A 52,766-nucleotide genomic window follows, 5' to 3' on the forward strand; every position below is an offset into this window, starting at 1 on the left:
AGGAGGGCGGGGCGGGTGCGGGCGTTGCGATTGCGGAGCGCGCACCCCGGGCTCCGCTGACAGATCGCCGGGGTGGGTGCAAGATGGCGCAAGCGGCGCTCCCCCTGCGCCCCCGGCGCTCCTAGGCAGGCATGTGGCCCCAGCCTCCCGCCGCCCGGGCTCGGCCCCGGCCAGAGCCCCGGCCCCGGCCCCGGCGCCGGCCCCGCGGGACGCTGTGAGCCTCGAGAGGCCCCGGAGCCGCGCGTCGCCGAGCCCAGCGGACAGCGAGCCCCATGGCTGCTCCGCGCGCCGCGACCCCGCGCCGCCGGCCCCGGCTCGTGCCGCCGCTGCTGCTGCCGCTGCCGCTGCCTGCTGCTGCTGCTGCTGCCGCCCCCGCCGAGCGACGGTGAGCCAGGGCCCCCGCCACCCGGCGGCTGCGGACCGCGCCTCGGGAAGGGCGAGAAGGGAGTACGCGGGCGCGAGGGCGGACCCGGAGAGAGCGGCGCGGACCTGCAGGCGGACCCCTGGCCAGAGGGACTTGCCCGAGAAGGGGAGCCGAGCGGGACGGGGCGGAGCCCGGGGAGAGGGCACCGAGGCCAAGCTGCCGGGGGCGGCAGGGGGATGCTGAGGACAGAGCTCCTCCAGGAGAGACTGGCACTCAGTCTGCTGCGGCTCCAGGACTCAGGGGAGGACCCAAGCCCCGACCGAGGGGCAAGGCGCGCGGCAAACAGGAGCTCGGCGGGCTGGCTGGAGTTGGGGAGAGGGGGAACGAGCCATAAGAGACCGCAGGGCTGAGTCCCCGTCCGAGGGGGCGAGCTGGGGTGCGCGGAGTCGGCGATGGGCACAGAGTGACCGGAGGCGGCCCAGGCAGGAGATCGCAGACCCCGGGGGCGGAGGCCGGGACGGAGTGGGCTGCGCTGGCCGGAGAGGGCATATCCGGGATTTGGAGCCGGGGCTGGGACGGAGAGTGCGAGGGAGAGACCGAGGAATAAGAAGGAAGAAGATTCCTGGTGGGCGGCGCATGGGGAGGGGGAGACCCAAGAGCACCCCACTAGCTGAGGAAAGGGAAGAGAAGCTGACCAAGGGCGAGCGGGCGGTGGGGATGCCCACGTGCCCGCCCTGCCGGGGAAGATGCACATGCGGAGCTCAGGGTCTGCCTGCTTTGCTGCCCGGAGCTCCGTCACCATCACCCTGTTCCCTCAGCTGCTGTAACGGTCCCATCTCACAGAAGAGGGGTGCAACCCTAGTCCTTTCCCCCTCCCACCCTGAGTTCTCAGCGGACACTCCTCTGGGCATTATTCTCTCCTCTCTTAGCTCCGGAGAAGCAGAATATCGCGGCCACATCTAGGAGAAACTTTATCCTCTGGTTGCTATACCGGGGTTGGCAGCTGAAACCCAGGTCTTGAGGAGGATGGGTAGGGATTTGAAGAGGCGTGACCAGCAAATGGCTTAAAATACGAATTACACATCCCGGAGGGTAGGGGAAACGCCCCTAACCCCCAGCCCTCCTCCTCCTTTCTCCCCACCCACTGGCCGGTCTCCCCACAGCCAGGGAGGGAGCTGGTCTGTTGGGGAGGGGCCAGCTCCTGGATCGCTAGTTCCCTGGAAATGTGAGGAGAGGTCTGAGGCTGCCTTTTCAGCCCAGGTGGGTTCGTTCCTCCTGGAGTGAAGTTGTAACTGGTCTGGTAAGTTCTTCGTTGGAGAAGTTGGGCACTTGGCATCATGCCTGGGATTGGAGCGCTTGTCCTTCCTCTCTGGCTTCTCCTGATTCCCAGATCACCCTTTTCTTTCTCTTCTTCCCCTCCCCTTCCAGTTCTTTTTTTTTTTCCCCCTGCAGGAGTGAAGAGGTTGCTGAGAGTAAAGGTTCTAGAAACCTCCCTCCTTCTGAATTTTGGGAAATCTGAGTTGATGTTTGGTATCCCTCACCCACCTTATAACAAAGGCAAAACTAGCAAAACAACCAAACCCAGAGCATCTCAGGGGTGGGGCAATGCAGCTGGACCTACAGCCTCGCCTGTGCCTGGTACTGGGCCCACACACCCTGCTCACTGCCAGGCATCAGACCAGACCTCAGATGGTTTTGCCAGAAAAAAAGAAGTAATGATTTATTACTATCTCACTTTATATTTGTTTAGAACTTTTAACTTTTCATAGTCCCTTTGAGCCTGTTAGTCATATTTTGCAACCTTACAACACAAGCTATATTGTTATTCCTGATTTAAGCAGATGAGGAACGGGAAGCCAGGACAGGATGAACACTTTACCTGAGGTCACACTATGAAAGTGTGAGGCTTCAGGGATTAACCAGGATGACCACAGAAGTGGCAGCAGCTATATTGCAATAGTCTTGCTTTTGGATCCCAGGTTTGCAACTATTAACTGTGAGGCCTGGGACAGGTTGCTTAACATCTCTGGGCTTCAGTTTCCTTTCCTGTAAAAGACTCAAATTTTTAAAAAAGATGGTACAAATAATATCCATCTCTCTGAGATGGTCTGTTGATTAAGTAAGTATACCGCATGAAATGACACTTCATAATGCATAAAGTTCTCTATAGTAATAGAGATTCCAATTAACATCACAGAATGGGGTGGGGGGTATAGCTCAGTGGCAGAGTGCATGCTTAGCATGCACGAGGTCCTGGGTTCTATCCCCAGTACCTCCATTAAAAATAAAATAAGTAAATAAACCTAATTACTCCCCCCCAAAATCCCAGAGTGATGGAGATGGGATACACATATCCAGAGAACTTGGAACCCGTGTGTCTGCTCATTCCACATTAACCTTTCCTTTTCCTCTCGATGCAGGTCTTGGCCACTCCACTGAACTGGCATTTGCTGTGGAGCCAAGTGATGATGTTGCAGTCCCTGGGCAGCCTGTCGTGCTAGGCTGCGAGGTGGAGGGGACTCCTCCAGTGCGAATCACCTGGAGGAAGAATGGGGTGGAGCTGCCAGAGAGTACCCACTCCACTGTACTGGCCAACGGGTCCTTGATGATCCACCACTTCCTGCTGGATCGAGGAGGCAGCCCTTCGGATGAGGGTGACTATGAGTGTGTGGCTCAGAACCGCTTTGGGCTGGTGGTCAGCCGGAAGGCTCGAATCCAGGCTGCAAGTAAGTGGGTGCCCTTACTTTTTTTTTTTTCCCCAGGCCATGAGAGATAGAGGGAGCCATTCCATCTTATGTAGCTTCTGGAGCATGGGTCATTTGAGAGGGGCATAGCAGTAATTTGTGGTGGAATTATAACATATACCCATTTAACTGATTGGAATGCAATCTGACAAGAATGTAGCCAAACACTGTTGCGGGGAGCAGGAGCCAGAGAGAGACAGCAAGTTCTATCCAGCTCTTAGGTCAGTGTGTCTTAGTTTCCATATGCCTGTATATTGTGAGCATCACAGTCTATTGAGAATGATTCTTGAATTTAAAGATAAACAACTGTCATACTTTGGGGGTGATATAAGAGAATTTTAAAGAGTAATTTTGGCTCCACACAATGTTTAATTATGTACTGACTTTCAAAACTTTTGGGTAGAACAAAACCTCACTGTGCAAGTGATGACATTCTGAAGCTTGTCAACAGTTTGCTTTACGAAAAATATGATAGAATAATTTCAGGGTTAACACGATGAAGACATTACTCCCACTCACCTTCATGCTGGTGTACTTTTTAATTTCAGCTTCACTGAGGTATAATTGACAATAAAATTGCAAGATCTTTAAAGTATACATTGTGGTGACATGATACCTGGTGTGCTTTTTTGAATGAGAGACAAGAGGTGTTTCAGCTTTAGAATTTTGCTTTGCTTGTACTGCTGGACCACCAGTTACTATGGTGATGAAATGATGGCTATGCTTTGCTGCCCTGTCCTGCAAAAAGTATGTTGTTGTTGCTTAATTTGTGCACACTCGTGGGAATTGTTATATAAACCAGAATTCTGTATGTATCTTGGGGAGGTGGCAGGCTGTAAGGGAGGGAGGTCATGGTTGAGAACCACTGCTCCTGAGAAAAGATCAAAGTTTTGGCAAGCGGACAATGTTTCTCCGTCTAATATCTCTATATTTCTCTGTGTGTGGAGGGATGTCCCTTTAAAAAAAGCTGCTTTAACTTTGGTTGGTAATGATTCTAGCTAATATTTATTAAGCACTTACTGCATACTGGGCACCCTGTCGAAGTGCTTTACATGAATTATCTCATTCAGTCATCATGATGCCACTGGGACATGGGCAGTTATCAACCCCCTTTCACAGATAAGAAAACTGAGACTAAGGGGGATTCATGACATTCTGGGGAGCAGAGGAGCCAGGACTGCAGTCTAAGTATCTAGAACCCTGCACCTTCATGCCTAACTCCTATGGCACACTGCCTCCTCCCCGTCTGATCGCTGACAAGTTTCTTCCTGGCTCTGAGGGCATTTGCACAGTTGCTCTGAACGGCTGGTGAGTGATGAAATCGTTCTGAGGCAGGAGCGCTTTCGTTGAGTTTAAGATGCTCCTTTGTTCTAAGGAAGGCTGATCCGGGCCCCCATATGGAGCTCTCTGGGAGGCAGCCCTGGACCTTGAGACCGAATCACTTCTGGCTCAGCAACCCCTCATCCCCCGGCCCTCCCGGCGGCGTAGGGAAGGCTGGTGCAGCCTCTGAGCAGATGGCTGGATGTGAGAAAGAGAAGCGTGGACGGAGGGTAGGGACCCGAGGAAGATTTTCGGAAGGGAGAAATGAGACTTCTCAGGGAGCCTCCAAACCCTCCCTGGCCTGTGTCAGCACCGAGGGATGGATGCTCCCCCCACATCACCAGCCTGGGATTCTGGGAGATAAATCCCCAGGTGTTTATATATAGCTAATTGTAAATGTGCTTTTCTATAAATGGTAATACCTTCAAGATGTTTGGTTTCCTTAAACTCCTAACAGTATAAGAAATTGAGCTGTGGGCTCTGGCTGGGGGAAGGGCCAGAGGGTGAGGTCAGCTTGGTTAATCCTTTGGGGTCCTGGGGAAAACTGGGGGAGTTGCCTGCAAACACTGGCAGTCTGATACAGCCTCTCTCCCCTACCAGGCTTGGGGCCCCGTGGGGGAACGCTTGGATACCAAGCAAGCGGGTAGCTGGATCCCCTTCTCTCACTTCACAGGCTGATGTCCCTAGAAACCTCCAAAGCTGATTAGCGGCCTGGGTTTTCTCCTTTAGTAATAAGTCCCTGCCCATGTGCCCGCAGGCAGGGCAGATGTTGTGTGACACGGGAGGGCGGGAGGGCGCCTTGTGAAAAGGTGTGGGGAGCCCTCCAGAGCCCCTGCTCCTCCTGCCTGCTCCCACGCCCCTGGGCATCGGCTGAGGGCTGGGGCATGCTAAGCACCCCTCACAGACACACAGTCCACCCAGTGGACTAACCCAGTGAGGCAGATAGGGGTCTAGGTGTGTGTGGGCAGGTCTGCTGGGGCCTCTGAGCTCCGGGCCAGAGGCCAATGGCTGGGAATGCCCCCTCTTCCGTCCCAGGTGGGCTTGGGTGCCGTCACTGAAAGATGACCTGACCAGAATGGGCTAAACTCCAGGCTGATTCCTTGGGGGCTTCAGCTCTATGTACCTCCCTTTTAGGATAGAGTGGCTCAGGGTCCTAAGGGCACTCATGCTTCCAGCACATCTGGTTTCTCTGCCTGGCCGTTCCATGTGTTTATAGTTTGGGGGCTGGAAATTCAGATACTTGTTAAGGATGAGATCCTGGACAAGTTAACCTGTCCGTGGCCCAGTTTCCTCACCTGTGAAATGTGCACAGAATCCTACTTTGTGGGACGGTTGTAAGGACTGTCAGAGCCCGTGCTTTGCCTGGCACATAGGAGGTGCTCAGTAGTGTAGCCAATGCTTTTTTCTTCCTTTAAAGGTGAGTCCACTGACAAGCAGACTGCCTGAAAGCACTCCCAGCCCCCAGCTCTCGCCTCACTGGGATTCAGTTAGGATGTACCCCAGGGAAATCTCTCTGGGAGTAGGATTATTCGAGCCAGAGTGCGACTTGTTCTGTTTTAACCCCTTCCTGGGAGGGCCTGGGGATTCTCCCCAGCCTCTGGGCATTGGCTGAAGCTCGGCTGGCCTATTGAGACCCTCTGCTGTCCCTCCTGAGGGGCTCCAGGAAGGGCATGTGGGATCCAGTGGGAACATGCATTGACTCACACCTGTTGAGCTCTGTGTGCCTGGATGACTCCAAAGAGGGCAGATAACTAAGGGGGGAGCCACCCCAGATCCCAGCAGGCAGGTGCCCTCAGTTCCTGCCCCTCCCTTCCTGGCCTAGCTCTTGGTCTTAGGCCCCTTGGGAAACTGGAGTACAGAGCGAGAGGGTCTAGAGCAGGACATCTCAAACTTCCCTGTGCCCGTGAATTCCCTGGGAACCTTGATAACAATCAGATTTTGAATCAGTAGGTCTAGGCTAAGTCCTGGGGTCCTGCAAGTCTAACAGGATCCCAGGTGATGCCCGTGGCACTGGTGCGCAGGTGCGAGAGTAGAGCCCCTCCCGTGTCATAATTCCTGGTGTAGGGGTCTGGCGGCAGCATTGTGAAGGCCGTGGAGGGGACCTGGGGGGGCTTGAACCCCAGCTCTGCCACTCACTGGTGATGTGTCCTCCGCACGAATCACTTTGAACTCCCTTGAGCCTTTGTGCTCTCCTCTGAAAAAAACCATGAGCATAATCCCACCAGCCTGTTGGGGTTGTTGGAGGATTAAATGTTGGACATAAAGCACCTGACACAGGACTTGGCATCTAGGAAATGCTCGTTTACATATTACTGTTAGTGCTAGGTATTGACCGCTAATTTAGGATGAGGTCCAGCCTGTCCTAATGCTGGCTGGCTTCTCAAAGAACCAGGATTGCCTCCTGGGGCCATCCTGACTAGGCTGGCCCAACGATGGTCATGAAGGTGGGCTGTGGAGGCAAAACAACCTCCAGCTGGATGGACTTGAGCCTCTCTCAGTCTCTGTTTCCTCGTCTTTAAATTGGGGGAAATAATACTTCTCAAGTAGGAATGCTGTGAGGATTACCTATAACATGGGGGAAGAATTTAGCACAGTGCAGGGCACGTAGAAAGTGTTCCTTAAATACTATTACTGTTCTGAGGAGGGGAGGTGATGGAGGTGAGAAATGGGAAGTTCTCAGCTCCTTTAGATACAGGGGTTCCAGGAAGGCTCCTGGTGAGCCCAGACTCTTGGAAAGAGAAAGTCCAGTTCTGGTCCCCAGCTGTCTCCCCCTCACTAAGTCACCTACTTCTCAGGCCCTCAGTCACCCACTCCTAAAGTCGGAATCACTCTCATCCTGCCTGAGGGAGGGCAGTTTAACCCGCTACACTGGAATCTCTTTCAGCAGCGAGATCCATGCTTGTGTGGGTCTGGGGGCAGGTCTGTGGAACCAGGTCTGGGTGGGGGTTTGGGCGAACGGTGGACTGGAGCTGCTGGGGAGTACAGCTTGTGTGGGGGGCTCAGTATATCCAGGGGAGCCCGGAGGGCCTCAGTGTAGAGCAGTAGTTTGTGCAGTGGCTGGTACTCCTGGAGGCCTTTGTCACCTGGTGGTCTGATGGGTGGAACCCAAGCTCTTCTCTTCTCCCTGATGGGCAGCTCAGCTGAAGTCACCCTGAGGGGGTCTCCCCTCTGCCCCTCACACACGTCTGCCTACCGGTCAGGGCAGGAAGCAGGCGCTGCCGCTGAGGTATCACTGGTGTGGTGGGTGAACAGCCGGGCCTGCCTTCCTGCCAGGCAGCTCACCAGTGAGTATGCCATGGCACGGAGGTAGGTGCAAACCCATGAGGGTCAAGGCCTTCTACCTGCCAGTCAGTACTCCACAGACCAGCCCCTTCTGACGCTCCTGAGAAGTTGTGAGGTTATGATGGGAAGGCTCTTGTCTGGATGCCAAGAGTCCTGTGTGGCTCTGGGCAAGTCACTCACCCTCTCTGGGCTTTGTTTTTCTCATTGTAATACTGGAGCGAGATTCACCTCTGCTCTGCGGTATTAAGGCTTCCTTGCCATCCAGTCAGTCCCTGGGACACGCCTGCCTTCGCTGGGCCTTTCCCCAGTCTATTCTTGCCCCTGCTCATCCCTTACCCGATCCCTCCCCAAAGACCACTTAGTTTACAGTAATTCCTTCTTCCCCCTGCTAAGGCGGGGAGGACTTGTGGTCTGTGGCATTCAGGCTCAACCTTCTCAGTGACGGCTGCTTGCCTTGTTAAGTAGCTGTTTTGTGGCTGGATATTCCATCTGTCTCCTCAACTAGATTTTAAGCTCCTAAAGGGCTTTCCTTTCTTTTGGATTTCTCACATCCCCTGCCCTTGGAGCTTGGTAAAAAACTGAATGAAACTGAATGAGCATGTGGCCTTCGCGGGGCAAGGCTCTGTCTCTCCCTTCTCTCTCTGCATCTCTTTTGCTTTCTCTCTCTCTCTCTCCCTCCCTGCCTCGTAATTGACAGCATAGCGCAAAGGGACAGAAGCTTCTGAACGGGGAGGAGCGTCAGGGGAATATAACACACACAGGCAGGACCACGGGTGGCTGCTGCGTGTTTATCTCTGGAGGAGCTGAGACTCTCTCTTCCTCGCCAGATGGGGTGTGAATCAGAGACCAAATTGCTTGGTAGTCCGCATGCCTGGCTTGGGGTCTCTTGCCTTGGGCTTTATTCCCTGGTTGGATGAAGCCCATGTCCCAACCTGGGGGAGTGGGGGCGGGGAGGACTGCCCCTCACCCCAGCAGCAGGACTTGAGTGTGGAAGTCGAATGCTTCTGGTTCCCACACCTTGGCTCCACTGTCGCAGGCAGCCAGCTGGCCCCTTGAACACAATGTGCAAATCTTCTCTGTTCCTGTTCCCGGGCATTGTCCGTGGCCGGGCGCCTTGGCTGGGAATGTGGGCCGGTGAATAGGAGAGGCATTTGCAGCCTGCAAATGAAACAGGCCCCCGGCCCCCCTCAGCCCCCTAGTCCCTCCCCACCCCCAGGGAGAAAGGACTTTTTCACTTCTGGCCTTCTGTACTGCCTTTCCCTCTTCTCTCCAGAGTCCCTGCAGGCGTGTGTGTGTGTGTGTGTGTGTGTGTGTGTGTGTGTGAAAGACTTTTCACAGCAGCTTGAAGGCTCTTCTACACAGCCTTCAATAAACGTAGAATGGAACAGAAGGGCACCCCGTATGGGAAACCAAACAGCTCACCGCTGTCTTTGTTTAAACTGGACTGAGTGATTCCGATGGCTCCCTAAGATTCTCCGGCCGTGGCCTTGTTGCAACAAGGAACGTGGAGATCAGTAGTGCGTGTGGATGTTGCCACGTGGGCCTCTTCTGCGGGCACCTGAGCATACAGGTGTGTGCTGAAGGATGTGCTCGGGGCTCAGGATTAGGGGCCAGCTCCCTCCAAATGACTTCCCCGTGGGGAATCCCTCTTCCCTTGAGCAGTGTGGCCAGGCTAGGGATCTAGAGTGGACAGAACTGGTGCAGAGCAAGAGCGGGTGGGAGATAATTTCATTAGGTCCTGCAAGGGACTATTACTTAGCCAGCTGAAGTGAGGGAGGAGGCAAGCGAGCGAGGTCGCTGGTAGAGGGTGGGACTTACATGATGGGCATGTGGGTCTGGCCTTAGTACCTCTGAGAGTCTAGGTCATAGTTTTCTTATTCACTAGGCGGGTGCCAGCAATCTGGCTGCAATCCGAGACTGCTGGCAGGGCTGCTCCATCCTTCCTCCACAGCTCCCCACCCCCCTGCCCCTAGCCCCACCAAAGGACCGTTCTTTGATTTCTGAGCTCGCTTCTCTAGCCCCCAACTTGTTCACCCTGTTCCAAGAAAGGCTGACACTTTATAACTGCCCTCAGATGCAAGGGAGGGGCAGAAGAGAGAGTGACCTCTGTGGATGGAGCAGTCTCAGGGGCTTCCTAAAGAGGAGTGCCTGGGCAGGTGATGTTGTGACCCAGGGAAGGTGGAAAGGCAGGGGCCCAGCAAGGAGGCCCAGCAAGGGACAAGCAGGAGGAGCTCCAGGCCAGACCCCAGGCCACAGGGAGATGGAGGAGGGGGGGAGTGTGGGCTTAATCCAGGCCAGCCGGCCACCTGATTCAGGCAGAGGGAAGTAGAGTTGATGCTGAGGGCTCACGTCCCAGCTTCTCCCACCCATCCTCTCTATCTTTTCTCAGGATCTTAGTCTGGAGGCTCATCACTCTTTGACACCCCCGCATACGCTCTGCCCCTCCCTGCTTTCCTGTGAGGCCCTCAGCTCTCGTTTCCCCTGCCCTGCTGTCTTCCTTTCTCCAGCACTCTTTGCTGTTCTGTCCTTCCTCCCGCCTCTTTCTGCAGGTGTAGCGAGTCCTGTGTCCACCATCCTCTGCTGTGCTTGGAGGGTGGTGTCTCTGTTTCAGGAGCAAAAGGAGGTGAGCTCAGGCCTCTGCACAGAACAAAGAGACAGGAAGAGGAGACTCTGAGAGGACGAGGTTCAGAGACCCCAAAGGAAGGGGTCTGTGGCCTCCCCAGCAAGTTGGAGCCTCCCTGGGGGCTCACCTTCCCTGAGAGGAATCTGAGAACACTGGCCCCTGCTAGGGGCCTGTCTCCGAGCGCCCGGACACTGACCACGGTGGGTGGTGGGGGCAGCCCCGGGCTGCTCTCTGGAATGCCGGTGTTGGGTTGCAGTGCAGATGCGAACAGTGATAATGGGCAGGAACTGGACTTTCTGGTCTGGCTGCTGCCCCCAAGGCCATTGGAATGTGAGGGGGGGACTAGCAAGAGGCCCCAGGGGCTTGGGTGGGCAGATGGTGACCAGACCACCTAAATGGAGAGGGAAATGGAGGAGGGAGGCAGACCACCGAGCGAGAGAGAGAGAGAGAGAGAGAGAGAGAGAGAGAGAGAGAGGATGAACCCAGGCCTGCCGGCCCTTTCACTGAGTGGCCAGCTACTGCAAAAGAATCCTGAAATTCCCAGTCCACCTAGGACCTTGGAGGTCTTCCCAGCCTCTAAGTAGGGTCACAGGCATCCAGACTATGGGGGAAACTTTGGAACTCATCTGGTTCCACCTTCTCATTTTATAGACGTGAAAACTGAGGCCCCAAGGGGGTCACCTTCCCAGGGATGTATTTGGTGCTCCAGCCTGGGCAGGTAAGAGAGCCTCCGGAGTTCCTCGTGCCTCTTGCCTTCCCCAGGGCATCACTGCTCTCTGGCTGGGGAAGCGGGAGATCTTATACCCACCCCCCACCCTCGCCCCCACCTCCACCCCGACCCCGCCCCGACCCCGCCCCGGGCAGACTAGCACATTTATTTCCATTCTTCTTGTATCCTGCCCTGTCCCAGGCTTTGTCTGTGGTTGTAGTTCTGGTTGTGAGTGTTAACCAGCAAATCTTGGATGTGGGCGCCAAGATCGATGGCACATTTCTGAGGGCCTCTGAGTTTGCAAATCACACCGGGTGCTGAGCTGAGTGGTTTGAGGGCTACCTAAGTGCTGGCACTAGTGCTGAACTAACTAGTAATAGTGGAAGTAGTCCTGGTAAGCCCTATATATGCTAACTTACTTAATTCCCACATTTCCGTTACTAGGTATTACTACTCCTGTTTTACAGATGAGTAAACAGAAGGCCAGAATGGTTAATTAACCTGCCCAAGGGTACACAGTAGAGAAGTGGGGATTTAAACCCGGTCTGCCCCACCCCAAATTCAATGGCTTGAGTGTCCTCAGAAGGGGCTAGAGTCCCTTGAGAATATAATCAGTATTTCTGCCTCAGAAATAGAGCCTGGTACCTGGGCACAGGCAGGGTGGGTGTGGGGGAGTGTTGGGAAGCAGAGAACAGCTTAGAACTCTGGCCACAGTGGGAGCCACTCCCGGTGTGTGGGGCAGGGCTCCACGCTCCCCACCCCCAGCTGCTGCTGGAGGCCCGGGAAGAATCCGGAGGGCCAGTTAGGCTGGGATGCTCTGCTGGGACGCTCTACAGAGAGAAGTCCTACCTGTGAGGCTGCGCAGAGCGGCTGGGTACAGGAGAGGAAGCTGGGAGGGTACTGGGACTGCTGGAGGTGGGGGGCGTGGCTTCTTCTGAGGAGGAAAGACAGGTTCCCCTCCCCCCTGGGGCCCCCTCAGCTCCCTTTCCCTTTCTTGTTTCCCGCATAATGACGCTGATTGCTCCACATCTGTCATAATTACTCTTTGTTTGAAAATTCAGAACAAATCACAGGAGAGGAACTGGTGTGACTGAGAAGGATCCTTCTCCCCAGGGGTTCAGGGGGCGGGGTGGGGGGGGGAGGTAGTAGGGAAGAGCCATAATCAGCCCGGAGGATGGAGGAGCCAGGCTGCTGATTGTCCTTGTGCTGTCCCCTTGCCTGGGCAAGGTGGCCTAAGGCCTCATAGAGTTACCTGCCCCCTCCCCCGCCCCAGACCACAGTCCCTGCCTGCTGTGGTGGCCGGGAGACTCTGCCACCCCAAGCTGGGTAAGGGGTCTGCCTTCTTGGCCCCACTGAGCAATGTGTTGGTTGGCAGGCTTCCTGATAAACCCAGCAGCACTGCGGGGGGTAGGGGGCAGGCTGTGCCTGCTGGAAGGGCACAGCGCAGGGACCTTACTGGCAAGAGGACTGGGACACTTAGGGCTGGAGTCCCTAGAACAGGGAAGACTTTGGGTCTCTGGGTGAGAACCAGGAATGGTGGGAGGTGGGGTGGGAAAGCACCAGCCCAGGCCCCCTTGGGATCCAGCAGCGGCCCTGGGTGCTCAGTGTCTCTTCATACTCTCAGCAACCTGACTTCTGGGGAAGGTCCTGGTTCGTGCCTCCATCCCCACCTGAAGGCTTGGTTCAGGGGGCTATTTCCTGTGGCATATGCCCTGGTCTGTGGCCCTGCCTGCCAGAGACATGCCTCCACGTCCTCCTCCCAACGTGGCCCCTTCCCACCTGGGATTGTGTCTGCAAAGACCCTGCACTTTGCCGGGGAGAAATCGGGGACAAAGCTAGACCTCATCCCCAAACCCTATCAGTAGTAGAACCCCACTCACTGCTGCTGTGGGACTGGTGGTGGGACTATAGACACCCTGAGGAAGCCCGAGCCAATGACAGACGCAGATAGACTTGCACTGAGGGCTGGATCTGGGTTCAAGCTTCCTCCTTCCCTTCAAGCTGCCGGGCCTCAGTTTGTCTTTGTGGGAAATGGGAGGGAGTGCTGCCCTGCCTGTCTTTGGAAGGGGAGACGATGAGTAGGGTCCATGCATCTGGAGAGTATAGGGTTCTGCCCCCGGACCCCCATCCACCAGTGGAGGCACCCTTTATTCAGGTTTCAGAGGGCGTTGGTGTCAGCAGGGCATAGAAGCTGGGGGCGGGGGTTGGTTGTGCTCAGTCCTGGAGACAGGACTCCAGGGGAGGTACCTGGCTTGGACTGGCTTGGAAGGAACATCTCTGACCCCATCATTATTTGAGGGTCATGGGAGGAGCTTGGACTCGACACCATGACTTCCGTGCCCTCCCCCGCTCCCACTTCAGTAAGAAACTGCTTTTACTATGTAAATATTCAACCCATCCCTGTTTGACTTTGGACCCACAAAGTCACTTCCTGGACCTGTTTCCCCATAGGTGGAAGGCAGCATGGAGAGGACCAGATTACGAGACTCCTGAAGTCCCCTAAAATTCTGAGACACTGACTTGTTTTGGCTTGAACACGGTTCCCTTCTCCGCAACTCTCCCGTCTACCCCTAAGGCTCGCTCTAGCGTTCTCCTGCATCCCCCTCTCCCAGTCCTCTCTCCTGGAGCGCTGGGCGTGGCCTCCTCCTTTTTCAAATGTCAGGATCGAAGTTCTGCCGCAAAGTTCTCTTGTCATCCTCATCCTCTGACGTTCCCCTCGGGCCTGGTGGCCTCCCGCCTGCCTCCCGACAGCGGCGGAGCACGTGTCGGAAGCAGCCGGCCGGGTCCTTGGGGCTCAGGGGCGCGGCCCCGGTGGGTGTGGCAGCCAGGCGCTTGCCAGTCCCCGCGCGCTCCGGGAGCCGTGTCGCCTGCCACGCCGTCCCCGCGCAGGGACTTGCTCTCCGCCCCGGGGCGGCCGATCGCGGTGGGATGAGAGTAAACCTGGACTGCAGGAGCCGGGCTCCGCAAAAGATCTGCCTCCTTTGGGGAAAACGGACGTCCCCCACCTCCACCTCCAGCACAAAGCGCGGCCGCTTCTCGCGGGAGGCGCGGCCGGCCTGGGCCAGTCTGGCTGATGCGCGGCAGAATCAATGTGCGTTCAATTAACCCCGCGCCGCGCGGTCGCGAGGCTGTCAAGTCACCGCACCCTGGTTTGTCTGTGTGGGGGTGAGAACGTGTGTGCGTGTGCAAGTGTTTGAGTGTATCTCTTGTCTGCGAATGCACGTGTGTCCTCACGGGGGCTCCTGCATGGTGCCTCGGGGTCACTGCTTCCCTGGCCTTCATTTGGTAACTCACTCGGGAACTCGCCGCCACCAACCGGGAGCCTCGAAATGGTCTTGGGGAGCAAAATGGAACAGGATAGTGGAGATCTTGGGTTCCCAGTCCCCTTCCCCTCAATTGGCTTGGGGCACAGAATTTCTGACAAGGAGATGGTGCTAAAGAAAAGTTTGTGGGCAAACCTTTGAATAGGCCAGCTCTACTAGGGAAAGGAAACAGAAAGGGTCCCAGAGCCATCATAGAATGACAGATTGAACCAAGAGATGGTTGCTGGTTGCTCTGACAGTGCTTGGGAGTGTGCTCACCCCAGGGGAAGGCAGGAATGGGGAGAGGGGAGCTTTCTAGGTTTTGCTGATTGACTCTGACCCTCCCCTCCCCTCTCCCCCAGCTTCTTACCCCTAAGTTTCTCACATCACTGCTGTGGAAGCTGAGATCCAGAGAGAGGGCCTTACCCCAAGTCTTGGGTGTACAGAACTGGAACAGAAAGTGATCAGATGCTCCCTCCAATGTGCTGTTTGGCCAAATGGAATTTGGGCTCTGACTTCGGAGCCAGGATGGTAGAAAGCTGAAACCCAGTATTTGGCTTGTAATAAACAATTCTTGGATCTTTTTCTGCCATCTTCACATCTGGCTTGTTTTTTTCCTAACCCCCACCCCTTGTAGGTTATTTCTGTTTTGCCTCTTACATTCCAGATTATATGGAATGTCACCCTCTTTCTGCAATAATTCCCTTCACCCTAATTTTTTGAGGTCTCTTAAAATTGTATGCCAAACCTCAAGTACCTCAGAGAAACCCTGTCTAAATTAGTCCCACTTGAAGACTGGTTTAGAATATTCTTGATTTCAGAAGACCAATTATGATATCACATAGAATGAGCCTCAGGATTGAGCCTGTTTGATATTCCTGCTCTCCTGTGTTTCTGATTTTGCTTCCCAAATCAGTCATTTTCCCATCGAACTGTGACAAAATCAAGATCATTACAAGCAAGCTGGTAAGTGTAAGGTTGATGGGATCAAGGCTTTTCTGAAATAAAGCTATCTAGCTTTTATTACATCAATTCAAGAAGGATTCATCGGGCATATGCCCAGCTTTGCTTTTTTGGGGGTGGGGTGGGGAGAATCAAAAGACACAGTCTGTTCGGGACAGTGAGTATATGCTTGTCCTTCCCACTGGTCTGCAGTCTCCTTGAGGGGAGGGGCTTGCTCTTCTGTGCATCCTCAGTGCTGAACCCAGGGCTTGCCTGGGGAGGTGAGAGAACGGGGTGTATGAAAGGGGGGATAGGAACACAGCACTTATGTCCTGCCTGCTGTGGTAGGCACACTCACCCTCTGGAGCTCAACAGCCTGGGGCTGGGGGAGGGCAGATAAAGCTGAGTCATATATTACCTGCCAAGGGTCTACAGGGGAGTTTTACTTAAGCCATTCTCTGCCTGCTTCTGAGCCCCTACTGTCAGAAGCTGAGAGTGGCCATGTCTGCGTCTAACTGTATCCTGACTCTCCTAATCTACCTTCTTCCGGTCTTAAAGGGCACCCCTATCTCCCTGTTCTGTTCCCTTCCTTGGAACACCCTTTTTCCAAGGTCCCTCTGCTGCTGGCCAGCTCGGGGGACGATTAGGATGGGACTGAGCGGCAGGTGCCATGACTGAGTGCCGAGTAGGAAGCACTTGGCCTGGGGAGTTTAGACCCCAGTCTGCCATCCCAGGGGAGGTACTTAGTCACCTCAGGGTGGGACACCCTTCCAGGCAAGCTAGAGAGAGACCCAGGATGCCAGACCTTTGGCCTCACCTCAAGAAGAGCTAAAAGGCCAGTTCCATGCTAGGAAGCACCCCTCTTTGGAAAGACTATCCCTGAATGTGCATGCCTACCTTCCTATTATCTTGAAAAGTTATAACCATGATAACAAAGCATCCTGTGAATGCATGATGCTGTGGAAATGGATAAGGGGAGAAAAAGAAAAACCACTCATTATTCGACTCATTATCTTCTTCTCAAAATATTCACCCATGGAGCATTAGTTTTAGTTATTTATGGTCTTGAGATTGGGGAAAGAAGAGATATGAAGAGAAATAAGCTTCCTTTAAGAAGCACTTTTTCAGTGAAAAGCACTGAATCTCTAATTTGGGCCTGGAGGCACCTCATGTTGTTGAGTAGTGGATCAGTTCCCAAGTATAATATTCTGGGGATTCAGCATTCAGGCACGCTTGCTGAAATCTGGACAAACCATAAAGGCACACATATAGTAATACACAGTAACAATTATATTTGTAGTTTCTGTTGAATGGTCCTTTTAGTCTTGTAAAATGAAACTAGTGGCCTGTACAGCATTGGAATGATCTTTGATCTACTACGAACTAGCTATTGTCTGCTTGGGTAATTCCCTTTTTCCTCTAGATCAGGGGACTTTAAGCATCATTCCTTAGAGTCCTTGGTTCTGTAGAGGGGGCTGAGGGGCTGGAGGTGGAGGAAAGAGGGAAGCCAGACGGTGGGGCTCCAGGCGTCCTACATCTATCCCCTCCGCAGCTCTAGCTTTTTGTTTTGTTTTGAAGTTCTCTAAACCAACTAACTGAGCAGATCAACTAACCAGGTAGAATGCGGGGGAGTCGCTCTGCAGCAGCAGGTGCTGTGATGCTAAGGGGGCTTAAGGCTCTAAAGCGTTAGGCAGAAGAAATATGACTCTAAGACGAAGATTTAGGAGAATTATAAAGAAAAACATTATGATCATATTGGAGGTTATGACCGGGGTTAGATTAAACCTTGACTCAGGATCGGCTCAGACAAACAATGAGCTATACTTAGATTTTTCTCTCCTTTAAAAAGCACGCTTTTCCTGTATCACTGTTACAGTTAGCGCTTGGTAACGTCAAATGTGGTTGATCAGTCAAAACAAGGAACAATTTTGGCTGCCATTCATTGTCTCTCAACAAGTGTTGTCCATTCTTTAATTTTATTCTCAGATAAACGGATGGATGGGTGGGTAAGATGGATGATCCTGTTTAAGAGTTTGGTTATGGGCTGCCCACAAAAGGCTTATTATCTAGTTGTGGTGACATGGACATTAGAAAAGATTGATGCCTCAGAAAGAGCTTTGTAATATGCATCATATGCTCAGGGATCCTGGGTCAGCCCGACAGCCTACTGTTGATCTGAGACCTTTTTATCACTTGGTAAGCCTGATAGGACATTGGGTCTTCTGTATGACAATCTTCCTCCAGGCAGAAATAACCTAAGAACCCATCAGAAAGGATTAGAAATTCTGTACTTCCAGGAAAAGGATACATGGAACCGAAGGATATAAAAGCAGGTCAGTTCTCAAGTCAACAAATCTCAAAGAGCATCTGCCCTATACATACCTGCCTCTGAGTTGTGTACTCTGAGGGATAGAAAGATAAGTTACCTCTTGATCTTGAAGGACATAATCTCTTCTTCCCACCCGACCAAAAAGCAAACTTACTGGGTGGTGGCGGTGAAGAGACAGCAGCCAGATAAAGCAGGGAATCTGGGAATCTGTTGAATGCATAAATAGTGGTCATCAACTTGTCCATCTGCACTGTGATCCTTGAGTGCTGATTTCTAAGTTGAGCTCTATCACATCCTCATACAAGAAAAAAGGGAAATGCCCCAGGCTAGTCTGGTTTCTGATAATGAGTCAGTTTCCACCTGCACGTAGTTGGAACTCCAATCTTTCCTATCCATCCACCACTCTCCTCGGGATCTTTCTTGCCTCAGAACAGTGGCCTCTGTGCTTCTGCCATTACATCTGAATGGTGACACCTGACTCTGCAGACTTTAGATAATTTGGACGTCCCCTTTCCAACCATTTCCCTCTTCCTCCCTGAACATGCCAGTCCCTTCTTCAGTCCAGGCTCCCGCCAGCTCTCCATTTCCTGTCCCCTTCTTTTCAGGGCCCTGCTCCTCTCCTCACATCTCTCCGGGCCATACCCTGACCTTCTCCAGCCCTTTCAGCTGGTGGCACACAGTTGGGCACTGAGGGAAATGAATTCCCGACTCCTCTCATTGTTTCATGTGTTCCCAACGAAATCTCATTAGGCCGTTGAAAGCCGGGCTGCGCCTTTTTTTTTTCTGAGTCAGGGATCGAACCGGGCGACCACAGTAGGTGCCTCTAAGAATCTGCCGGTGGTGAATATGAAAACGAGTATTTGTATGTATATGTGTGACTGAAACATTTTGCTCTACACCAGAAATTGACACAACACTGTAAGCTGACTGTATTTCAATAGAAATTAAAAAGAAAAAAAAAATGAACCTGCTTGTGGAGAGGGGAGCCCCGGGGCAGTCCACCCCCAGGGGAGACGGAAACTCCTGCCTCAGTTTCCCCGGTCCGCCGGGGCCCCGGCCCAGCTGGGGAATTTGCCCCGCCGGGGGGAGGGGGTGGCGGGAAATGGTGCCTCGCTCGCCCCAGCGACATCAAACCCTCGTTTGGCGTGCGAGGACAATGGCTGTCTTATTTTCTCCATTCGCCGCGCACAATGCCGGATTCTCTCATTCACCCGCGGCGGTGCGAGCGAGGTAATTAGCCAGCGCCATTCAGCGCGGACACTATTGCTATGCGGGGGGGCGAGGACGCCCGCGTCGGCAGGGATTAGCCGCGGGTCGGGGTGTGCAGCTGCGGCCACTTCAAAGGGGCCCGGCGGCCCGGCCGGCTGTGGGAACCGGCGCCGCCTCCCTCGGGAGCTGCCCCGCCGGCTCGGCCCCGGGCCCTGCGGACGGGGCGACGGGACGCAGCCGGTCCTCCCCCGGCCGGCAGCCGCCCCGCCGCGCCCTCGGCCGGGGCAGGCCCGGCGCTGCCCGGGCTCGAACTCCGGCCGGCGGCCGTTGTCGCCCCCCATCACACTCGCACTTTCATCAGGACCTCAAGTGCTTTTTTCTTTTGAGTCCCGGGAGTCAAAGGGCAAAGAGGGGAAGGTTGGGGGAGGAGCGAGGGGGGTGGGAGCTTGACACAAAGCGCTGACCTCGGCGGAGTGGAGCAGATGGTCCCACTTACTCCTGCCGCCGAGCGAGCGGCTCTCAGGGCCCCAGGCTCGGGGCCCTGACCCCGCCCGGCAGCCGAATGCCTGAACTGGGGCCCCGCGGGGGCCGGGCTCGCACATGCGCCTCCACCCGCCCCGCTGCCCGCTCTGCGCCTCCTGGCACTGGAGTCAGACTGCCTGGACCAGCCGGCCTCGTTGCTCCGGGGCTGGGCTGAGAACCTGCCCTTGTCGGATGCTGGAGCCTGAGGGAAGATTAGGATTCTCAAGAACTTGGCAGGCCAGGGGTTCCCAGTTCTGGCTCTGCGTATGAGGCAGTCTCGTGCGCTTTCACATAAATACAGATTCCTAAGCACCACGCCGGGCCAAGGGATCTGAACTCTGGCAAGTGCAGTGGGGAAATCTGTATTGTTGCCCAGCATCCTAGATTATTCTGACACAGAGCCAAGTTTGAGAAGGGGGGAAGGGGTGCTTAGTCCAAGTCCTTCATTTCATTGAAGAAGTTGAGACTCAAGTAGAGGAAGTAACTTGCCCAAGAATAGACAGTGAATTGTGGCCCAGTGGGGACTTGGGTGGAAGAGAACGAAAGAAACTCATAGGCTAGTAGGTGAGTGAAGTGTGAGCAGCTGACTCTCAGACAGTCTGACAGGGGCTAGGAGAGAGGCACATTAAAGGCAGGAATTAATTCTGCCTCCTTTGTGGGATGTGAAAGATGGGATGCTAGTAGAAAAGGGACAGCAGAAGTAAAGAAATATAAGCGTGAACATCCGTGATGGGAAGGCAAATTGTCTCACATGGTCAGAGTACAAATCACATGAAGAGAGAATTAGCTGCATTTGAAGCTGGAAAGATGAAATAGGACCTAATAATGGAGACCTTAAATGCCATCCCAAGGAGAGTACCTTGATTCAAGGCAGTGGAGAAGCACCAAAGGGGTCTGATGATCACATTGGATATTCAGGAGGATAATTATGGCTTCAGGATGGGGGAAGAAGGGGAGGGAGAGAAGACTGGAACTGGGAAGTCTAGAGGGGGGAAAGCTATTGCAGAAACAGCTGAGCGTGGTAAGAGCCTAAACCAAGGCAATGGGATGGAAAAGGGAGGGTAGACCAGGATTCGGTGACCAGCTAGCTGCGGTGGGGAGAGGGAGAAGGCTGGGAAAGAGAGCCCTTGGTTTGTTTCAGCTTTCGCAGTTGGTATATGATGAGGCTGTTGATAAGAGTCACAGGAAAAGGAAGCGGTTATGTGTGAGTGTGGTGATTCCACTGAATTTAAAAGAGAGCCTTTGAAACGCTCTACAGATGATTCCTAGGGCTTTAGGAGACCTCCGACCACTAGACGGCAGCAGTGAGGTTCCCCAAATCAGTCTACTTCCAAGAGTTGTAAGCCCTATCCAACCAAGAAACTCCATGACCCTCCCATGGAATGTAGGCCTCCCTCTTCCACCCCACCCCACCCCAAAACAGCTAAGGCTTCTTCTGGAAGAGTTGGAAGGCCTGCAGGCCTTAAACTGTTGTGGTTCAGTGTTGAGCTGCTAGAGATTCTGCAGAGCCATGAGAGGTTAAGTGCAGCATCAGATCAAGTTTAGCTATAGGACAGGGTCCTTTTAAGGATAGAGAGAGACCCAGTTTACCCAGTGTTATCCTAGAATCTTAATGGTATGGACCTTAGGGATTGCCTTGTCTGTTCTCCTCTACTCCCATTTTATAGATGAGAAAACCAGGGTTGGAATTGAAAGGTCACATAGGGAGTCTTTGACAGAGCCAGGCATGATCCCAGATCAGCTCTCCATTACCTAACCCCTACTATATTAGTCCCTACAAATCCTAATATATGGTTCTGGAAATTTGGGGGAAGTGTCTGTTTTTGTTGAGTTGTCCTCATGGTCATGTGAAAGCAATTTACTTAATAGCTCCAGCCTGGGCCCCCCTAACCAGACACCCTTCCGGGAGGTGAGGGAGATCCGGTATCCTGACCAGAATGATGGAAGTTAAGGATGTTGTGGGCCCAGGCAGGTTTACATAAGGAAGATTGGTGACCCTGACACGGGACGGAGACGTGCAGTCTGTGCAGAGGGGCTCTGCTGGGCCTGGACGATTTTCAAGTCTAAGGCAGAGAGAGCGTCCCAAGGCACCTCCTAGCTCCTGACCCTGCACCCTGGGCTGGTGCTTGGAAGCAGATGTGCCTCAAAGGCTACAGCCGGATGAGGCTTTATAACTTGTCCAACTCAACTCCCCCATTTTACAGAGGAGGAAACAGAGGCCCAGAGAGGGGCTTTGGCTTTATCTGGATCATACGTCCAGTTATGAAAAGACTTAAGTCATTCACTGCTACCTTTCCCTTTAGCACGTCCACCTCCCCTCCACACCCCCAGTCACCCCATGGAAGCTGCTAGCATCTCACAATGCTTTGTCCTCCCCCTGCGAGAGCAGGAAAATAAATTGCTTCTCTATTTTATAAGGCCCTACAGGTGACAGGGTAACCCTCCAGGCCCCATCCTGGCAGTTTGGTTTCCTGGCTTGCCAATTTGGAAATGCTCACCTGGGGACTAGGGTCTGGGTTGTTTATTTACCTGTGTTAACAGAATTTAGGAAACGTGTGGGCTCAGTGACCATTAGTGGGGTAATAACACCACCTTATCACAGTGCTTATCTCCATCAGTTACACTCTATGAAACCTACCTCAAACCCTGGGGGAATTCAGTTCAAGTGAAGTCCGCTGTGTCCTGGGTGTCTCTGAATATGAGGCGGCATGGTGCTCTTAAGGGTCTAGGATGTTGTGTGCCTCTGTGACTTTTCTGTGCCAGTGTCTGCAGGTACGATCTGTCATGTTTGAGCAGCATTTGAATGTGTGTGTGTCTCACAGTTGTGATGCAGGAAGAGTACTGGGTTTAGAGTTAGACCACTCTAAGTTCAAGTGCTGGCTTCAGCATCATTAAATGTTAATGTGTGATCATCCTGAAATGGCTGTGTGACCTTAAGCAAGTTACTTAACCTCTCTGAGCCTCAGAAGGCTCCTTTCTTTCCCTTCCTTTCAGGGTTATACTGATATAATATGTTACCTTTGACCATCAGTGGTTTCTGCAGGTGTCTGTTGTTCAGGGATGTTATTACTATGCTAGTACCTAAGGTCTTGGTCTTCGTGCTTTCACCCTTCTGATATTTCTTAGGAGCTTGGGTGGAAAATCTAAGGACAGGGCCTGTGGGGTGGAGGGCTTTTGCTCCTGGGATGCCAGAACATCCTCTGGGACACATTAGCAGTCAGTCAGTATCTGTTGAAAGAATGCTTAGAGTTGATACAGTGGGGGGGGGGGGGTGTAAATAAGACAGATGACTTTCTCAAACCCCAAACCAGGGCACATCCTCTGACTTAGCCTGATATGTAGGATGAGAATAAGGCAAAATATTTGAAATTGGGACTGCTTTTGAAAACCTAGCAATGGGGTAGGTAGGGTGTTCACATGGAGTAGGTGATACTTTTTCCCTCTTTCCCCTCCCCTGATTGTGCAGGGGCCACACGGAAAGCCGTGGGGCATTCCCACCCGGTGGCACATCCAGTGTGCCACAGCAGGCAGGCTCATCACCTGTGTCCCTCAGCACATCCTCCCGCAGGCACACTTCACACCCTCCACAGCAGGCTGGAGGCAGGGGAGGGAAGGGGCACTCATGGCTTGATCTAGAGGAAGAAGTGGAGCCTCCGAATTGTGGGCTGAATAATTAAAAATAGGGCTTTGAGAGGTTTTATTCTCCTTGGGTTGTAAAAGCCCAGTGCAGTGACCTCCAGGTTGCCTCCCCTGCAGCTGTGCCTCCAGGGGGCCTTACCTTCCATTGGAATCAAAGATTAAGCCGTAAAAGTTCGATTGCTGGCCAGCCTACAGTGGGCCAACAGCTGGATGCAGGGACTTTCCCAAGCTGAGTTTGGCTCCCCACTGTCCCCCACCTCCCCCCCCCCCCATTTGTCAGAGGTGGCCGCCAGGAGGGAGGGGAGAGACGTGGATTTATGGCTGCTGACTTGAAAGACAAAGTTGCCTTTTGTGTTAGAATTGGGGCCGGGGGAGTGGTGAGCTGGTGGTGGTGTGGGAGGGTGGGAGGGAGGGGCTGGGGTTCAGGGGCCCAAGGCACGGGGTAAGGGGCTTGTGGAGGCAGACAAAAGGGTCCAGAGGCTTCTCAGAGCAGGGTCACCAGGCAAATGCTCAGATGAATCAATCACCCCCAAGTGAAGCTGAGCAGGGCCTCTGAGCCATCACAGTCCCCATCCACCCACACCCATCCAACACCCAAACCCCACACAGTGATTTCCCCCTGCCCCACCAAAAAAAAAAAAAGCAAAACCATACTCTTTGGATTCAGAGCCTTAATTCAGCTTTCAGACTTCCCATTGGAGGCCCAGAGAAGTAAATACAGGTCTTCTGAGTTCATACTTTCCCCTACCCCAAATGTCAACAGCCAATCAGTGTGGGGGTTCTTCCCTAACAGAGCCAAAGTCAAGGGCAAGGTGGAGACCCAGATATTGGGGAGACTTGGACAGAGTGTTGGGGAGGCTGAGCCTGGGCCAGAAAACCCTGATGACAAGACCAATATCCCACTGGGGACTGTGGCAGGTCGCCAGCCTCCCAGGACTCGATTCCTCTGCCATCGTCTCCCTCCTTCCCATGCACGTTTAGAGATGGGACATTTGTAAGTGCTTTGCCGAGTTTAAAGAGCATACGAGGTGGGACTTGGCTGGCCTTCTTGCCCTCCAGGGGTCACTCTGCCTGGTGGGTCTGGGTGGAGGCCAGAGTAGCCATCGGGTGTCTGAGTTCAGCAGGTGCTTTAACTACACCTTGGAGAGCCACATCCATCCCCTGGAATGAGCCTGGCCAATAAAGGCATGAGTTTATGGGCTTCATAAACATTTTACTAGAGAAATCAAGGCCTCAATTACCCAATGGCTTCTTCCAACTGACAGCTTGCCTGTTGGGGACCCCGTGAAGCCCCCAGGCAGAAGTGAAATAGAAGCCAAACTCTGGTTTATACCTGGCTACCCACTTCCCCCTGCACTGACCCTCTCTCCATTCAGCCCTTGCAAATTCTGTCTTTATCCACTTCTCCAGAAGGCTCTACCACTCATTCTTAGAGCCTTTGCCTTTCCGTGGGACGATGGCTACCCTCTTGGAGGAGACAGCCCCTGCCCCCACCTCCCCATCCCACCATGCTCTTCCATAAACTCTCAGCACTTTTAACTCAAGATTTTACTACTTTTCCTCAACAATAACTAGCAAGTATTTGCTATTTTCCAAGAACTGTGCTAAGCACTTTGCAAATAGATCTTCTTGAGTGTCCCTAGGGCAGCAGTTGTGGTGAAATGAGCCATTATCATCCCTATTTTATCAGTGAGAAAAATAGAGGTTCCGAGAGACTTAGTAACTTACTCAAGGTCACAGGGCTAAGAGTGGTGGTTTTGAGTTTTGAACCCAGTTCTGTATGATTCCAGAGCTGGTATTATTAACATCTTCACTCTACCGACTCCCTCAAAGTGCTCTTAGCAAGTATTTCCCCACTAGGAGTAGAAATCTTGTTGCATGAGGCCTTCTCTGCCTTAGGATGTGATCAGATGTGTGGGTCTTGACAGCAGTCTCTGCGTCCATGTGGCCAATAGGGGAGGGAATCTGGCGGGGGCAAGGCTAGGCTAGTGATGAAGATGGGGAAGAAAGAGGGGCTCTCTGGTAGGGCAGCAAGAGAGAGGGAGCAAGACCAAAGCAGCTGTGGGTCTGAGGTCTTGCTGTGGGTCTGGACCAGTGCTGTCCAATGGGACGTTGGAAATATTCTATTGGTGCTGTCCCTTAAGGAAGCCCATAGCCACTTGTGGCTGTCGAGCACTTGAAAGGTAGCTAGCTAGCCAGAGGAACTCAATTTTTAATTTTATTTAATTTTGATTCAAATGGCCACAGGTGGCTAGTGGCTACCATATTGGACAGCACAGGGCTACTCAATACAGATGACGGCTGAAATCTGCTCAGAGTCCTCTGGGGGTGTGAGCTCTGCGGGCTCAGACCGTCCCCAAGGGTCTTCAGGCTCAAGGCAGCTGGACATCGTTTCACATCACTAGTGACTGAAGGTGATATGGGTGCTTTCCTTCAGATGTTTCTCAGGGAACAACCCACACCTTAAGTATTTGAAGGTCTGTTGTGTGAAGAACAAAATTGTGTTTTCTCGAGCAGCACTGTCCAGTGGAAGCATAACACGAGCCACACAGGTGATTTTTAATTTTCTAGTAGTCACATTTACAAAAAGAAACTGGCAAAGTTAATTTCAGTAACAAACCTCAAGAGAGAAGGTAGAGCTCAGTGGCAGAGTGCATGCCTGGAATGCTCAAGGTCCTGGATTCAACCCCTAGTACCGCCATTAAAAAAATAAACAAATTTTTTAAAAAGCCTAATTACCCCAACCAAAAAAAAAATCTTATGAATAACAAACTTTATTTTACTTACCATATCCAAAATACTATTATTCTAACATACAATCATTATTTTAAAATTATTAAGTTTTTAATATTTTTTTAGTACCAAGTCTTTAAAATCCACAATATTATCATTTCAACTTGTAATCAATATTTTAAAAACTACTGTTATCAATTAAAATGATTTTTTCCAACTTTTAAATTGTGGTAAAATACACATAACATAAAATTTACTGTCTTCACCACTTTTAAGTGTGCAGTTCAGTGGCGTTAAGTACCTTCACATTGTTGTGCAAGCCACCAACACCATCCATCTCCAAAATTTCATCCTTCAGAACTTTCATCTCCCAAAAGTGAAACTCTGTTCTCGTTAAACAGTGACTCCCAATCCCGCTTTCCCCCCTGCCCCTGGCAACCACCATTCTACTCTCTGTCTCTAGGAATCTGGCTACTCTTGGTACCTCCTGTAGGTGGAATCATACAGTATTTGTCCCTTTGTGATTGGCTTACTTCACTTAGCATGATGTCCTCAAAGTTCATCCATGTTGTAGTGTGTGTCAGGAATTTCCTTCCTTTTTAAGGCTGAACAATACTCCACTGTGTGCATAAACATGTTTTGTATATCCATTCATCCCTTGATGGACACTTGGGCTGCCTTCACATTTTAGCTATGCTAAATCATGCTGCTATGAAGGTGGATGTACAAATATCTCTTCGAGACCCTGCCTTTAATTCTTTTGGGTGTATACCCAGAAGTGAAATGGCTGGATCACATGGTAGTCCCATTTTTAAGTTTCTAAGGAACCCCCATAACTGTTTTCCTTGGTGGCCACACCAATTTACATCCCCACCAACAGTGCACAAGATTTCTAGTTTCTCCGCATGCTTGCCAACACTTGCTATTTTCTGTTTTTCTGTTCTTGCTTTGATAGTAGCCTTCCCAATGGGTATGAGGTAGCATCTCATTATGGTTTTGATTTGCTTGGTGTCTTTTCGTTTTACACTGAATCTTTGAAATCCAGTATTTATTTTGCATTTACAGCCCATCTCAATTTGGACTGGTCACATTTCAAGTGCTTAATAGCTGGCTACAATATTAGACAATGAGATTCTCAAGGGGGAAGCTGGAGACGGTGGGTGGAAGCACATGGGATTCAGGCATGTCTCTAGTACAAGGGAAAATGCTGCAATCATCTGAGCTGCTCAAGGAGGAGCAAGCATTCGGGGTGTCCCTGGTCCTTGGCAGGGACGGATACAAGGAGGGGGACAGGCCTTGGTGGCCTTTGGAAGAGTAGATTGTGGTTGTTCCTCTTGAATGGCTGTATGAGTGGGGGCAGTCAGTGTCTCAGACCCCTGGTGCCACCAGTTTCTGCAAAGGCTTTGTTCTGACTCTCCATCCCAACATGCCCACTCACCTTTTTGTCATCACACACCAGAGAGGGGTCTGGCCATAACCAAAGGGTTGGAGGCTGGGCTTGGGGGATGCTGCCGGCTTCCTTCCCAGCACTCTGCCTTGACCCTTCCTGCCCTCAGCATCCCCCTGGAGCCTGCCTAATCAGATCCAGGCCTGACCTCGCCAGAGGTCCTGGACCGGGAGGAAAGTCCCCCTCCCCTCCCTGAGCCGCTGTGGATCTGGCTCTCAGGAGACCCCCTCCCCTCTGGTGATTTATAGGAGTGTCCGGGAGCCATTTCCTGCCTGGTTCTGCTCCCTTGCAGCCCAGCGGGTTGCCGGGATCTCGCTCTGGCTCTGACCCTCCCTCCTCATGGCCTGGCTGTACCCGTGGCGGGGACAGGGAGTGGCAGGGAGATTCCTTCTCAGATTATTTAGGGACAAAGGTGATTTCTTCTTCCTTTCTCCACAATGGCCCCCGAGCAGGTCTTTGTCCTTCCTGTCACTTTCTCTGCTCCTTATACTGGAAGGGGCTCCCAACACTACCCACTCCCATATCCCAGTTTAAAGTGAGGAGCCCCAAAATGGCCCCTACCTGACCAACAGGTGTCAGTGGGAGAAAAAAGCATTAGCAGCCACGCACCACAGCACCCACTTCGTGTCCACCAGCCGTGAGCCACGCTGCCACCCACACCAGCCACAGACAGTGTCTCCAGCACAATAGTAACCTGTGTCCCACCACACAGTGAACCTCCAGGATGACTTGTTCAGGCGTCAGGGTTTTCAGAGATCGAGCCCTTGGCCCCACATGGCCATGGTTGCCCAAAGACCCCCCCCTTCCCCAGAGAGACACAATGAGGGACAGTTCCTCAGCTCTGTGGCCTGCTAGTACAAGCCAAACCTGTCCCATGCTGAGAGATCAGAGATCTAAGTGGCCCCAAGAAACTTTCTCCCCGACTTCCTAAAGACAAAATGCTGTTGCCTGTGAACTCGGAGTGAATGCGAGACTCCAAGAGACCCCGGCTAAGCTGAGTGTGGGCACAGGCCTGTTTATGAAGGCAGCAGGAGTCAAAGCTGGCAGGCCCTGAGGAGTACCTGCTCACCCCTTCGTTTGTGAATGAAAGTCCTGGCAGTCTTGTTACCGAAGTCCAAGCTCATACTGCTCACCACACAACAGGCCAATAAACTGAGAGACAAGTTGTTAGGGGCAAGGAATAGTGACTTTATTCGGAAGACCAAGAAGATGGTGGACTAGAGTCCCAAAGAACCGTCTTACCCGAGTTGGGATGGTAGTTTCTTTTATAGAACAAAGAGGGAGAAGTATGGAGGTAGAGTTAAAAAAGTGGTGAGTTGTTGCAAATATTTCCTGGGTCTGGCCAGACTCCGGAGGGGATGTGTTAATTCCTTCCTTCCTGCACTCATTTACAGGTGAGCCTGGTCAGAATGTTTCCTGTGAGCTAAACAAAGATGTTTTAGCTTAAAGCTCAGGCATGGAGACTGGGTTCCCGGAGATGGGCCATTATGTGTACTTTAAGCTATAGGCAACATCCCTTTGGCGATTAACTTGTAGCAAAAGCAATAGAGCACAAAGCTTAGAAGAAAAGCAACAGATCCAGTATGGAGTCAGATTTGCTTTTCCCTATTACACTCTGACACTGCCTGCCCAGGGTCTCACGGCAATCTCCTAGGACACCTAAGGGATATACAGAGCCGACTGAAGGGCTGGGTAGGGGCGGGATGAAGGGGAGGGAAGAAGGAGCCTCAGATAAAGGACCACACCATCCTCCTGCACCTCCTCCCCTGGACCACACCTGTACCCTCAGCTGGGCTCCAAGGGGATGGGACTGAGGAACTGCCTCTGAAGCTCATTATCCTCCCAGCCACTTGCAACACAGCAGAGGGCTTGGGGTGTGAACCTTCAGATTTGGGGCTGGGAGAACCACCAACCGGGCCTGGGCCTCGGTTTCCCTTTCATAGAATGAATGTATGGGCTTTGGAATGAGTGGTTTTCAAGCACGTTTAAAAGCAAAGCTACCCTTCAAATGAAATGTTTGGCAGAACTGCGGTTAAGTAAAGCAGATAGAGAAGTTCGGCGAGGTGCTGCTCTGATGGAAGGGAGACGTGGCGCTGTGGGCAGGGAGGGTCCCCAGCTGCATCCCAGGGGCCCCAGGGGATGCTTTAGACTCTGTCGTACTGCAATGTGAGATGTTCAGACTGGCTCCTTACCTACCAGCCCTTCCTCTCCAGCATCACATTCAACCCATGCTTTGTCATTGTGCAGTTTTGGGGGGAGAAGGAAGGTAGAGGCAGACTTTCTCCATCCTCTGTGCCCTGATGAGAAGCAGCTCTTTCCCCCTGTATCTTCTCAGGCCAGCTCCTAGCTCTAGGCACCTCCAGGGAGCCCAGGAAGGGGGCTGGAAACACAAAGGATTCGGTTCCTTAATGAGGAGGCGTCTGTAGTCAGCAGAGCCATTAGTCCCCGCCCCGGGTCCCTGGGGGGGCTGCAGGCCCCTCTCCAGCTGGAGTGAGGAGGGGGCAGGCAGCTCCCTAGCTCCAGAATGGAGCCAACTGGGGTTGAGGGGGGTGCGGCGCACAGACAGCTGCCCCAGGGACCTGGGTGCCCTCTCCACTCCCTAGGCCTGCCTCCAGCCCTGCCTCCTGGAGACTGAAGCCTGGAAGCAGTAGAGGGGCCTCAGCAGCCATCAGCCCCCTCCTCCAAACCCCAGGGCTGACCTGCAGGCCCTTGGCCAAACACAGCCTTCGGCCTGAGACACGGCAGGCTGACCTCACATTGCTCCCTGGGGATTGTCCCACCCAGCCTGATGGGGACACCAGCTGGGGCACTTGCCCCTGCCTCCCGCCCCTAGGGCCCCAAGGTACCCTTTGTAAGGGCTATACCTACATGGGGACATGTGTGATTGATTATCTACACAGGATCAGAATCACACACCAGCCACAGGAGCTGAGGGATACAAACCCCCATTCACCCAGCCTTGGACACTCACACCGCATACACAGAGAGAGCTTCCTGGCAAGCACAGCCCTGCACACACACGAGGAGGAGCTCACACCCATCCGCGAACTCCCAGGAGGCCCCGAGAGAGGAGGAGGCAGGGCTGGGGATTTTTATGCATGTTTATATTTAATGAACCACATGCAAATGAGATGGAGAACGTGCCATAAAAGAGTCGGCCCCCAGAGACTCCGGGAAGGAGGGCACAAAGGCTTGGCCTTCCTGAGCTGCCCTGGAGTCCTGAACAGGCCGGGAATTGAGGAGGACTGAGACAGGGTGTGCCCACCCACACCAGGGAGCCAGAAGCAGGAGCCAGGACCAGCTCCAGTGTCCCTGCTGCTGTGGGGGGAGGGCTCCTTCTGGGAGGGGACAACTGTCCCAGTTGATGGAGTGTTGGAGGGGAGGGGCTGCCTGCCTGGACAGATGGTGAGCCGCCTTCCCGCACTTGAAGCAAAGTGGATTTTAATGAAATCACAGCCCTGATGCTGAAGCTGGGAGCCCGCATGGGAGGGGCCCCTTCCCTAAGCTTTACAAGATGGGGGGTGGGGATGGGTGGGAACGAGGATGGGCAGGAACACTTAACCAGCCTAAAATGGGGTGGCGGGAGCACCACAGCCCCTCCTATGATCAGAGTTCAAGCAGTTAGTTTCAGATTCCCAGAAGGTGGGAGGGGGCGGGCCTGAATATTTATGACACATTGAAATGTAGATTGGTAGGTCTGACAGTCTTCTGAGGGGCTTGTCACCTTGGATGGATACACCACCCTCTTGGGGTAAATTGAGAAACTGGAAGAAATGGGGGCTAGGGGTGATGATGAAGGGCCAGAAAAGCTCCTGGGAGCTGGTAACTAGGGCCAAACAACCAGTGGCCTTGCTGGGTGACACTGGGCTAATCTCTTCCCCTCTCTGGGCCTGTTTCCTATTCTGTAAAATGTGCAGCACAATACTTAGCACTTTCCTACCTTAGGGGGAGTTTATACAAATAAATCTGAAAGCAGCTGAAATAGTGGGGAGCAGGCTTTGGGGGCAAGGCCTTTGTGGGTCAGCGGCCCAAGATTTCCCTGTTAGAGGCTTTTCATCAGAGAATTTGTCCAGACCTTTCTGAGGTGTCCCTGCCCAGCCTATACCATCCCTCCGGGGGAGAGGGTTCCCACAGGTAGGACAGGGTAAGAGCTGACGTGTCCCTGCCAAGCAGCTACCCTGCCTCTGCCCCTGCGGGTGAGCTCCAGGACTCCGGGACACGGGCCTGGGGCTCCCCATGCCCTCTCCCGTCCCACGCCCTCTACCATCCCCTCTGCACCTCAGCAGTGGGCCTTTCCCAGCACATTTCCCTTTCTTTCTTTTTTTTAAAAATAAACATTTATTTATTTATTTATTTATCTGCTTGGAGCGGGGTTGGGGGGTCATTAGGTTTATTTACTTATTTTTAGAGGAGGTACTGGGGATTGAACCTAGGACCTCATGCATGCTAAAGCATGCATTCTACCACTTGAGCTACACCCTCCCTGACACTTCCCCTTTCTTTCTCCAGCCATGTCCGACTTCCACGTGCATCCCCAGGCCACTGTGGGTGAAGAGGGCGGAGTGGCCCGCTTCCAGTGCCAAATCCACGGGCTTCCCAAACCCCTGATCACCTGGGAGAAGAACAGAGTCCCCATCGACACGGACAATGAGAGGTGAGCCTCGGGCGGGAAGATGGAGGGAAGACCAAGAGGCAGGCCCAGGGTCCCGGCCTTGAAGGAGGCCTGCCTGCAGCCTCCAAGCTGGTGCTTCTGCAATTTTGCTGAGACTGAGTAATCTCTGTGGCTTTGGGCCCAGATTCAATACTCAAATCCATGCGAAGACGTGTGTCTGACTGTTGTCAAGGCTGGAATTGCAGGTGGGAGTCCCCGAGGATGTCTGTGATGATGACAGTGACACTGGGACCGTGCCGAGGCAATGGGCTGTGTCCGCGATGCTGAGTGTCCCTGTGGCCGTGGTTGACCGTGCCCCGCCACCCCCCACAGGTACACACTGCTGCCCAAGGGGGTCCTGCAGATCACAGGACTTCGAGCTGAGGACAGCGGCGTCTTCCACTGTGTGGCCTCAAACATCGCCAGCGTCCGGGTCAGCCACGGGGCCAGGCTCACTGTGTCGGGTGAGGGTCCCTGGCCCTCCCTCGTTCTTCCCCCAGCCAGCCTCCTGACGTCTCCCCACCCTCAAATTGATCCCCCTTCAACTGAGTCCTGGAGCCTGGTCAGTCAAACGTGTACAGAGTGCCTTCTAAACGCAAAGCTCCGTGCTCCTTGGGGTGAGGGTTCAGAAGGCATCCGAGGCCCCTCCCTGGCTCAGCTCTGCCCGAGGAAGCCCATCGTCTCCTTCTGGGTGCTGGCATCTCCTCTAGGCCCACAGCACTGGGTTCCTGGGCTGCAGCTCATCTCCCACCTGCTGTGTCCCGGGCTGTGTGTTGGGGGAGGGAGGCGGTGAGGAAGGGTCCCAGCTAAAGTGAAGAAATGTGGCACCCCACTCCCAGGCTCGGGCTCCGGGGCCTACAAGGAGCCTACAATCCTCGTGGGGCCTGAGAACCTCACCCTGACCGTGCACCAGACCGCTGTGCTCGAGTGTGTCGCCACGGGCAACCCGCGCCCCATTGTGTCCTGGAGCCGCCTGGGTGAGCCTCATCCTGCAGCCCCAGCCTCTCCTGCCCCCTGGGAGGGCCAGTCTCTTCGCCCAGCTCTGGGGGGAGCTTGGAATCCTGTTTGTTCTCCGTGGGGGTCCATGCTCTCCAAGGCCTGGGGAGGCGGGGGTGTTTCCCTCTCCTTGGCAGGACCAGGGAGGTCCGCCTGCCCACTGCATTCTCCCTCCCCCTGTGCAGATGGCTTAGCTCCCCGGGTTACCTCGAGCAGCCCTAGTAATCCTGCACCCCGCTCCCTTTCTCCGTGCTCCCCTCACCCTCAGCATCACCAGAACCCCTCTGCAGCTCTCAGCGCCCAAAGTCGCTTTCCTGTCCTGCTCATCTCTGCCCTCCACCCCCTGATCAGGATTCCCCAGCCTGCAATCCCAAACCCCTCAAAATCTCAGGCAGTTGTCACACCCTCTCTCTGGGCGCCCCCAGTCTCGAGCCCGGCCCCCTAAATCCCCAGCCTAAATCCCTAGGCAGCTGAAGGAGAGAAATGAAAGGGTGCAGATGGGCCCACATTGTCTGAGTGGAAAGGTCACTGGGGGAAGGAAAGTCTGGAGGGGATGGGGTGGGGTCCGCATTCACAAGGAAACTGCGCCACATTGTAGCAGCTGAGTGATCGGGAAGAAGCAGGCAGCAGGCAGGATAATGGAGTAGATTTCACCACTTCAGGGGCTGAATGGGGAGCTGTCTCCTCGCATTCTGACTGTGCTAATCTGATCCTGGATTGGGGGGAGGGCCCCGGGGCCTGGGAGAGGCTGGAGAAAGTGGCCTCACCGATAGGAGGAGCCCATAAGCCCTGCAAGGACCATCTGGTGTGACATTTCCCAAAGCGTGATCTGCAGGGGGAAAGAATGGCTTGGTGGTGTAACAAGTTTGGGAAACAGAGTTAACCAGGTCCCTTTGCTGCAAGGCTTCTCAGAGCCTTTGTATTCATGGGCATTCGTTGTGACAGTCCAGGAGGGGAATAGGTATATTTCATGGAACTTTTTTCAAGAGAGACAAACCAGGCTGAGAAATGTCCATGGAATCCAGACCCCTTACTTTCCTGAGTGAGAAGCTGAGGGGAAGGGATTTGAAGGTCACCAGCGAGGCAGTGACAATGCTAGGATTAGGACCCAGGTCTCTGCTTCTGGGTGAGTTTTCCACGCTGCACCTGCCACCCCTACAAGGCCGTGATGCTCAGAAGTCAGAGTCAAAGCCTGGGGCTCCTTGGAAGACGGGTGGAATGGCCGATTCCCAGTCTGGACGTTCCTGCCCTGCCCCCTCTTCCACACCCCACTCCCTGACCCTCCCCTTCCTCTTCAGATGGCCGTCCCATCGGGGTGGAGGGCATCCAGGTGCTGGGCACAGGGAACCTCATTATCTCAGACGTGACTGTCCAGCACTCAGGCGTCTACGTCTGTGCGGCCAACAGGCCCGGCACCCGGGTGAGGAGAACAGCACAGGGCCGGCTGGTGGTGCAAGGTATGGACACCCCATCCCCACGCCACCCCTCCACCTGCCCTGTTCCTTGCCTCATGGACATCCCTGGACCAAGCCCAGTGCCTTACACTCACTCCCTCCCTTTCCTGGGCAGCAGCTCTCCCCTCCCCTCCCCAAGAATGTGTGTGTTGGGAAGGGAAGACATTCTTAGTCATCAGGCCCCTCCAGGTGCCATCACTACTCCCAACCCTGTCATTTCCACTTTATAAAATCTCAGCTGGTCTCCCTGACCTGTGTCACTCACATGTGTCCCTCCCCCCACGTGCTGTTCTCATTCACACATGTGGCCCTTCCAAGCTCACACCTGCCTGCACTCTCTCAGTGTGTTTGTCATTTTCACACTCTCACACCCCAGCTCCTGCGTCTCACACACACACACACACACACACACACAGACAGCTGACCTCCACTCCCTTGGGGTGTGAGGGTGGCCTCTGCAGCTGACTGGGTCATCCTGTCCATCCTCCTGCCCTGGAGCTCAACTGTCCCCATGAACTGAACTGAGCTTGGATTCCCACTCTCAGGGGTTCCCTGTGGTTGGTCCCTCCCAGAGCTGGGGAAGAGGTGGGAGAGAGGGGAATGAGGAACTTAAATGCCTGTTTGTTTAGCATTCCATGTGCCGTTAATCTGTCCAAATGAAAGTGATGGAGCATTTCATTTCTCGGGTGTTAATGGAAGCTTGCAGCTTGGGATTGGAGGAGAGTGGAATTGAATGTCAGGGTGAGGGGGGCCGCTACTGAGGGCTCATGCATCTCCCCGTCATTCCTGCCTTCGAGGTGCAGCCAAACCTATTAGCACATTTATTTATTTAACAATTTCCTGAACAGGGAGCTCAGCCTGATTGCTTTCAGATACAAATGTCAGTCTTCTAAAGAGTCATTAAAATGGAGTCCTCTCTTGGGCCTGCCACCATCTCCTGGAGGCTGGGCCATGGTGGAGGGTGGGCTTCACCTGGAGGATTCTCCAAGGGGTGGTTGTGTGTGTCCCCAGCCCACCCTGGCCCCCGCAGACCTCGGGCCCCACCCTCTTCCCTTTCCAACTTCCTTCACTCACCACTGCCCCTCCCTCTCCACCTGACTCCTCACGACCCTCATGCTTCTCTGTACCCCCCACCCCCAGCCCCAGCAGAGTTTGTCCAGCACCCCCAGTCCATCTCCAGGCCAGCTGGGACCACAGCCATGTTCACCTGCCAAGCCCAGGGTGAGCCACCCCCTCACGTCACGTGGTTGAAGAATGGGCAGGTGCTGGGGCCCGGAGGTCACGTCAGGCTCAAGAATAACAACAGGCACGTGTGTGTGGCGTGTGCAGGGGCGAGGCCTGGGGAAGGGGCCGGGGGGTGGCCTGGCATGAGTGGCCTGGGCAGGCTGTGGGCCTCCTGCCAGGGAAGAGTGCTAAATTGGGGATCTGCAAACTTGGGTCTGAGTGAGTCCCAGGTCTGCCCCTAACTTGCTGAGACACCTGGACAAATCTGTTGTCTTCTGGAAGGACTCAGTTTCTCCATCTCTCAAGTGGGGAGATTTAGCCAACCTCCAAGGCTACTCAGGAAGGAGGAGGGGATCTGAGGTTCTCCCTCCCCTGCAGCACCCTGACCATCTCTGGAATCGGCCCTGAAGATGAGGCCATCTACCAGTGCGTGGCCGAGAACAGCGCCGGCTCCTCTCAGGCCAGTGCCAGGCTGACTGTGCTGTGGGCCGAGGGGCTGCCCGGGCCCCCCCTCAACGTGCGGGCCGTCTCTGTGTCGTCCACTGAGGTCCGCGTGTCCTGGAACGAGCCCCTGGTCAACACCAAGGAGATCATCGGCTATGTCCTGCACATCAGGAAGGCTGCCGGTGGGTGGGGGGCCTGCACCCCCTTCATCTTACTCGCTGTTTCCCATCCCTCTCAATCCTGCATGTCCTGACACACGACACCTTCCCTTCTTTCTTCCGGCTGCACCCTGGCTGCCCTCATCTCACCAACACGGGTCGGATTCCCTCATGCCCCTTCACTCCCCTGCCCTACCCTTGGCCTCCTCAGATCCCCCGGAACTGGAGTATCAGGAAGCAGTCAGCAAGAGCACCTTTCAGCACCTGGTGAGCGACCTGGAGCCCTCCACTGCCTACAGCTTCTACATCAAGGCCTACACGCCCCGGGGTGCCAGCTCTGCCTCTGTCTCAACGCTGGCCAGCACTCTAGGCGAAGGTGAGGTCTGGGCACAGAGCACAAAACCACAGATGCTCAGGACATTAGGGCAGAACTGCTGTGCACGGTTGCTCAGGTTGTGCACTGCACAGGGTGCCTTGCCTGAGGCTGAGCCGGGGCTGGGTCTACTTGGAGGAAGGGGTGTCCTTTTCTAATTCACGTAAAGGTGCTATTTGAGTAAGTGGAGGCCCGAGGTCAGAGGCCAGAAAGTGGTCAGGTCCTGGCAGGGTCTGGGTCATGGGTGGCAGGTGGAAGGGTAGAGCTTTGACCACCAAGTCCTCATGTCTCAACTTTCTTCTCGGCTCGCCCGCAGCCCCCGCCCCACCCCCGCTGTCGGTGCGGGTTGTGGGCAGCTCCACCCTGCAGCTGCTGTGGGAGCCCTGGCCCCGGCTAGCCCAGCACGAGGGTGGCTTCAAGCTGTTTTACCGCCCAGCAAGCAAGGCCTCCTTCAATGGCCCCATCCTGCTGCCTGGAACTGTCTCCTCCTACAACCTCAGCCAGCTCGGTGAGGCGAGGCAGGATTCGGCTGGGGCCTGGGGAACGGGCGGGGGTGAGGTGCCTTGTGCCAGGAGGTGGTGTGCGGAGGTCCCCTCCAGTTCCCGCCTGGGGCACAGCTGCCGGGTTGGGACTGGAGTGGTCCGTCAGCAGCCTGGCCTTCCCCCCCAGACCCCACTGCAGTGTACGAGGTGAAGCTGCTTGCCTACAACCAGCATGGGGATGGCAATGCCACAGTCCGCTTCGTGTCTTTGAGAGGAGCATCTGAGAGGACAGGTGAGGGTTGAGGATGGGGTGTGGCCAAAGACTGGCACTCAGGAAGGGAGGCCAGGAGCTCAGAGAGGAGGGGAGCAGGCACCCAGGGAAGGTAGGAGGTGTAGGACAGTACATGCAGCCCTGGGGAACATAGGCTTAGACCTGAATTTACTGTTTGGCTGTGTGACCTTGGGCAAGTTACTTAACCCCTCTGAGCCCCGGTTTTCTCCTTTATAAAATAGAGATCGTAATATCTGCTTTATAGAATGGTGTGGAAGACGAAAGGGTCCATGTAAAGTGTTATTCTCAGTATCTGGCACAAAGTTAGTGCTTAATAACTGGTAAAAAGAAGAGAAAAGGTTGGGCTGGGGTCCCATGGACAAGGGCAGTTGGTATGTAGACTTGTGAGCGGGAGCAGCCAAGGGAGAAGGAAGAGCTGGGTGCCTGGGGGTGCCTCGGGCCGGGCCGGGAGAGCCACAGCCCCTGCCCCGCCCCGCCCCTCCCCCAGCCCTGAGCCCACCCTGTGACTGCCGGAAGGAGGAGGCCACCAACCAGACGTCCACCACAGGCATCGTCATCGGCATCCACATCGGGGTCACCTGCATCATCTTCTGTGTCCTCTTCCTCCTGTTTGGCCAAAGGGGCAGGTGGGTTCTGGGCTGGGGAGAGGGGGCTAGGCCAGCATGGGGTGGGCAGGCCTGGAGCAGGAAAGCCCCAGGGGAAGGAGAGTTTGGGGTGCATTGTCTCCATCCTCCCACATCCCTCCCCCTAACTCTCGGCTCACCCCCCAGGGTCCTCTTGTGTAAAGATGTAGAAAACCAGCTGTCCCCTCCTCAGGGCCCCCGGAGCCAGAGGGACCCTGGCATCCTGGCACTGAATGGGGCGGGACGGGGAGAGCGGGGCCAGCTGGGCCGAGATGAGAAGCGTGTGGACATGAAGGAACTGGAGCAGCTGTTCCCCCGAGCTGGGGCTGGGGGGCCGCCAGACCCCAGACCCATGGTGAGTGCCCCCTCCTCCTTCAGCTCTGACCACCTCCCGATCCTGCACCGTGGTCATAGGCCGTGGTCACAGGCCGTGGTCACCGGCCTTCGCCAAGCTGCAGATCTTCTTCAGGCACAAAGCTAGTGGCCAGTGCCTCTTCTTTGTGCCCTGAGTCAGGCAGGGAAGCCGGGAGACAGCCCCTGAGTGGGACTGGGTCCAAGGCCTGACCCTCTGACTTGGGGCTCGCAGGCGCCTGGCTTCAAACTGATGCCCGCGTGACTGGCCGTTTCCCCAGCAGGATCCCGAGGCCCCTGCCCCGTGTGAGGAGACCCAGCTCTCCGTGCTGCCACTTCAGGGGTTCACCCTCCTGGAGGACATGACATCGGAGGCCAAGGTCCCTGGCGTAGGCCCCCCAGCTGCCCTGCCATCCCAGGACATCAGCCCTGGCCTCCTGAGTGAAGGACCAGCCACCCAGCCAGCCCACTTTGGACAGTAGCTAGTGTCCAGCAGGCTCTGGAGGGAGCAAACCCCGTTCTCAGGTCAAAGGCAAGATTTCTCCTGTCATGTGAGCTTCAGATGGGGGCTTCCCAGCATTTCTGTCCTGACTGCTCCTCAGATGCTCAGGACCTACAGTAGCACCGTGGCAGGGAACCCCCCACCCCGCAAAGGACCCGGAGGGAATCCTGCAGAAGCCCCTCCCTTGGGCCAAGGGGCACCCCCCAAACTCTGCCTGGTACCCATGTGACTTGGAACTGAACTAATGGTTTTCTTTTTTAAAAAATAACAAACTTGAAATCCAAAAAAAAAAAAAAAAGAGAGCGAAGAGAGAGGAAGGTGAATTAGACTCCAAAAACATGCCCCTGCTGTGGCTGGGCCCCGACACTGTCACCCTCCACGACCTTGTTTTCTCAGGATGGATTTTTGCTGTTTTGGCTCTCAGCACCTACCTCAGCCGGAATGAATGTCCTCGGGGGAGTGGGGTCGTGGCCTCAGCCCCCTGCCCCACAGAGCCCCGAATGCACTCCTACCTCAAGCCCCTTTAGGGGCACCCCCTCTCCCTCCCTACATTGTTGTCCAGAGTTTAAAAAAAAAAAAAAAAAAGGAAAAAAAAAGCACTTCCCTATTTCCAGGTGTGAAAGAAAATGTCTACCTCGAGGCTCGCTGGCTCTCGGGCCTGTGTTGTATCACTGGACCCTCCCTCCCGGCTCCTCACCAAGGTTGGGCCTCTTGGGGCTTGTAGAAATAAAGATGGAGTTGGTCAAAGAAAATGTGAAAAAAAAAAAAAAAGCCAAAAATAAGAGGAAAATTGGTTCCTGGGAGTATCAATTGTTGCTCCAGACTAGCCACCTCCCTGCACGCTGTTGGTGCTCCTGTCTCGTCTGCGTGTCCACTCGTGTGTTGACCCTCTCGGCCGACTCCTCCTTGACTGGCTGGGACCCCCAGACCCTCTCTGCGCCTGGACCTCGGAGGGTGGGACGTCACCCCGCAGCCTGCCTCCTGTCCTGCCCGGACACAGAGCTGGCCCCTAGGGTGCACTGTGTGTGCAGGGGGCTGTGTGTGTGCCAGGGGGGTCCCCAGCCCTCTGTCCCATGGGACACCGCCAGCCTGACCCACCTCCCCCCGGGCAGTGGAGCCACCACTGTCAGCAGATGTGGCCGGAAGCTATTTTTCTACAAGTTGTGTCTAAGGATTTATGTTCTTGTGACTTTTGTTTCTCTTTTCTGTTGTGGTGTTCTTTGAAAGACTTAGTTAAAGAGAAAGGACAAAAAAAAAAAGAAAACAAGGAAACAAAATCCTATTTTTGGTTACACTCAGAAACATTTTTTTAAATAGCAGAAAGGAAACTTTTTTTTAAAGGAGAAAAAAATGTGTATTCCTTAAATACACGATTAGACCATAAAGTCCCTGACCCCCCAACCCTCTAGGGACCCCCCAACCCCAAACTTTAGTTAATTAGCTGAGGAAGGTAGATTTGGTGGTGTTTTTCTAGAAGACGGGAGTCTTGTCCAGGTGGACTTGGGGAAGGGCGGCGGTCCCTTCTCCCAAATGCGGGGCCTGAGCTGAGGGCACCTCAGACCTCCCAGGCAGTGCCCCTCGGTTCTCAGTCCTCGGTCCTCGCAGCGACTTCTCTGCATCCCCTTTCATCCTGGAACCCCCCTATCCCATGGGAAGGGTGGGTCCGGGGGAGGAGGGACGAGGGCCACCTGGCCTGTCTTGGGTTTTGTCACACTCATTTTGACTGAATAAAAGTCCTGTTGCCAAAGTGAATCTCGGGTGTTTTGGTGGCTGTGTCAGGTCCTGGAAAAGGGGTGGGAGTGCTGGGATCAGGGTGGTGAGCCAGGCAGACCCTCACAGGGCCCGAGGCCAGGGTCATGACAGCAGACCCGTGTGCGCCACTGACAGGCACCGTGAGTGCTGGGTCTTCTCCGCGGGCGGGGAGGCTCCCTAGGACCTCCATTCCTCCCTGTCCTCTCTTCAGTCCAAGCTCCCGAAGCCAGGTATCTGGGGCTGCCAAGGCTGAGGATAGGAGAGCGACTTGGCTTAGGGGTGTTGTGCTGACAAAGATCCGGAGGTCTCAGTGGGCCTCAAGCTTAGTAAGATACAATGGTGTAATGCAACTGCTTAGAATGTCAGTGTCTCCTCCACTGCTGAAATGAAAAGCCGGGGCTCACCCCTGGGAGACTGCAAGTCTGGACAGCTGTGTTCTATACCGAGGGATCTTTTGAGAGGAACAAACCAGGATGGCGGTTTGCAAGATGGGTCTCCAGCTGTGGCTAGGGCCCTGGTTCTCCAGCTGTGCACACTCTCACCCAGAGCAGCTCTACTCTGTCTTATATGCTGGACTCTTCACGAGATTTCATTTGAAAACTGGCTGCAGCTCAGAAACAGTGATGATGCTGTGGATGCTGAGCTGAGAAAGGAAGCCTGAGGCTGCAGTGGTAGCTGTCCTGAGTCCTGCGGGAAACTGGTTGACTTGTCTTGACTTTTTTTCCCCCCAAAGGAAAGAACTAAGCCCACATATAGACTTAATGCCTCACCTCTCTTTACACAGAACTTCACAAACACAGGAATTCTTCATCCACATGGCGGGGTGATGGGTTTGTCATCTGTTGGAGCAGGCAGTGGTGGGGTGGGAGAGCGGGCCAGCTAACCCCCAGTGCCCCTGTCCCCTCCAAGAGTCCAAGATGGTAGTACCTCCCCTAGGGAGGGGCCCAGAAACATTTAAGAGCCACCTAACATGACCCATGTAGATACATGGAAATTGCCCACGAATCACATGCAAATATAGGCAGGGCCTGTTCTAGCAAGGCCATGAACTGGGCTAAGGTACCAGGAGAAGTGGGGTTCCAGTTAGGAAGTTTAGCAGAAATTGGTATCAAAGCTGAGTGGCCCGGCTGGAACATGGGTCCTGAGATCTCAAATCACCCAGTGGCTGCTGCAGGCTGAAGACACCCCCCACCTCACCCCACCCCTACACACACACTATCTTTGGGCAGAATCCAGCAGCAGCCTGCTCCAATTATCTGATGCTCGGTAACAAACCACCCCACAACATAGTGGTTTAACCTGACATTTCTTTTGCTCACAAATCTGTGGTTGGGGCAGGCAGGGCTCGGCGGGGCCAGATGTCTCTGCTCCACGGGCATCAGCTGAGGCGGCGTGAAGCCTGGGGGCTGGAATCATCTGAAGGCTCACTGGTCTCCTGTCTGGTGGCCAATGCTGGCTGTCGGTCCCGACAGCTGCATGTGGCCTCTCCACGTGCCTGGGCTTCCCCGCAGCCTGGTGGCTGGGGCCCAGGGACCAGCATCCTGAGAAAGAGAGCCAGGCAGAAACTGCGTCATCATTTAGAACCTGGCCCTGGACGTCCCACAGTGTCACTGCCACGTTCTACTCATGAGAAGCAAATTGCTAAGGCCGGCATATTCCAGGGAGATGAATTAGATTCCACTTTTTGATGGGAGTAGAGGCAAAAAAGTTGTGGACATGTTCAACCACAGGACCACTTTGGGGGGACGCCGGGCATGGAACCACCGTCAGCTGGGAGGCTGGGCGGCGGGAAAGCTCCCCCAGAGGCCCTGGCGTGTGATGGGAGGGGCGGCAGGAAGACAGGGAGTGCTCCCAACTCCTACGCCAAGCCCTGTTCGTGGGTCCTATCCCTGTGATTAGTGAAGATTGGTCGGGATGGGGGCAATCCTGAGGTCACAGGGAGGGGGGACCAGGCCCCTGGGAACACCTGGCAAGGGGCTTCTCCGCTGCCTGCTCCCTCTGCTGGGGCTGTGACAGGTGAAGGGCCAAGGGGAGCCAGCCTGAGAGCCCCATCTGCCCGGGGTGGTAAAGCCCAGAATGACAAGAGCTGGAAGGGACCACTGACCCTCTCATAGGAGACATGGCAACCAAGAGCCACGAGGTGCAGGATTCACCCAAGTTCACAGGGAAGTTAGAGGCACAGTCAGGGCTGGAACCCACAACAGCCACACCCCACCTGGAACCCTGTCCCCTCAGCCCAGCCAGGCCACAGGCAGACTCTGCACTGGACTGAGCTCCAGAGCCCAGAGGGAGCAGGAGGGAGAAGAATGGGGAGTGGCGTGTGTGCATGCGAAGGCAGGACCTGGAGACCCGGTGGGGCAGTGAGGAGGTTAGTCACCCTGCTCAGGACTGGGCGGGAGTCTGGGCGCAGCAGGAACTGGGGGAGCAACCAAGGATGGGGTTGCTGTCCCGAACTCTGAGCTCAGGCCAGAGTCAGGGAGTGGGCCATCTAGACCCTGCCTCTCCCACAGAGAGTTACTACAGGACTGGTGCGGAGCCATTTGGGGCAGGGAGGTGGGGGAGGAGAGGCTGAGAGGAGGGCCCAGGGAGGAGCCAGGATGACCAGGAAGAGTAGGGCCTTGCTCCTCGAGATCAAGAGAGATGTAGCTGGAATTGGTGCTCCCAAGGACACGACTGCCTGTTGGTCACCCTGTGCCATGAACCCAACTGTCATGATGCAGGTCTCGCCCTGCCATCGCTCCAAAATGCCCACGGCCCGGCCTGACTCTGGATTAGGCAACAGGTTCTTTGATATGATGCCAAACAAACAAGCAACTAAAGAAAAAATAGATACTGAACACCATCAAAATTAAAAACTTGTGTGCAAAGTTGGCACAAAATGACACCATGAAGAACATGCCAAGACAACCACAGAATGGGAGAAAATATTTGCAAATCCTATCTCTGATAAGGGACTTGTACCTAGAATGTTTAAAGAACCCTTATAACTCAGTCATAAGGACAACTCAATAATAAAAAGATAATATCCCAATATAAAAATGGGCAAAGGATCTGAACTGACATTTCTCCAGAGAAGAGACACCAATGGCCAATAAGCACATAAAAGAAAAAAAAAGTAAAAACACAATGAGACACCATTTCACTCCCACGAGGATGGCTGGATTTCACTCCCACGATGATGGCTGGAATCAGAAAGTTAGATAATATCAAGTGTTGTTGAGGATGTGGAGAAACTGAAACGCTTACATGCCGCTGGTCGGAATGAAGATGAGTGCAACTGCTGTGAAAAACAACCCGTCAGTTTCTCAAAAGGCTGAACAGTTACTATGTGACCCAGAAGTTCCATTTCTAGGTGTATACTCAAGAAAAATGAAAACATATGTTTTTACAAAAACTTGTACACACACCACTGTTCGTAGCTGCGTTACCCGTCGGAGATAAAGTGTGGAAACAACCTGAATGCTGATGAATGGAGAAACATAGTGTATAACCATACAACAGTTTTACTTAGCGGTAAAATGGATAAACTTCAAAAACATTATGCTAAGTGAAAGAAGTCAGTTACAAAAGACCATATATTCTATGATTCTATTTATATGAAATGTCCAGAATAAGCAAATCTATAGAGACAAAAGTACATTAGTAGTTGGGGGCAGGGGTGGGGGTGTGGAGGAGGGCTGGGAGCTGGGAGCTGGGAGCTGGGGCGGGGGAGGGTGGGGAGTAACTGCTAATGGGTACAGAGTTTCTCTTGGAGGTGTTATAAAATTGATTGTGGTGATGGTTGCACAACTCTGGTTATATCAAAAACAATTGAATTGCACACTGTAATGGGTGCGTTGTGTGGTATGTGAATTACGGCTTGAAAAAGCTGTCATAAGAAAAAAGTTCCCAGTGAGGGGTGGGGACAATGTAGCTCAGTGGTAGACCGTATGCTTAACATGAGCGAGCTCCTGGGTTCAAATCCCAGCACCTCCTAAAAATAATAATTTTTTTAAAAGTTCCTGAGAAGACTCGATGTGAAGAGTGCAGTTTAAGTGTTCAAATGATACCATTATTACAGGTAGAGAGCCTGGGGTGGGCAGAGCAAAGCGACCCACAACGGAGGAGGGAGTGAGCGGGATAAAGAAGAAAGAGAGCTTGACGGGACCTCTGCACACGGCCTGGCCTCCCTGGAGCGGAGGGAGCCTCTGGACGCAGGAGCCAAGCCTGCAGTCTCCTTGCTCCCGGGAGAAGGGCTGTGGCTGGAGGGTTTTGCTGCCACCCTGTGGAGTTGGCGAGGATTACAGTTCCAGGGATTTAAAGCCTGATCTCTACCCAAGTCTGATTGAAGTTAGCAGTTAAGATGAGCTGCCGCCCCATGTAGGAAAGATAGACCCAGCCCTCAGTGAGCCGACAGTATAGGCTTGAATTAAAATAACTGCAGTTTATCCAATACCGGCAAGCTGAGGAAGCAGAAGAAAACACTGAAGGCCAGGATTAAGGAAGATACTGAGGGGGATGGTATAGCTCAAGTGGTAGAGCGCATGCTTAGCATGCACAAGACCCTCGGTTCAATCCCCGGTATCGCCACTAAATAAATAAACCTAATTATCTCCCTCCCCTCCCCAAATAACAATAAAATTAAGTTAAAGAAAAAAAAAAGGAAGATTTTGAAGAGAAAGAGTGGTCTAAATTGGTTGAAATGGACATTTTCTTTTTGAATATTGAGGAGTGACCCAGGAATGTCAGACCCTGGAAAAGAGGATTAAGGAGTTCGGGCATGTCCTAAAATGCATGTTGGGTCAGGAACCTGCCGTAGCTCCCACTGCCCCCAGAGCAGTCCAATGCCTTTAGCCTGGCATGCAAAGCCCCCTCACGAGAGACTGTGCACCCAGTGGTTAAGAGCATGGGCTCAGGTTGGTAGTTCCTGCTCAGCCGCTGTCTGGCTGTGTGACCCAGTGGACATCCCCATCCTCTGGTGCCATCATTTTCTCCTCCATAAACTATGAACAAGCATATCACGCACTTCATAAGTTGTCGTGAGCAGTAAAGAAGTCAGTTATGTAAAGCACTGGACCGTGCTTGCTATCATTATGATTAATCGGAGCAGAGCTTCATTTTCTGCCCCTGTCATCCACGCCAGTCCTCCAAGCGGGGCTCATGGCTTCTCTGAAACACACCAACCAGGCAGGGGTGTCTCCAGGCCTTTCTGCAAGTGGTTCCTTCAGCCTGGAATGATACTGTATGACCATTCCTTCTTTCCAGATCCTTCCAAACATCACCTCCTCCAGATCCTCCCTGATCCTCTCCGACCAGAACCACCTCTCCAGCCCTTGCCCTTCCTTTGCGTCCTCTCATACAGAGTGATTTCCTTCCGTAGCACAAAACGCACATGATGTGTGTGGGTCATGCCCGCTCAGAGGACTTAGGATGTGACCTTGCTACGGATGGACACGGTGGCTTGTATCCTTTAATGACCCACCAGTGCAGGCGTGGAGCAGCACTAAGTATTCAGTAAATGCTGGTGGAAAGAAAGCAGGAAAGCAAAGAGGGAGGAGGGAGAAAGAGAAGGAGCGAGAGATGAAAGGTGAACTAGAGATGAAGCTGGGAGAGACTTAAAGAGAAACCAGCTCCATTCACCTTCCAACAGCTTCAGGGAAACGCAGGTAGAGACTGGAGACGGCGTAATTTGCATTCTTCCTTCCGTCTTTTCATTCCTTGAGCCCTGGTGTGGAAACAGACTTTGAAAACTTCTGGACTTGCTTTTTCGCCCCTCTGAAGCTCAATTTCCTCATCTGTAATCGAGATAATAATGGTCCTTATCTAATTGGGTTGTTATGAGGATCAAATGAGAAAATAACTGGTAAGTTCCTGGCACGTGGTCCACAGCAAGCACTCAGTAAATGCTGTGCATCATGACGGTGATGGTTGGGTGAGTCTAAGAACTCCAGACATGTCGGAATAAAGCTGTGCCCTGCTGGGGAGGGGAGGTGCTTGCTAAGCTTGGGGAGATGTCTATTGTCCTCAAGCCAGGCCCAGTGGCCACATAGAGGTCACACAGTGTTTTCTTTCAGACGTACCCATCGGCTCCCCACCCCAGCGAGACATACAATAAAGACTCCTGATTGCTTGATTAAAGGAAGTGGATACACAATTCATTTCAATTTTAGACCTAACCACCCCTCTCCCCACCTTTCAAAAAGAATTGCACACCCTACTCCAATTTACACACTGAACCAACGTGGAATTTTCCAGCGGGTTCTGAAACCTTTGAAGTGACCAGACCAGACTATTGATTTATTTCCAGCTAACCTCTCTCTTTGAACCCAGAAGGGTCAAGGTTAATTATATAATAAAACACACTGTGCCCAGCTGCCCCCTCTGGGGGCACAGGGAGCCCCCAGACCTTTCCGAGCCGGCGAGTGGTGGATCGTATTTCTGATCCCTTCCCCGCATTCATTTCCTTCATCAGGGCCCATTAAGAGGAAGGAAAAAAAAAAACAAAACAGCCCAACCCCCTCATTTCCTCCCTGAAAGACAAATTTTAATTTGCTGGAAACCAACAAAGGAGATCTAAGCTAAATTTCCAGGCAGCACCCTGTGGTGGATAAATCTTGCTGCACCTATCCTGGGGTTGGGGCTGGTGGGGAGAAGGGTGAGGTGGGGTGGGGGAAGGAAGCAAAGGGGTGCAGACCCTCGAGCCTGCCTCTCCCACACAGGGGGAAGGAGCCCCAGAGGGCCTGACTCAGCGGATGCTTCCTGCGCGGCTGGGTCTCCAGTAAGCCTTCCTGGGCGGCTGAAGTGAATTAACCCACCGGCCACAGCTTCTGTGTGCCCTCAAGAGCCACACCACGTCCACACTACCGTAGCCCATTTCCCGGGTGGTATGCAAACCAGTATCCAAGTGGTTGCAAAAACTGGTTCCACTTATATCCCAGGCAGGAAGTGACAGGGCCAGGACTGGAACCCAGGCATTTGTTTTCCTTGTAAAATAATAGATTCTTCCCACCCACCCCTGTCCTCCCACCCCCAGGGAAATATTGCAAATGTTCTTTTCATTTCCATCATTTAAAGAAAAAAAGATCCAAAACTGTTACCTAATATATAGTCCATTATCAGATGTCCCCAGTTGTGCCAACAGCGTCTGCCTCGTCCGTGTTTCCTCCATCCAGGATCCAGCCAAGACTCACCCACCCCCTTGGGCATCATGTCTCTCTGCTCTCCCCTCTCCCAGAACAGCCCCAGCCTTTCCTGTTTTCCCTGACTCGGACATTTCTGAAGGGACAAGGTTGGTTGTCTTGCAGAGTGGCCCCCAGTGTGGATTTGTCTTATGTTTCCTGCTGACCATTTAGAGTGTCCTTTGTACGGCGTCACGTCTGGAGGCCTATGATGCCAGCTGTTTTGGGCAAGGGACCCAGGATTTCCAGCTCCAAGGACAATGCTGGTTCTCAGCCCGGCTTGGAAGGGAAGGAGTGTGAAAGGTTCCGCGCGGGGGCGCTGTCCGCACGGAGATGCTCGCTCTCTGGGACTCATCCACCCCCACAGGTTGCAACCTTGAACCTTGGAAAGAAGCCCACCCATCACAGCCTGAGAGGCATTCCCCCAGTTCTTCGTGTCTGGAACGTTTCTACGTTTGCACCAAGGCCCACCACCCAGGTCTCTGCCTCCATGAGGCCAGCATGACTCTGGCACAGAACCAAGGCTCCTCTCTCTTTCTGCTTTCACAGCCTGTGTTTCTGCTTCATTCCATGACGTGTCTCAGTGTAGCCGCCACTGTGGAGTGATTCCCGACCCCCGTACATCCCGGGCCAGCCCAGTGCCCACAGTAGGTGCTCCATAAATGTCTGCCAAGTGAGGTGTAACCCAAATAAAACCAGTCCGCCCTGTGGTCAAGCTCAGCTTTACATTTGAAAGAAAAGTCCAATATCCAAAAGCAAGTTGTAGGTGAAGGTATAGCTCAGTGATAGAGCCTGTGCCTGGCATGCAAGAGGTCCTGGGTTCAACCCCCAGTGCCTCCATTAAAATGAATAAATAAACCCCAAAACAAAAACAAATCAAAACGTTGTTTAAGTCTTCACTGAACAGTCTGGGAGGCATCAGAGACTCAGTTAGATCACACCTCATATAAAGAGCCCAAAATGTTCTCTTTGCCCGTCTCCTTTCTCCTTGTCATCTCCGGGCTCCACCATCACCTGCAAACCCCTCTTCTTTCTCTCCCCAACTCCAATCTCTGTTGGATTTTCTCTTATTCTTGCTCAAACCCCTCCTCCCTCTAGATCAATTTGGTTCTTCTTCAAGCAGCATCATGCCTTTAACTTTTAAAAATTAATTTAACTCAAAGCAACACACAAAAACATCCTCCTTGTTAAAAAATAAAATATGATGGTGGTCCTCTCTCCATTGCCCCAAGCCCGTTCCCCCTCCTGGGGCAATCGTTGTCAGCTTGGCGTGATATCTTCCTAGATCTTTTTTCAGGTAATTGTAGACTTTCATACGCAGAGAAGTCAAATACATGGTGTACTAAATAATGCCATTTATATTTTCTGTTTCCAATTTTTGATGCTGCAGTGGACATCCTTGCGCCGCCTGCCCATATTCATCAGTGTGTTCTCTAGAGTAGGAACGAGAGGACTTGCTGGGGCCTGGGGCCCTGGGGCCCTGGGCCTGAGCGACTGTGCATCCTTACTCCCCGCCGTCAGACCGTGAGAGGACTGGGGCTGTTTCTGTCTTGCACGGGCACCTTCCTTCTCTCCCAAGGCTGCTCTGAGGATCAGACAGAGGATCCTGGGAATTGTGCCCATCAGTAAACGCCTAATTCAACACCAGCAAGCCCCATCTTGAGCTTAGCTGATTTTAAAAGGATTTACTCTTTAGATATTGTTCTTTCAGGTTGGAACGATCTGTTTTCTGACCTAGCTTCCTTCTTCACTTTCTCCGTGTCCTATCTTCTCCCTGTCCCCTGGTCCCTGTCCATCTTCCTAACCCCTCTTTCCCACGCACTTGCCCTTCTGACCTTTTAGTCCTCCTCACCCAGGCTGGACAGTGGCCCGGGAGCCAGTGCTGGGAGTGAACCTGCAGCCCCCGGGCCAAATCCCCCCTCAAGTCCCCACCCTTTGCTCCCGCCCAAAGTGGGCACGCGATGCAGGCAGGGTGGGGAGCGTTGCAAATATTGTGGCCAGTGCATGTGTGATTTATTCAAGAACATTAAATGTTTAAAAAGTCTAAATCACAAAGCAATAAGTAATCGCACAATAATGAAATGGTCAGGTAATAAAAATAAAACACATGCATAAAAATACTTAGCATGGAAAAAATTTTAATTAAAGATGAAACATTACCTCTTTTCATATTCCTCCTGCTCTCTGAACTGAGATGAGATTCTCTTTTTTTTTTTTTTTTTCCCTTTTGTTTTGATTTAGATCAATGGAATGGGCCAGTTCCTGATTTTTTTTTTCCCCCAAAAACCAGTGCCTGATTTTAGCAATGGGTGATAGCCTCCTCACAGAGCACAGACTAGAGGCCAAGCACCCATGATGACACACGTAAAACTAAACTTAATGAGGTGGATATTACTATCATCATGCCTGCTCATAGATGAAGTATCTGAGGCACACAGAAGTTAAGTGACTTGCTTGAGGTCACACAGCTAGGAAGTAGAAGAGCTAGGCTCAGACCCCAGGTGGTGTGGCTCCAGTGCCTGGGTGACGATCACTGTACCACACTGCCTTTCAGCTTTAATGTGGGTGAACCCCAACACCACTCCCCATCATTAGGCACATATGTTTGTTTTCCAAAGCACTATTCTTGTTCTGATATTTCACTTGAATCTCTCAATGACTCTGCGAGGGAAAGGAAGCTTAGGAGCCAGCATGATGCCCCATACCCAGCCTCACAGACAGACCCCAAGAAATGGTAGCTGGTGACCAAAGGCAGAGAAGTGGGTAGGTCCCCAGACTTGGCGGTGCTGTGTAGCACGCAGCACTTGGGATGAGCGTGGTGTGTGCATGCCGGTGTGGAGGTGTATGTGGATCGGCATATTTGGGCATGTGTGTGTTTGCACGCGCACGTGTGTGTGTGTGTGTGTGTGGGCGTGCACCGGCGTGTCCAGCCTGGCCATCTGGGCGTAACCATGCAGCCCCCCTCCCCCGCATCTTTCATCCCCACAGGGCGGGGCGCCTCAGTTGGGCTGGGCGTAGTGGATCAGCTGTGTCACTGAAGGCAGGGGCCGTTCTGATCTGTGCTGTTTGTTTCTGTCACACTGTTATCTCCACTCCCCTGAGCCTGGAGCTTAGCATCATAAAATGTCAGAGCCTGGACGAAAATGTAGAGATTATCAAACTCAGGCCCTCCCCTGACAAATGGGGGGGCCCAAGCCCCACAGAGGATACTATTAAAATTAAATACAAAATGGAAACCGGACTTGAGAATTCCCAGAGCAGATAAAACCGTATAAGCCCTGTGAGCAAAACTAAATCCAGTTTATTTCATGAAGGTAAGTGCAACTTAACTTAGGTTCTTTCTCTTTTTTTTTTTAAGTTTAAGTGTTTTTTTTTTTTTTCATTTAAAAATTTTTTTTATTTTGAGGGGAGATAGTTTTATTTGTTTATTTTTAATGGAGGTACTGGGGATTGAACCCAGGACCTTGTGCGTGGTAAGCACGCACTCTACCACTGAGCTATACTCTCCCTTCTTTTATTTTTAAATTTTTTACTTTCATTTTGTTGCTTATTTCTTGTTAATGCCTCTGACAATCATAAAAGACACTTTAGTCATCTTCTTAAAAATGGTTTGAGATAATCCCTCGAAGCCAATCCCCTGCCATCTGGAAACCCCATTGTAATAACCAGCGACTGTAAAGGTTAATAACTTTCTCATTTTCACTTTATAAGCCGTCCTGTAACTTCACGCTACTGAGCTTCACATCAGTCTTTGAATTCAGAAGCTCCCCATTCGTGAACTGTTTTTATATGCACAATAAACTCTTACTAAATACTATTTATTGGTTTGGTGGTTTTACTTTTGCTATTTCTGGACTTTTGACAGTTCTCACAACTGACCTCCTCCAGTTAGCGGCAGAGTGGGGACCAGAACCCACATCTCCCCGCCCAGTTTCATGCTCTTATCACTACCCTGCTGCTCCAACTGTTGTCTGCCCTGCAGTCAGCAATTACTGACCCAAGGTTCCCAGGCTGGGGCTGAGGCCACCTGACAGCTGGAGAAGGTGGTCGGGAGTCCGGAGCTGCTCCGACATGTCCCCGGCTGTGCCTTCTCCACCACCCCCTCCTCCCCGGGCTCTGGGAGGGGACTCTGGTCTCCTCATGCTGATCACAATTCAAGTGGGTGGGTCAATATGCTTTCGATTAATTACAAATAGAGAAATGACTAAATTCTTGATAAATGCAGTAGGCAAAACTTTTTCAATATGTGGGGTTCATGAGAAGAGCTAGTACTTTGGGTCTTTTGATGCAAGTCTCAGGAATTTTCATGGGATGAATGAATGGAGGCTGACAGGAGCCCTGCGAGAGACCCAGCTTGAGAGGGTTTTGGTCTCTTCATCAAAAGAAAGGGTCAGAAAATCCCCTGTGTCACTTCAGGAGGTGAATTACCCTTGAGGAGTTGGAGAGGCTTCTTCATGGTGGGGAAGGGGCTCCCCTAGACAACAACTCAATTGTTCTGGAAAAGTGGTGTACCTGGAATCCCTATGTGTTCTGGAGACCATTCCGGGGCTGCGCGTAGAAAGGCAGGATGGGGAAGGGGTTTTGAGGGTGGGCTCTGAAAGGAAAGGCAGCTGGCACTTGCAGGTGTGAGAACCCAGGGGGTTCTGGGCTCTGAGGGGTCCCCACCTCAAATGGTGCAGATTTGGGCCCTGAGGAAGCAGAGAGAGGAGCGGGGCTGCCCTCTCAGTTATGCGGCAGGCTGAGGCCAGAGGAGGGATCCCTTCACGCCCTGAAGACACCCAAAGCAAGGCCCCATCACTGAGCGGAGGTCCCCGTCTGCAGGACCAGGCCACCCAATATGGGTGCCCTCTTGCTCTCGGCACATCCCCTGCTCGCCAGTCCCTGCTTCACCTACACCCTACTCACCTGACTGACCTTAACCATAGAGCTTAATCAGTAAATGCCTGCAGATTGCCCCCAGCCCCAGCCAGTGACTGTTTTAATCTTTAGATCAGGACTTGTCTCCACCATGATAGCTTATCAAAGAGGCAGTGAGGGGCATGTTCCTCTGCAGGTTTCCCTGGTAACCGATGAGCCAAGCTGACGTCAGTTCCCTCTATAACTGGTAACCTCCTTCTCCCCCCGGGGATCGAAGACTGTGGC

General features: G+C 53.2%; 1 protein-coding gene, 1 long non-coding RNA gene and 1 other non-coding gene across 7 annotated transcripts; 1 reads left to right on the forward strand and 2 right to left on the reverse strand.

Annotated features, from left to right (window-relative positions):
- The first annotated feature begins 635 nt into the window (after positions 1-635).
- Positions 636-40,467, forward strand: IGDCC3 (immunoglobulin superfamily DCC subclass member 3). 5 transcript variants are annotated; one of them, XM_032480935.1, is made up of 14 exons: positions 636-1,664; positions 2,785-3,090; positions 31,675-31,819; positions 32,150-32,280; positions 32,656-32,793; positions 34,111-34,269; positions 35,407-35,572; positions 35,869-36,116; positions 36,304-36,468; positions 36,782-36,973; positions 37,135-37,239; positions 37,727-37,865; positions 38,010-38,217; positions 38,449-38,626. In XM_032480935.1, the coding sequence occupies exons 2-14, from the start codon at positions 2,970-2,972 to the stop codon at positions 38,476-38,478; spliced, it is 1,947 nt and encodes a 648-aa protein (XP_032336826.1). In that variant the 5' UTR covers positions 636-1,664; positions 2,785-2,969; the 3' UTR covers positions 38,479-38,626. The 5 variants fall into 5 exon arrangements, with proteins under 5 accessions (XP_032336826.1, XP_032336824.1, XP_032336825.1 ...); XM_032480933.1 differs by having other exon boundaries at positions 637-1,664; positions 38,495-40,467; XM_032480934.1 differs by having other exon boundaries at positions 638-1,664; positions 38,498-40,467.
- Positions 40,468-41,801: 1,334 nt separating this feature from the next.
- Positions 41,802-47,636, reverse strand: LOC116664470. The gene is made up of 3 exons (XR_004320991.1): positions 47,544-47,636; positions 46,087-46,241; positions 41,802-42,008 (listed from the first exon to the last, which is right to left on the reverse strand). It is a non-coding gene; the product is annotated as an uncharacterized LOC116664470 (long non-coding RNA).
- A 3,423-nt stretch (positions 47,637-51,059) lies between these two features.
- Positions 51,060-51,132, reverse strand: TRNAG-ACC. Its single transcript has one exon. It is a non-coding gene; the product is annotated as a tRNA-Gly (tRNA).
- Between the last annotated feature and the right edge of the window lie 1,634 nt (positions 51,133-52,766).

Source organism: Camelus ferus, chromosome 6 (genome assembly GCF_009834535.1).
Source record: "Camelus ferus isolate YT-003-E chromosome 6, BCGSAC_Cfer_1.0, whole genome shotgun sequence".
Lineage (NCBI taxonomy): Eukaryota > Metazoa > Chordata > Mammalia > Artiodactyla > Camelidae > Camelus > Camelus ferus.

Coding starts and splice junctions, on each gene's coding strand:
- IGDCC3 (XM_032480933.1), top strand. CDS start 2,970: ATGATCCACCACTTCCTGCTGGATCGAGGAGGCAGCCCTTCGGATGAG. Junction 34,270..35,406: donor GGGCCGGCTGGTGGTGCAAG/GTATGGACACCC, acceptor CCCCACCCCCAG/CCCCAGCAGAGTTTGTCCAG. Junction 36,469..36,781: donor GGCCAGCACTCTAGGCGAAG/GTGAGGTCTGGG, acceptor GCTCGCCCGCAG/CCCCCGCCCCACCCCCGCTG.